At 45.3% G+C, this 72,089-nt stretch overlaps 1 protein-coding gene, 1 long non-coding RNA gene and 1 pseudogene across 2 annotated transcripts; 2 read left to right on the forward strand and 1 right to left on the reverse strand.

Moving 5' to 3' along the window:
- Positions 1–30,763: 30,763 nt before the first annotated feature.
- LOC147991982 (uncharacterized) lies at positions 30,764–32,483 on the reverse strand (annotated as a pseudogene).
- Positions 32,484–34,960: 2,477 nt separating this feature from the next.
- Positions 34,961–35,966, forward strand: LOC125536706 (blue copper protein 1a-like). The gene is made up of 2 exons (XM_048699951.2): positions 34,961–35,227; positions 35,306–35,966. Exons 1-2 carry the CDS (start codon positions 35,065–35,067, stop codon positions 35,623–35,625), a joined length of 483 nt encoding a protein of 160 aa, XP_048555908.1. The 5' UTR covers positions 34,961–35,064; the 3' UTR covers positions 35,626–35,966.
- Positions 35,967–39,785: 3,819 nt separating this feature from the next.
- On the forward strand, positions 39,786–41,074 carry LOC125522843 (uncharacterized). Its single transcript, XR_007289993.2, has 2 exons — positions 39,786–40,155; positions 40,228–41,074. It is a non-coding gene; the product is annotated as an uncharacterized LOC125522843 (long non-coding RNA).
- Positions 41,075–72,089: the final 31,015 nt, after the last annotated feature.

The raw sequence follows: 72,089 nt of genomic DNA on the forward strand, positions 1-72,089 counted from the left end.
GCGCCGACGTCAGTGGCGCCTCTCTAAGTCCCGCCAAAGCAAAAGTGGTGATACCGGCACAGGAGATAATAACACTCCAGGTAGTGCGAAAGATGGCAACAATCCCCTCGAGCACGATCTAGGACAGGAGGATGGAAAGGCCAGCCCTCCAGAGAGAGCGGCAGATGGAGAGGCGGAGGACGATAATTACATGCCCCCTCCGAAGACGAGGCAAGCCTCGACGATGCCGAATTCGTCGTGCAAGAGGATCCCGTCGAACAAGAGCGCTTCAAGTGCCGGCTTATAGCCACGACAAGTAGCCTTAAGAAAAAGCAGCAGCAGCTTCAAGCTGATCAAGATCTGCTAGCTGACAGATGGACTGAAGTCCTCGCGGCCGAGGAATATAAACTCGAACGCCCCTCCAAGAGTTACCAAAAATGCAGGTTGCTACCCCGACTGGAGGAAGAAGCGTATGACGCGGCTGATTGGCCACCTCGTGGCTGCGATAGAGAGGCATTCCAGCCAAAAGCTCAGCCTGCACCCCGACGCCATTCAAATAAAAAGGCATGGGGAAGTACGCCAGACCTGCGAGACGTATTGGAGGACAAAGAAAAACATGCAAGATCGATCTACGGATCACGAGGGCGCGCCGCTATGCGAGACGATAAACGTCACGCCGGATAGAGTAAAAGTAAATCCGGCTAGGCCAAACACAGCGGGCAGGACTCATTGGAGCTGCGTCGCGATATAGCCCAGTACAGAGGCGCTGCACACCCCTTATGCTTCAGTGACGAAGTTATGGATCATCAAATCCCAGAGGGTTTCAAACCCATAAATATAGAATCATACGATGGCACAACAGATCCCGCGGTATGGATCGAGGATTTCCTCCTGCATATCCACATGGCACACAGGGATGATCTATAGGCCATTAAATATCTCCCACTCAAACTCAAAGGACCAGCTCGGCATTGGCTCAATAGCTTGCCAGCAGAGTCCATTGGCTGTTGGGAGGATCTGGAAGCCGCATTCCTCGACAACTTTCAGGGCACTTATGTGCGACCACCAGATGCCGATGACTTGAGCCACATAATTCAGCAGCCAGAGGAATTGGCCAGGCAATTCTAGACACAGTTCCTAACAAAGAAAAATCAAATTGTCGACTGTCCAGATGCAGAGGCTCTAGCAGCTTTCAAACACAACATCCGCGACGAGTGGCTAGCCCGGCACCTTGGTCAGGAGAAGCCGAAATCTATGGCAGCCCTCATGACACTCATGACCCGCTTTTGTGCGGGAGAAGATAGCTGGCTGGCTCGTAGTAATAACATATCAAAGAACCGTGGTACTCCGGATACCAAGGACGGCAATGGCAGGTCACGTCGCAACAAACATAAGCGCCGCATTAACAGTGACAATACCGAGGATACGACAGTCAATGCCGGATTCAAAGGCTCTAAACCCGGTCAGCGGAAAAAGCCATTTAAAAGAAGCACCCCGGGGCCGTCCAGTTTGGACCGTATACTCGATTGCTCGTGTCAAATACACGGCACCCCCGACAAGCCAGCCAACCACGCCAATAGGGATTGTTGGGTGTTCAAGTAGGCCGGAAATTTAATTGCCGAAAACAAAGATCAGGGCCACATAGCGATGACGAGGAGGAGCCCCGGCAGCCGAATACCGGAGGACAAAAGAGGTTCCCCCCACAAGTGCGGACGGTGAACATGATATACGCAACCCACATCCCCAAGAGGGAGTGGAAGCGTGCGCTCAGGGACGTATATGCGTTGGAGCCAGTCGCCCCAAAGTTCAACCCATGGTCCTCCTGTCCGATCACCTTCGATCACAGGGACCACCCCACTAGTATCCGTCATGGCGGATTCGCCACACTGGTCCTAGACCCAATTATTGACGGATTTCACCTCACTCGAGTCCTTATGGATGGCAGCAGCAGCCTGAACCTGCTTTACCAGGACATAGTGCGCAAAATGGGTATAGACCCCTCAAGGATCAAACCCACAAAAACGACCTTTAAAGGCATCATACCAGGTGTAGAAGCCCATTGCACATGCTCAGTCACACTGGAAGTGGTCTTCGGATCCCCGGATAACTTCCAAAGCGAAGAGTTAATCTTCGATATAGTCCCGTTCTGCAGTGGTTATCATGCACTGCTCGGGCGAACCGCATTTGCGAGATTCAATGCGGTACCGCATTATGCATACCTCAAGCTCAAGATGCCAGGACCTCAGGCGGTCATTACAATTAATGGAAACACAGAGTGCTCTCTTCAAACGGAGGAGCACACTGCGGCCCTCACAGCGGAAGCGCAAAGCAGCCTCTTAAGGCAATCCACTAGTTCGGCGTTCAAGGACCCGAACACCTTCAAGCGCGCCCGGTGTAATCGGCAACTGGACCGCCTGGCACGTCCCGAGCTCGCATAACAATGCGGCCCCCACCCTGGCCCCAGCCAAATGGCGAAATTCATGCCACGCGTACATAATTACGCATTAAAAATACCATGGGCACAGGTGGGGAGGGGGGCACAACTGCGGCACACCCCAAGACGCGGTTTAAACCGCACTAGGGGCTTCCTGCTTTGTTATTTTTCTTTCAGGACATTAATCTCTGGAAACCCTGTTCGGCAGCATGATTGCCGAACACATGATGCAGCAACCAAGGAGGCAGAAAGCTACACCACAAAACGGAACTCCCAGGTGGATTACGATAATGAGTGAAATACATACTTTAATACTATTCCTCAGCTTGCCCTTGGAGGGGACATAGTCCTACTTTGTACTTATCGCACTGCCTGTATCATTCTGCTTTAACGCACGTTTTTGAATAAACAATGCATAGCATTCAGACTATTATTGCATTCTTCTTATATATATATATATGTTCATTAATGACGCCTTGCAACCATACACTTTGGTACGGCCAATACACTAGGGGCTTAAGTACCCCACAATATGGTGTGAGAAGTCCGAACACTTTCACAAGTGCGGCACCCCGAACTTATAGCATTATATGCATCAGCTCCGAATCATGTCTTTGGTCAATAGTTGGGTTTGCCCAGCTCCCATGTTTTGGTACCTTATGTTCCGCTATATCGGCTAAGGTAGCACTGGGAGAACTACTGCGATTGTGCCCCGGTTCTGCTGGGCTAAGCACCTCAGTAGAGAAAGCTAAAACTGACTGTCATGATAAGGTGAGAGACTGGTCGCTGTTCGGCGAGGTTTCGAGTCCCTAAAGACTTATGCCGCTTAGAGCGAGGAGCCGGTCCTGTCCGGCTTAAAGGCGTGTGTCGCGCCCCGAATTCGGCCTTCCGAATACCAGGGGCTTCGCCGAAATTTAAAATTATAGAATTCTATGGCTAAGTGAGAGTGATAAAGCATTATTAGTCCGGTTGCCTTGTTCGCTGTGCTGAGCACCTCCCTCGAAGGACCCAAAAATGGGAACAAGAGTGCTCAGGTTTATCCCGAATACCCTAGCACTCGTGGCATGGGGGCAGAAGCCGAGGACTAGCCATCTCACAGATTGGATAAACAGCTAAACAGAAGGTAATATTTTAAATTCAAAAAAGCCTTGCATAGCACATATGAAACAAGTTTTCATCATACAGGATCACACGAGCAAGTTTACTCAAATATTACATCCTTTGGACATTCGTCCGCTACAAGACGGGCACCCTTCAGGATACCCTCATAATAAATTTCGGGGGTACGATGCTCCTTGCCCTGCGGCGGTCCTTCCTTGATCAGCTTCACAACGTCTAGCTTGGCCCATTGCACCTTCACACGGGCGAAAGCCCGGCGTGCACCTTCGATGCAGACGGACCGCTTGACGACTTCCAGCCGTGGGCAGGCATCCACAAGCCGCCTCACCAGGCTGAAGTAGCTGTTCGGAAGGGCGTCACCAGGCCACAGCCGGACTATAAGGCCCTTCATGGCCTGTTCGGCCGCCTTGTGTAGCTCGACCAGCTGCTCTAGCTGGTCGCTCAGAGGCATCGGGTGTTCGGTCCTAGTATACTGAGACCAGAACAGCTTCTCAGTTGAGCTTCCCTCCTCGGCCTGGTAAAACTGTGCGGCATCCGACACGCTGTGGGGCAAATCTGCAAATGCTCCTGGAGAGCTCCGGATTCGGGTAAGTAATAGGTAATTTACTTTCACATGCTTGCTTTGCATCTAGAATGCCTTACCCACCGCTATTTTCTTCATCGCGTCAATCTCCTAGAGGGCCTTTTGGGCTTCGGCCTTGGCACTCTTTGCGCTCTCAAGGGTCGCGGCAAGCTCAGACTCTCGCGTCTTCGAGTCAAGCTCCAATGCCTCGTGCTTCGTCACGAGAGCCTGGAGCTCTTGCTGCACCTCGCCCACCCAAGCCTCTTGCCTTTCCCGCTCGGTGTGCTCCTTGGCCGCTTTATCTTCGGCCTCAGACAACGCTTGCTTTAGGGTCGCCACTTCGGTCGTGGCCCCTGGCAAATTCATGATGATCCTGTCATTTTGCAATCGTGTCCTCTTTTATATATACATATCTATAGACAGGGTATTACTTACCCTTGTTCACCTCGAGCTGCCTCTTGGCAAGGCCGAGCTCTTTCTTGGACCCATCGAGGTCCTGATTCAGTGTGGCGACCTCCGCAGTCAGTGCGGCTGAGGCCAGCAACGAAGCCTGCATACGCATATAGACATACTTATGTTAGACTCCTGCGGTATTATTTGATCCTCTATTCGGCTTTTCTTTCAGAACACCGAACAGAGCATCAGGGGCTACTGTCTATGCGGTAATATTTTTCCTATATTTCAAACACTTACCTCAAAGCCTGTTAAAAGGCTGGCACAGGCTTCAATCAATCCGCTCTTGGCGGACTGAACCTTCTGGACCACCGCACTCATAATATTGTGGTGCTCCTCGTCGATGGAAGCGCTGCGAAGCGCTCCCAGCAGATTGTCCGATGCCTCTGGATGGACAGAGGTCACCGGCACAGGCATCTTGCCCCTCTTGGAAGGAGGCCGCCTGCCCGAATCTGGAACCGCTGGAGGTTCCGGCGTGGTGTTCGGCTGAGGGCCGAACTCGAAGCCCTCGGGGGCCTTGTCCCCTCTGCTCCTGGAGTCCAGAAGGTCGCCTTGAGGCGCTTCCGGGACTGTCACCCCTGACCCGGTGCCTCTTGAGACAATACCTCGGCGTTGTCCGTAGGGCAAGGGGAGGTGGCGGTCGGAAGTGGATCGCTATCCATATCCGACGAGCCTAGGGAGCCGTCCGACGATACGTCGATACGGGCTCGTGGCGGTCTGCATAGTCATAATTCGGCGTTAGGAGAAGCAGCGCGACAAAGGAATGCTATGAGTTACTCTGGTATCCGAATACTTACGACTTCCCCAGGGGCTTGGCCCTGGGCAGCCACTCATCTCCGCCTTCGACGGTGGTGGTAGAGTAGTCCGAAAGGAGAGTCCTTCCCTTCTTGGACCCTTCGGCTCCCGGTTGGGGCGGCCTTCCTTTTCTTGTCTCCCCCAACTGAAGGGGGAGCATCTTCTTGTTCTTCCTCCACGTCTTCGGGGGAGGAGTGTGCCGCAGAGTTATCGGACGATGAGTCCGATGACGCCTGGCGTCGGGAACTCTTTCGGGTTCCCTTGGCCTTCTTGGTCTTCTCCGGCACCTTATAAGGGGCCGGAGTCAGCATCTTCGTCAGGAGAGCGTCTGCTGGGCCTTCGGGCAAAGGAGCCAGACAGTCGATCTGTCCGGCCGTCTCCTGCCAGTCCTGTCAAAGGTACGGGAGCTTAGATCCCGCATAGAGTCAAACTATGAAAAACAAGTATCCCGTGAGAGGTAAAACAGCTTACCGCGTTGTCTTGGCGCTTCGTGCAGAATCCGCGATCCTCGGTAGTGGGAGGGGGAACCTCGGCACCCTTGAATAGCACCTTCCAGGCATCCTCGTGAGTTGTGTCGAAGAGCCTGTTCAGAGTTCGGTGCTGGGCCGGGTCGAACTCCCACAAGTTGAAAGCCCGTTGTTGGCACGGGAGGATCCGGCGGATGAGCATGATCTAGACTACGTTGATGAGTTTGAGCTTCTTTTTCACCATGTGTTTGAATACATGTTTGGAGTCCGGTCAGCTCTCTCGAACTACCCCAGGACAAGCCCTTCTCTTGCCAGGAGGTGAGCCGCATGGGGATGCCAGATCGGAACTCGGGGGCCGCTGCCCATGCAGGGTCACGCGGCTCGGTGATGTAGAACCACCCCGATTGCCACCCCTTTATGGTCTCCACGAAGGAGCCCTCGAGCCATGTGACGTTGGGCACCTTGCCCACCATGGCGCCTCCGCACTCCGCCTGGCGGCCGCTCACAACCTTCGGCTTGACATTGAAGGTCTTCAGCCATAAGCCGAAGTGGGGCTTGATGCGGAGGAAGGCCTCGCACACGATGATAAACGCCGAGATGTTGAGGATGAAGTTTGGGGCCAGATCGTGGAAATCCAGGCCGTAGTAGAACATGAGGCCCCGGACGAATGGGTGGAGAGGGAATCTCAGTCCGCGGAGGAAATGGGTAAGGAACACTACCCTCTCGTGGGGCCTGGGGGTGGGGATGAGCTGCCCCTCATCTGGGAGCCGGTGTGCGATGTCGTCGGGCAGGTATCTGGCTCTCCTCAGCTTCTTGATGTGTCCCTCCGTGACGGAGGAGACCATCCACTTGCCTCCCGCTCCGGACATGGTTGGAGAAGGTTGAGGTGGGAAATGCGGACTTGGGCGCTGGAGCTCGAGTGTGCGAAAATGGATGAGCAAAGGAGGAAGAAGGCATGGATGAAAAGGTGAATCCTTGTCCCTTTATATGGGCGGCCGAAACTATGCGCCCCCACTAGCCTGGTAAAACTCGCTTATCCCCCAAGCGCCGTAATCGATGGCGCGGTTGGGTTACCCACACCCGTATTGATGAGAATCCCGTAATAAGGGGACACGATCTCTGCTTTGACAAGACGTGTCAAAAAACTACCTCGCGTTATGTGCAGGGCTAGTTAGAGGAAACGGTTCGAATAATCACCGGGCCATGGCGTGATGTCATGTTGCCGAAACGTGTTAGCAGATTAGAATTGTGGAAATATTATTATCTCTATGGTGGTATGTGGAACTTATTTTGCAGGGTCGAACACTATCCTTGTATTCAAATTCTTTTGTGGTGCATTCGGAGGAGGAACCCGCCTTGCAATGCCAAAGACAATACTGTGTGCCGGACTCATCGTCATTGAAGCCTGGTTCAGGGGCTACTGAGGGAGTCCTGGATTAGGGGGTCTCCGGACAGCCGGACTAGATCCTTTGCCCAGACTGTTGGACTATGAAGATACAAGATTGAAGACTTCGTCTCGTGTCCGGATGGGACTCTACTTGGCGTGGAAGGCAAGCTAGGCAATACGGATATGGATATTTCCTCCTTTGTAACCGACCTTGTGTAACCCTAACCCTCTCCGGTGTCTATATAAACCGGAGGGTTTTAGTCCGTAGGACGATAACAGACAATCATACCATAGGCTAGCTTCTAGGGTTTAGCCTCTCCGATCTCATGGTAGATCAACTCTTGTAATACTCATATCATCAAGAATAAATCAAGCAGGATGTAGGGTTTTACCTTCATCAAGAGGGCCCGAACCTGGGTAAAACATCGTGTTCCCTGCCTCCTGTTACCATCCGCCTTAGACGCACAGTTCAGGACCCCCTACCCGAGATCCGCCGGTTTTGACACCGACAATAGGGATTGCCATGCAACGGATGCACTAGAGCTATAAGTGTATGAAATCTCAAAAAGAAACTAAGTGGGTGTGCATCCAACTCACTTGCTCACGAAGACCTAGGGCATTTTGAGGAAGCCCATCATTGGACTATACAAGCCAAGTTCTATAATGAAAGATTCCTACTAGTATATGAAAGTGACAACATAGGAGACTCTCTATCATGAAGATCATGGTGCTACTTTGAAGCACAAGTGTGGTAAAAGGATAGTAGCATTGTCCCATCTCTCTTTTTCTCTTCTTTTTTGTTTTTTCTTGTTTTCCAGCCTTCTCTTTCTTTTTTGGCCTCTTTTTTCTCTCCTTTTTTATTTTTTGTCTGGAGTCTCATCCCGACTTGTGGGTGAATCATAGTCTCCATCATCCTTTCCTCACATGGGACAATGCTCTAATAATGATGACCATGACACTTTTATTTACTTACAACTCAAGAATTACAACTCGATACTTAGAACAAAATATGACTATGTGAATGCCTCCGGCGGTGTACCGGGATGTGCAATGAATCAAGAGTGACATGTATGAAAGAATTATGAATGGTGGCTTTGCCACAAATACGATGTCAACTACATGATCATGCAAAGCAATATGACAATGATGGAGCATGTCATAATAAACAGAATGGTGGAAAGTTGCATGGCAATATATCTCGGAATGGCTATGGAAATGCCATAATATGTAGGTATGGTGGCTGTTTTGAGGAAGGTAAATGGTGGGTTTATGGTACCGGCGAAAGTTGCGCGGTACTAGAGAGGCTAGCAATGGTGGAAGGGTGAGAGTGCGTATAATCCATGGACTCACCATTAGTCATAAAGAACTCACATACTTATTGCAAAAATCTATTAGTTATTGAAACGAAGTACTACGCGCATGCTCCTAGGGGGATAGATTGGTAGGAAAATACCATTGCTCATCCCCGACCGCCACTCATAAGGAAGACAATCAATAAATAAATCATGCTCCGACTTCATCACATAACGGTTCACCATACGTGCATGCTACGGGAATCACAAACTTTAACACAAGTATCTCTCAAATTCACAACTACTCAACTAGCATGACTCTAATATCACCATCTTCATATCTCAAAACAATTATCAAGTATCAAACTTCTCATAGTATTCAATGCACTTTATATGAAAGTTTTTATTATACCCATCATGGATGCCTATCATATTAGGACTAATTTAATAACCAAAGCAAATTACCATGCTGTTCTAAAATACTCTCAAAATAATATAAGTGAAGCATGAGAGATCAATAATTTCTATAAAATAAAACCACCACCGTGCTCTAAAAAGACATAAGTGAAGCACTAGAGCAAACGACAAACTACTCCGAAAGATATAAGTGAAGATGAATGAGTAGTTGAGTACTTATGTAACTATGTGAAGACTCTCTAAAATTTAAGAATTTAAGATCTTGGGATATTATTCAAACAGCAAGAAAAACAAAATAAAATAAAATGACGCTCCAAGCAAAACACATGTCATGTGGTGAATAAAAATATAGCTCCAAGTAAAGTTACCGATGAACTAAGACGAAAGAGGGGATGCCATCCGGGGCATCCCCAAGCTTAGGCTCTTGGTTGTCCTTGAATATTACCTTGGGGTGCCTTGGGCATCCCCAAGCTTAGGCTCTTGCCACTCTTTATTCCATAGTCCATCGAATCTTTACCCAAAATTTGAAAACTTCACAACACAAAACTTAACAGAAAACTCGTAATAAAATCACCACTTTTGGTACTGTTGTGAACTCATTCTTTATTTATATCGGTGTAATATCTACTTTATTCCAACTTCTCTATGGTTCATACCCTTCGATACTACTCATAGATTCATCAAAATAAGCAAACAACACACGAAAAACAGAATCTGTCATAAACAGAACAGTCTATAGCAATCTGTAGATTTCGGATATTTCTGTAACTTAAAAAATTCTACCAAATTAGGAAGACCTAAATAATTTGTATATTGATCTACTTAAGTTGGGATTGGTATTTTATCGCTCTCTGGTAAAAAATGAAAATTATTTTCGTGAGCGCATACTTTCTGTTTTTATCAGAAAGATCAAACAATAATCAGCCAAGAAGATCCTAAAGGCTTTACTTAGCACAAACACTAATTAAAAAATAAAAAACACAATCATAACAGAGGATAGATGATTTATTTATTACTAAACAGGAACAAAAGACAAAGAACAAAAATAAAATTGGGTTGCCTCCCAACAAGCAATATCGTTTAACGCTCCTAGCTAGGCATGATGATTTCAATGATGCTCACATAAAAGATAAGAATTGAAACATAAAGAGAGAATCATGAAGAATATGAATAGCACATTTAAGTCTAACCCACTTCTTATGCATAGGGATTTTGTGAGCAAACAATTTATGGGAACAAGAATGAACTTGCATAGGAAGGTAAAGCAAGCATAACTTCAAGATTTTCAACACATAGAGAGGAAACTTGATATTATTGCAATATGTAAAAGCATATGGTCCTCTATCATGGTAATTTTCAGTAGCATCATGAGTTAATTCAACAATATAACCATCACATAAAACATTATTTTCATGATCCATAAGCATAGAAAATTTATTACTCTCCACATAAGCAAATCTATTCTCATCAATAGTAGTGGGAGCAAACTCAATGAAATAACTATCATGTGAGGCATAATCCAATTGAAAATTAAAATCATGATGACAAGTTTCATGGATATAATTATTCTTTATAGCATACATGTCATCACAATAATCATCATAGATAGCGACTTTGTTCTCATAATCAATTGGAACCTCTTCCGAAATAGTGGATTCATCACTAAATAAAGTCATGACCTCTCCAAATCCACTTTCATAATTGTCACAATAAGATTCAACACCCTCCAAAATAGTGGGATCATTACTTCCTAAAGTTGACACTCTTCCAAAGCCACTTTCATCAATATAACCATCATAAATAGGAGGCATGCTATCATCATAATAAATTTGCATATCAAAACTTGGGAGGTTAAATATATCATATTCATGAAACATAGCATCCCCAAGCTTGGGAAAAACATTAATTGCAGCAAATAAATTCTCAAACATGTCATTCTCATCAAACATAGCATCCCCAAGCTTGGCCCTTTCACATCATAAGCATAATCACTCTCATCATTAATAGTATGGATAGCACCAATAGTATAGCAATTATCATCATCACAATGAGTAATAGGAGCAACATCATTTGGGAGGGATACCTTTTTACCTTTGCTTCTACGTCTTTTCTTTTTCTTCTTCGCATCATGTGTGGGTTTAACCCTCTTTTTGGAGCTCCTTATTAATGAGATTGGTTTGATAGAAGGCGCCTCCTCGTTACCTGATTCATCATAAGAAAAAATAGGAGGATATTAGGAAATCTCTTCCCTTTCATTAGTATTCTCTTCATCTTCTAATTGTTTTCTTGACTTTATGTAATTGGCAATATAAGGATTTTCAATGTAATTCACCGCACAGTACATATAAATTTCCTCTAGATCAAAATCAAGAACTTTATCAAGGGCAAATTCTGGAATATCCTTAGTTATACGTTTCATTTCTTCATAACCCAGAAGCAAACTAAGTTCATTATGATGCACAAGGGAAATCAAGTCATCACAATTTTTTGGACACGATTCGATCATGAAACAATTTGCATTGGATATTTAAATGACCACGTTCATTGCAAAGTTCACAAGAATGGCTAAGAAAATTTAAATTTTCAGCACAAACATCTAGCCTTTCTTGCAACCATTTAGTTTCTAAATACTTATGCCTCCTGCAAAATCTATCTTCCCTATTTGGTGTGTACTTGCAAACTCTACGCACTCCACAAAAATTGACATGCTTATATGAGATATTTTCATCATGACTAGTGCAATCAACATTAGTGCTATGGATATTCAAAGAGTTCGTACTAACAACATTGCAATCATGCTCATCATTCAAAGATTTGGTGCCAAACATTTTAATGTATTCTTCTTCCAGCATTTTGGCACAATTATCAGAATCCTTATTTTCACAAAAGATATTAAAAATATGAAGCATATGAGGCAACCTTAATTCCATTTTTTGTAGTTTTCTTTTATAAACTAACTAGTGATAAAACAAGAAACTAAAAGATTCGATTGCAAGATCTAAAGATATACCTTCAAGCACTAACCTCCCCGGCAACAGCGCCAGAAAAGAGCTTGATGTCTACTACATAACCTTCTTCTTGTAGACGTTGTTGGGCCTCCAAGTGCAGAGGTTTGTAGGATGATACGTCTCCAACGTATCTACTTTTCCAAACACGTTTGCCCTTGTTTTGAACTCTAACTTGCATGATTTGAATGGAACTATCCCGGACTGACGTTGTTTTCAGCAGAATTGCCATGGTGTTATTTTTGTGCAAAAATAAAATTTCTAGGAATGACCTGAAAATCAACGGAGATTATTTTTGGAATATGTAAAAATACTAGCGAAAGAATCAAGGCCAGGGGGCCTACACCCTGTCCACGAGGGTGGAGGTGCGCCCCCCTGCCTCGTGGCCCCCTGGTGCTCCACCAATCTCAACTCCAACTCCATATATTCACATTCGGGGAGAAAAAAGAGAGAGCAGGATTCATCGCGTTTTACGATATGGAGCCGCCGCCAAGCCCTAATCTCTCTCGGGAGGGTTGATCTGGAGTCCGTTCGGGGCTCCGAAGAGGGGAATCCGTCGCCATCGTCATCATCAACCTTCCTCCATCACCAATTTCATAATGCTCACCGCCGTGCGTGAGTAATTCCATCGTAGGCTTGCTGGATGGTGATGGGTTGGATGAGATTTATCATGTAATCGAGTTAGTTTTGTTAGGGTTTGATCCCTAGTATCCATTATGTTCTGAGGTTGATGTTGCTATGACTTTGCTATGCTTAATGCTTGTCACTAGGGCCCGAGTGTCATGATTTCAGATCTGAACCTATTATGTTTTCATGAATATATGTGAGTTCTTGATCCTATCTTGCAAGTCTATAGTCACCTATTATGTGTTATGATCCGTTAACCCCGAAGTGACAATAGTCGGGATACTTACCAGTGATGACCGTAGTTTGAGGAGTTCATGTATTCACTAAGTGTTAATGCTTTGGTCCGGTACTCTATTAAAAGGAGGCCTTAATATCCCTTAGTTTCCAATAGGACCCCGCTGCCATGGGAGGGTAGGACAAAAGATGTCATGCAAGTTCTTTTCCATAAGCACGTATGACTATATTCGGAATACATGCCTACATTACATTGATGAACTGGAGCTAGTTCTGTGTCACCCTATGTTATAACTGTTGCATGAGGAATCGCATCCGACATAATTATCCATCACCGATCCAATGCCTACGAGCTTTTCACATATTGTTCTTCGCTTATTTACTTTTCCGTTGCTATTGTTACAATCACTATAAAACCAAACTATTACTTTTGCTACCGTTACCGCTACTATCATATTACTTTGCCACTAAATACTTTGCTGCAGATATTAAGTTTCCAGGTGTGGTTGAATTGACAACTCAGCTGCTAATACTTGAGAATATTCTTTGGCTCCCCTTGTGTTGAATCAATAAATTTGGGTTGAATACTCTACCCTCGAAAACTGTTGCGATCCCCTATACTTGTGGGTTATCATAGGACACTAGCAAATTTCCCTCAAGTGGATGACCTAAGGATTATTAGTCCATGGGAGGCGTAGGATGAAGATGGTTTCTCTCAAACAACCCTGCAACCAAATAACAAAGAGTCTCTTGTGTCCCCAACACACCCAATACAAATATAAATTGTATATGTGCACTAGTTCGGCGTAGAGATGGTGATACAAGTGCAATATGCATGATAGATATAGGTTTTTGTAATCTGAAAATATAAAAACAGCAAGGTAACTAATGATAAAAGTGAGCGAAAACGGTATTGCAATGCGTTGAAACAAAGCCTAGGGTTCATACTTTCACTAGTGCAAGTTCTCTCAACAAGGATAACATAATTGGATCATATAACTATGCCCCATCATGCAACAAAGAGTCACTCCAAAGTCACTAATAGCAGAGAACAAACGAAGAGATTATTGTAGGGTACGAAACCACCTCAAAGTTATTCTTTCCGATCAATCTATTCAAGAGTCCGTAGTGCAATAACATGAAGCTATTCTTTCCATTCGATCTATCCTAGAGTTCGTACTAGAATAACACCTTAAGACACAAATCAACCAAAACCCTAATGTCACCTAGATACTCCAATGTCACCTCAAGTATCCGTGGGTATGATTATACGATATGCATCACACAATCTCAGATTCATCTATTCAACCAACACAAAGAACTTCAAAGAGTGCCCCAAGTTTCTACCAGAGAGTCAAGATGAAAACGTGTGCCAACCCCTATGCGTAAGTTCACAAGGTCATAGAACTCGCAAGTTGATCACCAAAACATACATCAAGTGGATCACGTGAATATCCCATTGTCACCACAGATAAGCACATGCAAGACATACATCAAGTGTTCTCAAATCCTTAAAGACTCAATCCGATAAGATAACTTCAAAGGGAAAAGTCAATCCATTACAAGAGAGTAGAGGGGGAGAAACATCATAAGATCCAACTATAATAGCAAAGCTCGCGATACATCAAGATCATGCCGAATCAAGAACACGAGAGAGGGAGAGAGAGAGAGATCAAACACATAGCTACTGGTACATACCCTCAGCCCCGAGGGTGAACTACTCCCTCCTCGTCATGGAGAGCGTCGGGATGATGAAGATGGCCACCAGAGAGGGACCCCCCTCCGGCAGGGTGCCGGAACGGGTCTAGATTGGTTTTCGGTGGCTACGGAGGCTTGCGGCGGCGGAACTCCTGATCTTGGTTATTTTCTAGAGGTTTCAGTATTTATAGGAATTTTTGGCATCGGGAACAAGTCAGGGGGTCCCCGAGTCATCCACGAGATAGGGAGGTGCGCCCGGGGGGGGGGGGGGGGGGGGTAGGGCGTGCCCCCACCCTCGTGGACGGCCCGAGACTCTTTTGACCCAACTCTTTTACTCCGAGGGCTTCTTTTGGTCCATAAAAAATCATCAAAATTTGGCACGTCAATTGGACTCCGTTTGGTATTCCTTTTCTGTAGAACTCATAAACAAGGAAAAAACAGAAACTGGCACTTGGCTCTAGGTTAATAGGTTAGTCCCAAAAATCGTATAAAATAGCATCTAAATGCATATAAAACATCATAGATGGATAATATAATAGCATGGAACAATCAAAAATTATAGATACGTTGGAGACGTATCAATCTTATGCCTATGTTTCATGATTTTTTAACAGCCATTTAGAGTAGTTTCATCTTAACTTTGGTATAATTACGTTGTTGCCAAAGAAAGAAGAGGCAGTTCAGATCGAACAATTCAGGCCAATATGTCTTCTTAATGTGAGTTTTAAAATATTCATGAAAGTGGGTACCAATAAATTGACACAGATTGCTCACTCCGTGGTACAACCAAGTCAGACAGCGTTCATGCCAGGACGACACATACTTGAAGGGGTGGTCGTTCTACATGAAACACTGCATGAAATTCATTCGAAGAAGCTAGATGGGGTTATATTCAAAGTGGATTTTGAGAAGGGATATGATAAAGTTAAGTGGTCTTTCCTTCGGCAGGAAATGCGCATGAAAGGATTTAGTGAGGCCTGGCAGAACCAAGTGGGTTCTCTGGTCCAGAAGGGTAGTGTCGGTATCAAGGTCAACAATGATATCGGTCATTACTTTCAGACACACAAGGGATTGAGACAAGGGGATTCCATGTCTCCTCTCTTATTTAATATAGTGGCTGATATGTTGACCATTCTTATAGGCAGAGCCAAGCAGAACGGTCAAGTGGAGGGTTTAGTCCCTCATCTGGCCGATGGGGGCATCTTCATTTTACAGTATGCTGACGACACTATTCTGTTTATGGAACATGACATTGCAAAAGTGCGAAATATGAAACTCATATTATGTCTCTTTGAACAATTGTCTGGCCTAAAGATAAACTTTCACAAGAGCGAGTTGTTTTGCTTTGGAAGAGCCAAAGAAGAGCAAGACACTTATAGACAACTGTTCGGGTGTGAATTAGGTTCTTTGCCATTCAGTTATTTGGGCATACCGATTCATCACCGTAAGTTATCTAATAAAGAATGGAAGTGCATCAAAGATCGAATTGAAAAAAAATTAGTTGCTGGAAGAGCAAGCTTATGTCGTATGGAGGTCGGTTAGTGCTGATTAACTCAGTACTTACTAGTATGCCGATGTTCCTACTATCTTTCTTCGAGATTCTGAAAGGGGCATGGAAGAGACTTGATTTCATTAGATCTCAATTCTTCTGGCAGTCAGATGAGGCCAAGAGGAAATACCGTCTAGCGCGACGGGATATCCTTTGCCGTCCCAAGGACCAGGGGGCCTAGGTATTTAGAACTTGGAAATCAAGAATAAATGCCTTATGAGTAAATGACTCTACAGGTTAGAAACAGAGCCGGAGGGTATGTGGACACATATTCTACGCAATAAGTATTTACAGTCAAGAACGCTCTCCCAGGTTACCGTGAGACCAACTGACGCACCATTCTGGAAGGGACTCATGAGAACGAAGGACTTGTTCTTTCATAGGGTCAAATTCTTGGTTGGCAATGGAATGTCAACAAGATTTTGGGAGGATACGTGGTTAGGAGAGACGCCCCTAACTGTACAATATCCCACCCTTTACAACATTGTGCAACGTAAGGAGGATTATGTAGGCATAGTATTTCAAACGACTCCCTTGAATATTCATTTCAAACGTGCGTTAGTTGGTGAGCGATGGGAGGCCTGGATGCACTTGGTTCGGAGATTGATAAACGTTCAATTATCCGACCAACCAGATTCGACGCACTGGAAGTTAGCTCGAAATGGGGTATTTACGGTGAAATCTTTCTACATGGATCTGATTAATTCTGGCCCAATCTCGAGATCGTTGCATATTTGGAAGGTTAAGGTTCCCTTGCATATTAAAATATTTATATGGTTTGTTCACAAGCAAGTAATCCTCACCAAGGATAACTTAATAAAGAGGTGATGGGTAGGTAGTTCACGTTGTTGTTTTTGTGATCATGATGAAACAATACAACATCTATTGCTTGAATGCCCACTCACCAAATTGCTTTGGAGAACGATCCATATAGCCTTTAACATTAATCGTTGTTGACATTGAATCGTTGTTTGGGACGGGGTTAGCTGGGGTTGAGCATATTACTGTGGCCCATATTGGATCGGAATATGTGTGCTTCTTTGGGCTATATGGAATTGTAGAAATGATATGATGTTTAACAGACAAAACACCTTATCTTTCTTGCAGGTTATCTTCAAAGCTACCGCATGGATCCGTACATGGTCCTTACTCACTCCTATGGACTCCAGGGAGCCTTTGGTTACTGGGTGCAACCGGTGGGAGATGGTAGCACGGGTTATATTCGACCGGTTCGGATGGCGGTCGCATAATAGGATAGGAGTCTAGGGAGCTTATCCTTTATATTGCCTTACCGGTTGAGATTTTGAGCATGTCCTTTTCATTTTTTTTGTTTCGTTTCGCTTGCGACCTGTAATACTTTTATGACTATGTGCTACTTCGAGACTGTTTAATAAGATGGTTGCATGCATCATTATGATGCAGAGGCCGGGGGTACGCCTCCATTTGCAAAAAAATCTCGAGAGTTCCTCCTGCAATTGTTGCAATTTAGAGCATTTGGATCTGCTTGGATTGATGCTATTGATGCTCTCCTTCGCACAAGCTCCACGCAAATCCTGGTCAATTGTGAGCTCTCAAATAACCTTCTGCACCAGAAAGGATTGAGGCAAGGGGCCCCTTGTCTCCCCTTCTCTTTGTTCTTGTCATGGACTGCCTTGCAAGAATAATGGACAATGCACACAGAGCCAAAATCCTATCACCCCAAAGCCCACAAAAAGTTAAGTTCAAAGCCTCCCTTTATGCAGACGATGTAATCGTGTTTCTAAAACCACAACTCCACGACATGGACTCAACTAGCCTGATTATGAAGCTTTTTGGGCTTGCAACTGGGCTACACACAAACTTCCAAAAAAGTAGTTTCTACCCAATTAGGTGTGAAGGGATCGATCTTCAAGCTCTCCAGGCAGCCCTGGGCTGTCAACTGGCATAGTTCCCCTGCAAATATCTTGGAATGCCACTCACTGATAGAAAGCTCACCAAGAACGGTTGCCATCCGATTATGGATAAATTCGGGTCTACTTGTGCAGGATGGAAGATTGGCTGGATCAATATTGTTGGCAGACTCACTCTGGTTCGGGTAGTTCTCTCGGCTCTCCTCACATTTTAGATGATCTCAATTGCACAACCAAATTGTCTTGATAAGATGGTGGATAAAATTAGAAGACCCTTCCTCTGGACAGGCGAGTGTAGAGCTTCTCGTGGTAAATGCCTTGTGAGATGGTCCCTAGTATGCCGGCCACTTGAGTTTGGAGGACTAGGAATTTCAAACCTGTTCCTTCACAGTATCGCCCTACGCGTTCGATGGCTATGGCAACAAGCGACGCTCACAGACAGGCCGTGGGAACGACTGCCTATCCCTTCAGATAAGTTGTCATAGAAATTCTTTGAGGCAAGCAATGTCATCCATGTTGGGAATGGGGAGAAATACAAATTGTGGCACAGTCTTTGGCTTAATGGTTGTACCCTCAACGAGACTGCTCCACACCTCTTCGCTCACAGTAAACAAAAAACAGATCACGATCAAGATGGCCGTCTCGGGCAACAACTGGATTCAATGCATCAATTCCAACCCCTACTTGCTGTTCTTCAGGAATACATATGGTTGTGGAATCTACTGCAAGGTGTGCATCTCCAGATCGACACACCAGACTCTATTAGTTGAAAGTGGACTGCCGACGGATCATACTTGGCAAAATCTGCCTACTATATGCTCTTCCAGGGACTGACGAAATCAAATGCCAAGTAGCTGATATGGGATTCAAAACCCCCTACAAAGGGCAAATTCCATGCTTGGTTGGATATCCAAGGAATATGTAACACTGCTGACATTTTGCTGAAGAAAGGATGGCCACACACCCCGATCTGCAATCTTTGCAACACCCAGCCGGAGACAGCGCTGCACCTCTTCGCCGAATGCAGTCTGAGCCGGATGATCTAGGAGGAAATCATTCACCGCTTTAACATGGACATGGATCCACCTGCTAGCAATGAACGAAGTCTTGAAGATTGGTGGATCCAATCGATCAACAACATACCACAAGCCACGATCACCAAGACTTGCACTCTCTTCATTTGTATCTGGATGAAAATCTGGAAGGAAAGAAACAATCGCATTTTAAAAAACAAGGCATGCGGCGTCCCTTCTATCATGCTGAAAATATACAATGAACTCAACTCATGGAGGCTAGCCGGCCTTGCTGGGGAAATGTGGATGCCACCTGACTAGAAATATGACACTAGGCTATCCTTCTCATTTTCTTCTTCTACTTCTTCTTCTTTTCATACTTTGTTCACACTTGTAACTGCCGTCTTTGGCACCCTTCTTAATGAAGGAAATCAGCATTGACTGTGTTTCATAAAAAAAAGTTTCAATGATTAGAGGGCCATTGTACACAGGGACATGCCATGTTGATTGGAATACAAGCACGGGTGGCCTGATCTTTGGCAATGACTAACACCCAAGTTAGGAAGATGTGAGGTACCATTCCCACTCCATATCTTCCTTGAGACGAGCGCTGTAACGCCCAGGTAATTAGGCTACAGTAAACTCTCTTAATGATGCCATGTCATCTATGATTACTGTTGCTAAACTTTCGTTAGTTCAAACCGATTCAAAAATCAATTCAGAAAAATGGCAAACAACAAAAGTTTTTGAAACTTGAAACAAAAATGTTCGGTCAGTGCCAAATATTGCACTGGTAATTATGGTGAAGTAAACACATTTTTAGAGAATGCCTAGATACTTTAAAATGAAATAAAACAGAAAAGAAAATAAATAAAAGAAAGAAATTACAAAAAAACAAAAAGGGAAGCCCCCCTGGACCAGGCGGCCCAGTCACAGGCCGGCCGGCCCACCTGGCCCATAGCCATCAGCCGGCCCAACCCCCCTGCCTCGTCTCCCTTCTCTGTTCCCCCAACCCAGGTCGGAACAGGGGCGCGTCCCTGCCGCACCCCCTCGCCGGTGACGGGAGAGGATAAGGCCGCCCCCCCGCCTCCTCGATCCCGCCTCCCACTCGCCCCCACTCTCGCCCTCGGTTCATGTGCCTCTACCTTCCCCCTTAGATCCACCTCGCCGCTCCCCCTCGTTCCCCACCGCAACCGAGTGCCGCCATGGCCTCGCCGCCGTAGAACTTGCGGCCACCGTGACCTCCAAGCCCCTCCGACGTGTCCGCTCGATCCGCCTCCCCGTCAAGACGCAGGGCGCCGGGCACCCCCGAACGCTGCCCCAGCCTCGTCTTCTTCCTCGGATCCCCGACGCGTCTCTGACGAGCGCCGTCGACTCTGCAACTCCTAAATCCCCCAAGGGCCTTTCGTGTGTGCCGCTCGGTGAGCTCCCCCGCCTCCTGTTCCTCCTCGTGTAGCCCCTCGCGCACCGTAGCATCGTCGTCGCCGTTGCCGTGAGCCCGTCGCCGCGGTGTACCTCGCCGCCGTGGCCACAGCCGCCGTCACACTCGCCCGGACTCACCGTTGTACTCCTGTGGTTCCTAGGAGCACAACGCGCCTGCGCACGCTCCCTCCCGTGCCTCCTAACGCTGTCCCCGTTGAGCGCCCGAATGCGCTGCCGCCTGCGCTTGTCGCCAGCGTGCCTCCAGTGACCAAATGGTCACGGGCCAACGCCCGTTGCGTTCGCCACCTCGCGTACGCCTCGCCTGGCCTCTCCTTTCATTCACTAACATGATGCATCGTCATTTCCTCCCGCGCGCGACTCCGGCCTTCCGCCGATGAGCTCGCCGCGCTCGATTCCGGCCACCACTGCCCACGTAACCACCACCAACCGCCGTGTCGTCGTCTTGCCGTCCTAACTCGCCCGGCCGTGCTCGATTTGGTGCCCCATGGGCGAAATCTAACGCTCGCCGGTGTTCGGCCGCTGCACGCGAGCTCGCCGGAGCTACTCCGGCGGCTCCGCTGAGCTGGCACCCCGGAGCCCCACCCTGGGTCACTGCCTGTGGGCCTGGGGGCCCCAACTGGCCACGTTGACCGAAGTCAACTACGCTGACGTGGCAGCTACTGCCACTGACATGCGGGCCCCATGCCATAAAAAGAATAAAAACAAATAGATAAACTGCTAATTAACTAAATTAATTAATTAAAACCTAATCTCTCACTGACTACTAGGCCCCACCTGCTAATTAAACTATTTAGTTAGTTTTAAAACTCTGTTAATGCCCCTGATAATGACATGTGGGTCCCACTGGACCCACCTGTCTGGTTTGACTGGTCAACCGACCAGTTGACCTGCTGACATCACTCTGATGTCATGCCTGCGTCATCATTCACTGTTTTGGATAATGTTAGAATTAAATAACTAATTAAAATCAGAAAATGATTTAAATCTTTAGAAAATCATATCTTTTAATCCGTAACTCAGATGAAAATACTTTCTACATGAAAGTTGCTCAGAACGACGAGACGAATCTGGATACGCAACCCGTTCGTCAGCCACGCATCCCTAGCATACCGAACATGCAACTTTCCCCCTCCGGTTCATCTGTCCGAAAAAGCGAAACACCGGGAATACTTTCCCGGATGTTTCCCCCCTTCACCGGTACCACCTCGTACCGCATTAGGGCACGCCTAACATCGCGCTTTGTCATGTCATGCATCGTCATGCATTTGTTTGCATTATATTTATTGTTTCTTCCCCCTCTTCTCTCGCTAGACATCGAGACCGACGTCGCTGCTACCCAGTACGACTACGGTGTTGACGACCCCTCTCTCTTGCCAGAGCAACCAGGCAAGCCCCCCCCTTGATCACCAGATATCGCCTACTCTCCTCTATACTGCTTGCATTAGAGTAGTGTAGCATGTTACTGCTTTCCGTTAATCCTATCCTGATGCATAGCCTGTCCTTGCTACTACTGTTGTTACCTTTACCTGCAATCCTAATGCTTAGTATAGGATGCTAGTTTATCATCAGTGGCCCTACATTCTTGTCCGTCTGCCATGCTATACTATCGGGTTGTGATCACTCGGGAGGTGATAATGGGTATATACTTATACATATATACATGCTATACCGGTGGTGATTAAAGTCGGGTCGGCTCGTAGGAGTACCCGCGAGTGATTCCGATGTTGGGGGCTGAAGGGGCAGGTGGCTCCATCCCGGTAGAGGTGGGCCTGAGTTCCCGAAGGCCCCCGATGGGTACTTTGTGGCGGAGCGACAGGGCAGGTTGAGACCACCTAGGAGAGAGGTGGGCCTGGCCCTGGTCGGCGTCCGTGGTTATTTCGGAATAACACGCTTAACGAGATCTTGGTATTTGATCTGAGTAGCCGTGATCTTCAGTAACAGGACGACTTGGAGTTGTACCTTGACCTTATGACAACTAGAACCGGATACTTAATAAAACACACCCTTCCAAGTGCTAGATACAATCGGTGGTCGCTCTCTCACAGGGCGATGAGGGGAGGATCATCGGTTAGGATTATGCTATGCGATGCTACTTGGTGAACTTACCATCTACTCTCTTCTTCTGCTGCAAGATGGAGGTGGCCAGAAGCGTAGTCTTTGATAGGACTAGCTATCCCCCTCTTATTCCGGCTTTCTGCAGTTCAGTCCCCATATGATACCCTTATTCCATTTGATACCAATGCATACATATGTAGTGTAGCTCCTTGCTTGCGAGTACTTTGGATGAGTACTCACGGTTGCTTTGCTCCCTCTTTTCCCCCTTTCTATACTCGATTGCTGCGACCAAACGTTGGAGCCCAGGAGCCAGACGCCACCGTCGACGACGACTACTACTACTCGGGAGGTGCCTACTACTACGTGCAGTCCGCTGACGACGACCAGGAGTAGTTTAGGAGGATCCCAGGCAGGAGGCCTGCGCCTCTTTCGATTTGTATCCCAGTTTGTGCTAGCCTTCTTAAGGCAAACTTGTTTAACTTATGTCTGTACTCAGATATTGTTGCTTCCGCTAACTCGTCTATGATCGAGCTCTTGTATTCAAGCCCTCGAGGCCCCTGGCTTGTAATATGATGCTTGTATGACTTATTTTATTTGTAGAGTTGTGTTGTGATATCTTCCCGTAAGTCCCTGATCTTGATCGTACACGTTTGCGTGTATGATTAATGTGCGATTAAATCGGGGGCGTCACAAGCGCCACCAAAGCCGAGTTTCTTCACACCGCGAGTGGTTGCATTTATCCATCGTGAGCGGGGAAATGGGCATAAATGCCATCTCGGCTCTATGAAGGAACAAGAAACGTTCCTTTTGTTTCTCCTTGGGCTAAGGAAGTTTGTCATCCAGTTGAGAAATCCTCGCTAGACCCTCTCATGTATAGGGTGCCAACCCGAACCCATTTTCCCGGTGCATCACATGCCCTGAGACTGATCTCGTCGTCATATACAAGCCCCACTTCTCTACCCAGTTGGTGGCAACAATCAAGCTTACATTTCTGCTGTGAAGTTGTGAGTGTTCTACCTTCTCTATGCTCACTGGAACTGTATAGGTATGTGCAAATGAGTGATCCAAGATGTATTTATGGGCTAGTTGTTGTTGATTTTATTACCTCGCCAGCCGCATGCCCGATTGTGTGTAAAACCACGAGTACAGTTTCTATAAAGGACACCAATCCTAGTGACATATTGTATTTACGTAGCCAACATGGTCCTAGGTGTAGTTATGAACTTTAATGTAAGGATCCTAAGAGAAACAGAGCATGCCACTCATGTTTCTGTACTTTCCATATTCTAAAACTCTTCTGCAGTGGGTTGCTGACATCCTGTTAGTTTGGTTTCTGGATGAATATGATATTTTGACGAATAAGTGGTTGTCGTTGGATTATGGAGGTCCGTGAAAGCATGGTTTTAGTTTTACTTGGTTTTGTGCTGCCTGCTAATTTTGTTTATGTTGTTATCACTACCTAGAGAAAAAACAAACAGTGTAATCTTAATTGAAATAGCAGCAAAAGCTCATATTATATTCATTGAGTTCAACGAGGAGAGTTGCAAATATTTACAGGATGTTGAAATATTGATACCCAACTTGGGAAGATGTGTGGTACATTCCATACATCCCTTGAGATGAGCACCAGGATGGTCCTGCGTCCTTCTTCGCACAAAAAGGCCGCATCAGTCGATTGCCACTATGGAAATGAGAGTAAGCATCATATGGGCTCTTCGAAGGAACAAGAAAAGTGCCAATGACCCCTCCTTTGGCAGGGGAAGTTTGTCATCCAGTTGAGAGAACCTCATTGGATCGGCTCATGTACACACTCTCAACTTGAACGCATGAACCCGTTGCATCCGATGCCTAGCATTGATCTCGTTGTCATACACAAGCTAGCACCACTTCTCTCTACCCAAGAAGTGGCAGAAAGCAACCTTACATTTTTAATGAGCAAGTTTTGAGTATTTACCTTTTTTGCTCATAGGAACTATATAGTGTGTGCCAATGTGTCATCCAAATTATAATTATGGGCCAAGTGTTCTGGCTCCATGAATTTTCTATCTATATTTTCAAAAATAATAGAAACCAGAAACTGGCTTTGACACTTGATTAATAGGTTAGTCCAAATAAACTGTGCCAAAACATAAATAAATAATATAGAAATACTTCACAAATTATAGATATGTTTCAGACTATCATGATTTCTCCTTCACCATGGCGTCTCTCAGGGTGACGAATCGGTGCCGACTACTTGGTCTTCTCGTCGTTCGCATGGAATGGTGGGAGTGTTGGTGGTGTTCATGGACTTCAGGCTTGATTTCTCTGACTGGTGGTTGTGTCTCGGCTTGCTCGCATCATGTCATGCCGATGGATCCAGTGGTAGTGATGCATCACCAGTTTTTCCCATTTCCGACGTGCTGGTATTTTACCGAAGATGAAGACTCCCCGTCCGTCATGAGTCTGTGTGCGTAACCAATGATTCACCAGCTTTGGGAGGGAACAGCGACGACAGCGGAGTGCCGGCATCTCGCATTGGTGGATGTGGTGAATTGGCTCCCGAAGGATCCGTTTGTAATTTTCTTTCTTTCTAGGGTGTGTTGTACCATTAGTTCTTCACAATCTAGTCTTGCGTTTCTCCTCACAACTTTTGTATGAAGGCTTGATTAAATTTCATTAAATAGAAATAATTTAAGCATGATATTACCGTGTAGAATGTGGTATATTTTTTTCAAAAATAGGAAAGGCCTTATCTCTACATTAGTATAGTGTGGTATCTTGATATGGAGTTCCATATTTACCATAATATTATTGCATTCATGGATGTGAGGAAGTTGGCTAAGCTCAACAAGCTAACATAGATGATGAACATGGAAGGTTTCCTCTCTGCCATTGATGTCATGTGAGACACAACTTTTGCGCTGCCCTCTGGCACTCACGATTCCTCATAGCACATCGACCACTGCATAGGTCTTCTTCTACCCTTCATTGGATACAGATATGAGAGAGTACTATGGCAGGGGATTAGAAGAAAGGGGGAATTTATTCACTTCATGGCACCATCTTCTTGTTCGTGATAACTCTGGCTGCTGCGGCCTGTGGATCAAGCCACCTACATCCACCTGCATCTGTTTCCAGGTGCTTCTGTTTCCTATATTGACCCATTTTATGCATCTTGTTTAGTGACATGTCTCCAAGAAAGTGTTCATTCGGTAGTGATAAAAGGAAGAGATAAAAACAGATAGATGAACTAGTAGAATCCCCAAAAGGATCAATTGCTAAGTTTTCCGAAACTAGTAATTCTTCTAGATATTCTTTGCAATTGGCCATAGTAAACATCGAAGAGCAAACAACTGACAATATTGATATTTCTGCTGATGATACCAACGAGGGTGATAATAGTTCTAGTAGGCAAGAAAACCTAGCTCATTCACAAAACTCGGAAATACCGTGTGCCAATGAACAACAACCATTCACTGTTGATATGTTTTTTATCCACAAAACTTGGACTGCTGGATGATAAGGCTATGGATATTTAGTTGAGAAGGGTCACGTAAAAGAAAAGAATATTGTGCTCGATCCAGAAACAAATGTAAATTCATGCATTAACTTTACATCTCATGGTAAAACATTTTTTTGTAGCAAAAAGTTAAGACAAGGTTACTTGTTTTGTATAAAAATAATGTCTCCATTGTAACAATTAGAAATCAATCAGTTATCTGTTAAGAGAAACAAATAACCTGTTAAGACAAGGTTATTTGTTATCTATGGGCCGACCCTGAGTATTTCTGGAGTTTCCAGCTTCATTGGGAAACATTAACATCTCGCTCTACTGTTGGATGAATATGAGTTGATGAACATATGAGTGGTTTTTTTATTACTTTTTTATATTGGTCTGTAGCATGCATTTCAAGTTTATGATATTTCCTCTAGCCATCAGGGCTCAACTTCTCTTCCGAAATGAAGGAATTCCCATGCCCGGACAAATTAACACACAATGCATTCTTTTACTTGAATAGAGGAAAAATATTTGCCACCTTCCATGAATAGGAAGATTTGCACATGTTTACGATGGAAAAAAACAATCTACTCTCACAAGTGCTCTTAGGTCTTTTGCTCTCGCTAACACCCTAGTTTGGAACTTGGTTTTAATTCTTCTTAGGATACTGGGTTGCATTGTTTACATTCCATCTCCCTCAAGACAAACAACCCACACCCACCTTTTACGCACAAATGCCAGATTACCCAATTAGAAATGATCACAAGTGTGATGTCGTCTATTTGGAGAAGCTAATGTTGGCATAGACTCCATGCGTGTAACAGAGGAAGACCGTCAACCATCATTTATAACAATACCTCATCGTATCATCTCCTCTGCACACTCTCAAATTGAACTCATATTGCTGGCGCATCCCATGCCTAGCATCAAACATAGTCATGGTAGACCAAGTTAGTGTCATTTCTCTATCCACCCACTAAGCGGCAACAACAAAAATATGGGCAATCTTATATTTTTGTGGTGCTGTGTTGAGTGTTCACCTTTTATGCTCACCGATACTATGTGTAGGTAGCTTTCAAAGGAGTGATTCCAAGTTCTATTTATAGCTTGGGTGTTCTAGATTTTTAACACCTCACCAACCACATGTCTAGTTTTACTCATGAGTACAGTTGTTGCAAGAGCTACCAATCCTAGTGACTCATTTGATTTAGATAACTAGAAATTTGTATTTATGGGCAAGGTAGTGCTGTTTTTACCGCCTCCAAGCTGCATGTCCAATTATTTAAGCTTGGATGACTCCACCAAGATCCCACTACTCTGCCCTACCACATAGAAGAAGAACAGATTTCCCTCCTAGATCCGTAACCTTGCAACGCTCCATCCATCCTCCATAGACCACCGGCGCGTCGCCATGGTGCAAAGCAACACTTACTAATTCCAATACTTCCTTTAGGCTTCCCAAAGATGTTGGACCAGATGTCGATGAGACGCGGTCAAAGCCAAAGGACAAAAACTCCATGGTGTTGTCACCACAATACCAACAACACCTAGGAACCATAGATCCGCCTCACTAATAGAGTGAGTAAAGATGTCTCCCGGAGAACCTACAGCATTCGGGACAGAGTAATAACTAGGCAAAAATTATTTTAAGCACCACCACCGCTATCGTCGTAACGCCGACATGAGACACACCTGTCCTAAGCTTATCTACAAACCAAAATGAAGTAATGGTGTCCCCTCCTTCTGCCGTTAGAATGAAAGAGGGAGGGAGAGGGGACCCCTGGCCTCGCTGTAGGAGGGGGGGGACTGAGCACCTCCCTTTTACAATTTTTTTCTAAGGAAAGATTGGGCACGAGAAGAGCATTTGACATTGTCTTTTCTTGCGCTCCATTCTTTCCCAGTTTCAGTCTCGATTATTCGTAATTCTTCCACCACGTGAAGACATACCTTCTGTGACAACATATAAAACAATAGTTTCACATTAAGATGTGAATCAAATATGTGCTAGGGGACACAAAGGACTTGTTGGCAAACCTACTTTGCATATTAATATACTGTTATGATGCAAAACCAACATATATACACATACATGAGGATGCCAAAAGGCTACAAGAGAATGCCAAGAGACTAGAATGTGAAAGGCCAAAGGACATCAATAATATAACTCTAACACCCTCCCCCCTCAAACTCATGGTGGGTCCACAACATTGAGTTTGGAGAGGTGAAATCCATGTTGCGCTCTAGTCTGAGCCTTCGTGAAGAAGTCCGCTAGCTGTAACTTAGAAGGCACATACTGAAGAGCAACAACATGATCCTGCACAGCAGCACACACATAAGAAGCATCAACACCAATGTGTTTGGTAAGCTCATGCTTCACGGGGTCCCGTGCAATACTGATAGCACCTATGTTGTCTGATAGGAGGGCGGTAGGTGTAGTAACAGAAACACCAAAATCCTCCAGTAACCATCGTAACCAAGTCACCTCTGCCGTCAGAAGAGCCATAGCTCGCAATTCAGCTTCTACACTCGAATGAGAAACTGCAGTCTGTTTCTTCGTCTTCCAGGAAATGAGAGAACCACCAAGAAAGACACAGTAGGCAGAAAGTGAACGGCGATCCGTAGGATCACTAGCCCACGTAGCATCCGAATAGGCCTGGAGCTGTAACGAGCTGGAACGGGGAAAAAAGAGACGATGAGAGATTGTGCCACGAAGATATCGTAGAACACGAAGAAGGTGACTATAGTGAACTGAAGTGGGAGCAGAAACAAACTGACTCAGAATATGGACAGGATAGGAGATATCCGGACGAGTGACAGTAAGATACACAAGACTCCCAACAAGATGGTGATAACACGTTGGATCAGACAAGGGCTCACCATTAGAAGCACGAAGATGGACATTGAGCTCCATAGGAGTCTCAGCAGTGCGCTCATCACTAAGAGCCGCACAAGTAAGAAGATCATGGATATAATTTTCTTGGGAAATAAAAAAGCCATCAGAGGTGGAGGAAACCTCAATCCCAAGAAAGTAACGAAGAGGACCAAGATCAGACATAAGGAACTGCTCATTGAGACGGGCCTTAACAAAGGCAATGTACTCAGAATCGTCGCCAGTGATGATCATGTCATCAACATATAAAAGAAGAAGAGTGTGACCACGAGCAGAAAGGTGGAAAAACAACGCTGGATCGTGATCACTGGGTGAAAAACCAGCAGCAGTGAGCACAGAGGCAAAACGCTCAAACCAAGTGCGGGGGGCTTGCTTAAGGCCATAGATAGAGCGACGAAGACGACAAACCATGCCATCAGGAACTGAATACCCAAGTGGTGGCTGCATATAAACCTCCTCACGCAACTCACCATTAAGAAAGGCATTTTTAACATCAAGCTGTGACACAGACCAATGGCGAACAGAGGCCACGACGAGAAGTGTGCGGACAGTGGTCATATGGGCCACAGGAGCAAATGTCTCATCATAATCATGACCATGCTCCTGCTGAAAGCCACGATCCACAAGACGAGCTTTATAACTCTCAAGAGAACCATCAGAGCGAGTCTTAATCTTATAGACCCACTTACAAGTGATGGGACGAACACGGGGAGGAAGAGAAACCAGATCCCATGTACCGTTGCGCTCAAGAGCGGCAATCTCCTCTGCCATCGCTAACTGCCATTCAGGATGAACAAAAGCATCACGATAAGAGGTAGGCTCAAGTACAACCGAAAGGCCATATTGTCTAGGAGAATAGCGGTCAGGAGGAGGGCAAGGTCGAGCCTGAAGACCATAAGTCGGCTGGGATGAGGAAGACGGTGCACGAGAAGTAGATGGCACATCAGTAGATTCATCTATAACACGTCGACAATGTGTATAATGAAAAGGAAAAGTGGGATGAGAAGGACCCACTGGAGGTGATGGAGATGGAGAAGACATCGGTGATGAAGGAGGAGTGTCATGCAATAAGGAAGGAGAAGAAACGATAGGAGAAGACGGTGTCAGATCTGCAATAGTGGGACGAGACGGAGGAGTAGGAATATGAGGCATAGAGGGAGGTGTATCAGGAAGCGTGAGAAAAGAGATATCCTCTACTAAAAAGTTCGAAGAGGATGATCGTGGGTAGAATGGACGAGACTCATCAAAAGTCACATCCCTAGAAATACGCATCCGTCGACCGACAGGATCCCAACACCGATAACCCTTATGCTCATCACTATAGCCCAGAAAAACACACTCGACAGACTGAGCGGTTAGTTTGGTGCGTTCTTGGGGGCAAGGAGAACATAACAAACACAGCCAAACAACTGAAGAGCGGAATAATCAGGAGAATGATCAGAAAGACGCTCTAGAGGAATACCTCCCTATAAAGCAGATGAGGGTTGAATGTTTATGAGATATGTGGCAGTGGAGACAGCCTCAGCCCAGAAATGAGGCGGAAGAGAGGCGGCAATCATCATCGCACGAGCTGTCTCAAGAATGTGACGATGCTTGCGCTCAGCCACACCATTCTGAGCGTGAGCACCGGGACAAGAGAACTGAGCAAGAGTACCCTCCTCGGCAAGAAAACCACGCAACATTTTGGAGATATACTCGCCAGCAGAATCAACACAAAACACATGAATAGGTGTAGAGAACTGAGTGTTGACCATGGCGGCAAAACACTTATAAATAGAGAGAACCTCGCTACGAGAAGACATGAAATAAAGCCAAGTGTAGCGAGAGAAATCATCTATAAAAATAATATAGTAGCGATGGCCCCCTTTGGAAGAGAAGGGAGCCGGACCCCACACATCTGAATGTACTAAATCAAAAGGGCGCTGAGACACCGACTCGCTAGTAGGATAAGGTAACTGAACTTGTTTACCAAGCCTACAACCCTGACACTGTAAGGAGACATCTCCTGAGACAGACCCTAGAAGACCACGACGAACTAAAGACGATAGTCGAGAACCACAAAGGTGACCAAGTCGATGATGCCACTGCTGGAAGGAGCTGGTAGCTGAAGCAACGAAGGCAGATGGACTGGCGAGTGTGGTGGTAGCGGAAGGAACATTAAGCTAGTCCAACTCCCAAAGCCCCTGAGAATCATGGTGGCGTGGGCCAGCCCCAACCAGAGCCTTCGTGTGGCGATCCTGAATAGTGCAAGAATCAACGTCAAGAATGACACGACAACCAGAATCAGTAAGTTGTCCCGCAGAAAATAGGTTCATGGTAAGACGAGGCACATGAGAAACATGTGGAACATAAAAGGAAGATGTGGCAAGAGTGCCTCGACTCGCAACAGGAAGAGTACCATCAGCAGTAAGAACATTAATAGGAAAATCGAGAGATCTACGAGAGGACAAGACAGAAGAATCGGATGACATATGAAATGAAGCTCCAGAATCCAGAACCCATGGGGATGTACCTGACTGTTTAGACTGTGGCCGCTCAGCACTAGAAGCACTAGTCACAGAGCCTGCAGTACCTGTCGAAGAACCTGAAGCAGCAAGTAGACGCTTGAGCTTCACAATATCCTGCTCAGTCAAGGAGACAGTAGATGGCGCCGAGGAAGAAGCATGAGTCCCAGAAGAAGAATTGCGCTCCCTATTACGCATATCACGCTTCTTCTTGAAGCAGTCAGACTCAGGGTGACCATCCCTGTTGCAGTAGTCACAATGAGTACGAGGACGAGATCGGCCTTCACGAGAGCGGGCCACACTACCCGGAGGAGTGGGCAGTAGCGGCGGAGCACTGAAGCGAGAAGACACTGGTGGAGTAGCAGCTCGAACAGCGAGCACAGAGGGAACCTGAAGCAAACCAGCACCACGTAGGCGAGTCTCCTCAGCACGAAGCTCAGAAAGCACCTCAGAAATAGGAACACGACCACGAGCAAACAACTGAGCACATCGAGGCTCAAACTCCCACGAAGTCGTGAAAAGAACTCATAGACACGCTGAAACTCCAAGTCTGATCTCACAGTCTGGCAACACGGGCAAGTGCCACAAATAGTAGTGTGAAGGGAGTCAAGCTGGCGCCAGATAGCAGAACTCCGAGTGTAGAACTCATCAATAGTAGAGTCTCCCTGCTGGAGAGCATGCTCCTGACGGACCACAGACAAGTAGAGAGCATCACCGGAGGGCTGATAGCGCTGGCGAAGATGAGACCACATCTCAAAGACAGTACTGAGGCCCATAAACTCAGAAGCAAACTGAGGTAGAACACTGGCAGTGAGGACAGCCGCAGCATGAGCATCATCATCGCACCACTAAGTGTAAGCAACCAGAGCATCACGGTAAACTGAAAGAGCATCCGAATAATCCAAGACCTACTGGTCATAAGCAGCAGCCGCATCATCAGCAGCAACCATGGCTGCAGCCCTATCAGCATCAGAAGCATCTGCGGCAGGAGCCGGTGGCATCGGCGGTGGGGTAGGAGCCACAGGAGGCACTGGGCGTGGAGGACAGGGGACCTCACCGGATAGAACACCCCAGAGACGAATGCCACGCATGTGAATGCGCATAAAGGCAACGAACTCAGCATAGTTAGCCCCATCGAATATCACCTGACAGCGCGGGATGGCGACATAGCCAGATGATGCGGAAGACATGGTGCTCCTTTTCTATCCTTTTTTGTGGAATTAGCAAAGGTCACCCAAGAGTTAACTGGCCAGGACAAGACCGGTCAGAACTACCAGCAGATCAATTAGACGAAAAGCCAGCCAAAGGAGAATAACCACGATCTGAAGCAGTAGACACCCGGACGTGAAACGGCAACAGCGAGCGCGGACAACCGCGTAAGACAGCAGCGGCGCGGACGGGGCAGGCGGCCGGCAGCAGCGGCGCAGACGGGACTGGCGGCCGGTGGTGCCGCAGAAGGTAGCAGCGACACGGTCGAGGCCGGCGGCCGGCAGCAGCAATGCAGACGGGGCCGGTGGCCGGCAGCAGCGGCGCAGACGGGACCGGCGGCCGGTGGTGCCGCAGAAGGTAGCAGCGGCACGAACAAGGCCGGCGGCCGGCAGCAACGGCGTGGAACTTGGAGGAAGACCAGCGGCCAGCGGCTGGATCGATTGGGACCAAGTCCAATAGGATCCAACACTACCGCTGAATCGATTCACAGTGGCTACCTAGCTTGGATGGGAAGCTCCTGTAGGTGGAGATGGATGCAGGCAAAAGAAAAGCACGGGCCGGCAGGAAAGAGAACAACTGCTGCCGTGGAGGAGATTGGATCGGGAGCAGCACAAGTTGCGTGTGCGCAAAAAAAATACCTAAAGCTCTAATACCATGTTAAGAATAGCAACTTGTATTATTAGGAGGCCAAAGCTAACATATATACACATATATGAGGATGCCAAAAGGCTACAAGAGAATGCCAAGAGACTAGAATGTGAAAGGCCAAAGGACATCAATAATATAACTCTAACAGTCTTCATTGCAAAGTATATGGCGTTTAGATATGGATAAAGTCTCCAACGTGCAATTTTGACTGTTCTTTTTCTATGCACATGTTAGTAAACATTACAAAATATAATTATGTTAGAACTATTATTCCTTGAGTGGTTGCAAAATAATCTATACCAATATAAAATGACCCAAAGAGGCAAATTCAAACCATCACGACTGTCAAATCATATTATCTAGCGATTGAAATCGCTCCAATGTTGAGCACCAAACACGTTTAACGCTCTAATTACCCATCACTGTCATTGGTTATAAACACATTTTGACTCAACGCTATCCCATGAAATCTGTCATGTAATTAATATCCTACCATTCCCGTGAAAAAGAAATTGATATCTTACCAAATACCAATGTGCAACGGATATATCTTACCTAATATAATGTGCAACTAATATCCTACCTAATATAAACATGCATTGCACGTACATTATTACTAGTGGGGGAAAAAGCACACAATCTGTGTGCAAGGAACGGGTGAGCAGGCCCACATGTCGGTGCAAGTTTAAGAGAAGAGGTATAGCTCAGCGGGAGGGTTGTGACATCAACATCAACCACCAGCTTCGTCGGGGCGACCACCATCACCAATCCCGCCTTCGCCACCATGCCAAAGCCCCGGTTTTGCCCCACCCCGGCTGGTCACCGTCGCGGCTACCGCTCCACTGCCATATCCAGCCGCTCCACCGCCCCGCCTCCGGTTTCGCCGCTTCTCCCTCGCTGCCCGCCTCCGAATTGACCGAATTGGTCGCTTCTCCGGCGTCGAATCGCCGCCGTATCATTTGAGTTGCCCCGCCGCCCCGCCGCCGCCTGTTTCGAGCCGCACACCCACGGCGCCGCTGCCACTTTTCCGCCGCCAAACTCGACCTTCTCACGCCGCATGGCCGTAGCCCCATCGTCCCGCCGCGACCAATTTGCCACTCGATTCAGAACCGCGCCACTGACCATTCGAGCTCCCGCCGCCTCATTCGACCTCCCGGCTCTCCTCGCTCGGCCGTCGGCGCACCTGCTGCTACCGCTCGGTCTGCCGGTGCTCCTCACGGCTCTCAGTGCTTGGCCACCAGTCATGCTGACTAATTTTACATCTCCATTTGCATCATCTATTGGAATTGTACTTTTACATCTCCAATATACATCACCTCTTTTTTGAAGATGTAAAATGCATTTTTTGAAGATATAAATTTTCACATCTCCTGTTTTACATCTTTTATTGGAGATGTTCTGAGATTGGCCTTGACGATGTTCTACCGCCACGGGGAGGATCATCGTAACATCAATGAACCTGGCCGGCCCAAGTGTCCATGTCCAACTGCACCGAAACATAACGCAAAAGAAAAAAGTACACCAAAAACATGTGTCAAATCAAGGCCACGTCTTTAGTTTAACCTAACTATACAATGAGCATCTCTTGTGACCGACGCGGCGTATCCTCTGTTCCGATGAAGCCAATGCAACACTACATTTGGCGCCACCCTGACGCATTCAACTCGTCACACAATTGCCGGCGCCGCCATCGGCCAGCTGCTAGCTGATAGCTCCATTCAGAGACAAGACGCGTGCCAACGATGATTACTATACGTATACGTACGTATAGTCATCACTGAGCTCTGTCTCTCACTCCCTGTATATAGAGTACGCGCAAAGCCAGAGCTAGAAGCACAACACACGAGCTGCATCCACCCCATCACAGGCCACAAGCCAGTCATCTCGCTAGCTTGGCTGCGTACTCGGTCAGTGATGGCGTCCAAGCAGATGCTTGTCGCCGTGTTCGCCGTGGCCTTCCTCCTGGGGCTCGCCGTCGCCACGGAGCACTTGGTCGGCAACGACAAGGGCTGGACCCTCAACTTCAACTACACGGCCTGGACCGAGACCAAGCAGTTCGTCGTCGGGGACACGCTAGGTAGTTTATTCCGGCCACACGTACGCCATTTTCTCTGCGACGCGAAACTAATTTCGTGCTAACTACTGTATAACGCAGTGTTCAAGTACGGGAGCCCCGCCCACAATCTGGTGGAGGTGGGCGGTCCAGACTTCGCCGCGTGCACCCAGACGGCCGGCGCCGTCGTTAGGACCTCCGGCGAGGACCGTCTCGCGCTCGACACGGCTGGACGCCGGTGGTTCTTCTGCGGCGTCGGCCCGCACTGCAAGAGCGGCATGAAGCTCAAGATCACCGTCCTCGACACCGCCGCGCCGACTCCCCAGCCTGCCCCGACCAACCCTGCTGGCAAGCTGCAGGCGCGCATTGGTGAGACGGCGGCCGCGGTCACCGTGCTCGCCGCGGCCATGCTCGTGCTCTAGGCAGTGGCGAAGGTAGGAATAATTTATAGGTGTGGCGGATTTCACGAGGTAAAGACCAATGTACAATATAACTATGTGCCGCTCGTGCTCTGCCTCGCCTGCCCGTGGCCACTGCCATGCCCGGCCCGGCACTTCCAACCTCACACGGTTGCTCTCTGATCGATGCCTTACTCGATCTTCTGGCACTTAGCCGGCTAGGGACGGCAGGTCGGAACCAGGAAAGAATCACACGAAGCTATGCAGGCTCGCGAGTTTGGAGAGTAGCTGTGCGGAGTGCCACATTTAATGGGTATTCAAAGTCTAGAATGAAAATCGAAAACATAAAGGTTCACAAATCGTTCACTGCAAAACATAAACGTTTATCGGTGTTGAATTAGTGCTCTTTGAAGCTTTCTTCCAATTTTTTTCTTTCTAAAATTGCTTATTAGTCTCTCTAGTTACTACTCCCTCCGTCCCAGTGTGAAAAAACGTCTTACATTATGGGACGGAGGGAGTACATAGTAGATTCCTTTTTTAACACAACTTGCTTCATAGATCAGAAAAACAAATTCACTGATGATAGATCACAGAACAACTAATCAAATTCCCCTAAAAAACAACTAATCGAATTTATAAAAAAGAATTGATGTTTACTAGTGTATGGACTGAAAAAATGGACACAAGAAGTACGAAATTTTAGAACCAATACGGCCAGGATCCTGACCTGACGTCATTGCTCCGGCCTCGCCGTTGTTGGCACATAGAGGCATTAAGCTCGTCGCTTTTGGGTCTGCGCCGCGGCTGTGTCACTCGCCACCTAATTCCTTGCAGTGCCACCCGCCGCCGCCGCGTTCGCCGAGCATGGTCGCCGCCGGAATCCCCGTAACCGAGAGCTAGATTCCGTAATTGCGGTTGTGTCTCTGCATGATTTCCATCAGCGGGCTCGATTTGTAGCGTAACTGGACTACTAGAGGCTGGAGCTGGGCTTTTTTTTTGGAAAAGGACTGGAGCTGGGCTAACATGCAGCTAGGTGGGCTGCTGGGAGGATAATTGGGCCATGGGCAATTCGACGCGCCTCTGAGAGTGTTCTCCTCCCAACTAACGAAACTGAACTCAGCTCAAATCTTCAGACAAGTATAGTATATATACGTAGTATTTTTGCCAAATTGTAGGTATGGCACCTGCCAAACCTCGCCATATAGCTGGCTCCGCCCCTGGCTCTAGGCTCCCACAAGAGGACCTTCTACGTATTGTTGCTATACGAACCGTTGTGAATTTGAGCCCTTGAATTGTTCATAGATTAAAGATTAATTTCATTTGTTTTTTTAGAAGAATTTCATTTGCTTATTAGCGAAGCTATCTTTCCTTGCAGTGCATTGGTGAAGTTATTTCAGTGAAATTATAGAAAACAGAATTGCTATTTTTTAGTGACTGAAATTATTTGGGCTTCATTCAAGTTGGATACTACGCTGAGACTCGTGCTATTTTAATTATTTGCTAATGCCTTCTCTTAGGGCAACTCTAACCGATCCCCTAAAAATAAATGAGGATCCGGCGGAATAACCCTTTGTGGAGTATTTTTACTCCATTAAGATTTGACCGGACCTAGCTGATCTCATGTATATAATGAAGTATTTTTTTTTGTTTTTTCCTAAACTTATGCAATTCTAGTGTACATTCGAACTACATATTAGCACACATATAGAAACTAAACATAAGTATGAAGTTCAAGCAAATCACGAATATAGTTTACAAACTGAATTCGAAATTTACAAACCGAATTATTCAAATTTAAACACACAAATGATCCAAATATAGCAAATAACTTGTGATAGAACAACTAGGAAGCGCTATGACGTTGCCAGTGATGCTCAATAAGATCATCTTGGAGCTGAGCATGAACTTAGCGGTTCTCGGTCCTGCATTGCTCTTCGAGGAATGTTAGGATCCTATTTGTATCATACTCTGGCTCAACTAAAGTCCCGCTGGTGATGTAACGATTGTTCTCAGGCATATCCCTCTATGCAATATGATGCAACAAGTCATGATTTGCCATAGAACCTTGGGGCTCCAGTACTCGGCAGGGCCACGAAAAAACAATTGCAAAGCACATCTGAAGCACACAGAAAGGCTCTCTCCACATCTTTCCTAGCAGCCTCTTGACATTGGGCAAAGTGAATATTTTTTCCGAAGCATTACCTGATTTTTCGGCCACTAAAAGGGGAAAATGCTCTTCGGTAAGAAATAGCATGCAAACGAGTTCCGAGAGAGATGAAGCTTTGCATAGTGCCTTCATCTCATTCATGTAGGGTGTGGTAAAACTTTGAGAGTGTTACAACAAAAACATGTTGCACCTTGTGTAAAAACTGAAAACTCCCCGATGAAGTATGAGACTTTTGAACAGAAACCGCCGACTGCCATCCACAACTCCATTTTTCCAAGTCATCTCAATTCAAACTGTTTATATGACTAACACACACCATTGGAATTCCCATGCCCAAATTTAGAACTATTTGAGTCCATTTGCCATTTTCGAAGCATTGCCCAATTTTCTGGCCATTTAAATGGCCAAAACACTCTTCGGTAAGAAATAACATGCAAACGAGTTTCAGAAGGGATGCAACTTATCATGGTGTCTTTATCTCACCCAGTTGGGGTGTGTTAAAAATTTAAGAGCGTTACGGCAAAAACTTGATGCACCTCGTGACTGAACACTCTCCGATGAAGTATCAGACTGTCGAATGAAAACCGCCGCACACAACTCCATTTTTCGAACTCATTTCAAATTCAAACTTTTTATATAACTTACACACACCATTGGAAGTCCCATGCTCGAATTTGAGAACTATTTGAGTTCGTTTGCTATTTCCGAAGCATTACCTGATTTTCTAACCACTAAAAGGGGAAAACACTTTTCGGTAAGAAATTGTGTGCAAACGAGTTCCGAAAGGGATGAAACATTGCATGGTGTCTCCATCTCGCCCATGTAGGGTGAGGTAAAAATTAGAGAGTGTTATGGCAAAAACATGATGCACCTCATGTACAAATTGAAAACTCCCGACGAAGTATAAGACTTTTGAATGGAAACCGGTGCCTGCCACACCAGACTTCATTTTTCTAACTAATTTCAAATTCAAACTTTTTATATGACTAACACACACTATTAGAAGTCCCATGTCAAATTTTAGAACATTCTTGGTTTAGGAACTATAATTTTTTAAGGATTTTTTGGACATTAGACATGTTTGGCGGGCGGCTTGTAACACCCGCCACTGCAAACATTTGTAAACTTAAAAAAAATCCACGGGTTGCCGAAATACTGTAGTGGCGGACAAATACTATGTCTGCCACTGGTTTGTGATGTTCCAGTGGCGGTCCCAACCGGCGCGCCCACCACTGTTGTTTTTAGCCTACAAGCAAATTTGGAAGAGTTTATAAGTGGTGAGTTTTATACTTTGCTAGCCACTGCTACAGGACGTGCAGTGGCGGACGCTAATTTCTACTCGCCACTGGAACTTTTTCAAAATAATTGTGGCGGTTTTTTATTGGAGCATGCGGTAATTTGAGGCAGCCTTTTCCTAGCAGTGCATTGAGAAGAGACAATGTCTTCTCCTAGGCCTCTATTCTACTCCATCTAACCAAGTCTCAGTCTCTTTCATGCTTCCAGCAACATGAAAGCAAGTTTTGTGTGGTAACATATAAAACAATGCTTTTACAGTAGGATGTGAATCAAATAAGTCCCCATATTAAAGATTAAAAGGAGTTGGTAAAGCTAATTTCTATATTATACTCTAATGATGCAAAACCAACAAGAGGGAATATGTATGACAATTATTGTCTTCATTGCATAGAACATTGAGTTTTAGGTATGGATACAATATTCAAGGTGCTATTTTGACTTTTTATATGTAAATGATAGTAAAAAGTATAACTTATAACTACTATTGCTCAAGTGGTTGGCAAGATGCCGGAAAAAGGTTGATAAATTATGCATGAGGAACGGTAGAGCAGGCCCACATGTCGGCACAGGTTTAACAAGAGAGGGATAGCAGCACATGATGTTTGTGACGACCGCTAGCTCCCCTTGAGTAGTAAATATGAATATAAGAAGGGAAACGTTTAACACCGGCGCGCCGGCTTAATTTTGCGCCGGTCGCGCTGGCACTTACTCGCACTTCACACATAAAAAACTGAGGACGTGCCTAGGTGGGGCCTGAAGGAAACGCCCATCACTTATCTCTTTACACGGCGGATCCGTCCTCCACTCATCCTCCTCTCAGTCTATCTCTTTTCTCTTCTCCTCCATTAAATTTCTCAACACCGCACGACGAGCTCGTCCATGTCTCCGCTGACGGCGCAGCCATCTGCTGCTGCTCCGACCGGGAGACACTGCGAGCCTGGGTCAGGCGTTGGAGCTCTGTAGCTGGTTAACCCCTTCCCTGCCCACGCTACAAGGGGGAAGCACCTTAGTGCAAGGAAGACGACGAGGCCCGGCGGCCGGGGAGCAGCCGGCCGGAGATGTTTCAACCGGCGGGGTCGGCGGAGAGTGGGGTGCGTGTCATTATGATTTTTGCTACAACCGTGTCCAATGTTGCTACTATTGACAAAAAAATTTGCTACAAGGATTTCATAGCGAAGCTACAACAGCGACGGTGGTGACGAAATTTTGCTACATCCATTGCCAGATTTTGCTACGACGGGCGAGATTTTTTGATACAATGATTTTATGGTGAAGCTGCAATCGCAATGGCAGTGACGAAGTTTTACTGCATCCGTCGTCGGATTTTGTTGGAAGCTACAACCGCCTGCCAGCGATGCTGGAACCGGCAGTGCGAGGAGCTGCGAGCGGCACACGTCGATGCTACAACCGCCTGGGCGTGAAGCTACGACCCCCAGCATCCTTTGCTGGAAGCGGTCACCGGCGATGCTACAACCTTCATCGACGGATGCTACAACCGTCAACGACAAGAGCTACAAGCAGCGATGGCGAGATAGAACGTCGTGATCATGGAGTCGATTTTGCTGGGATGGTGGACGGCAGTGGTGGCGGAGCTGCAACGACGACCGGGGGCGGAGATGCAATGGTGTGCCCTCCTATTGGAACCACGGGGCGCTCGGGCACAACGGCGGAGACGTCGCGCGTGACGACGGCGGCTTGTTGCGGCGCGCCGACACGAGCAACCGACGACAAGCACGGCCACAGGGCGGCCGAGGAGCGTTTGCTGCGCGGCCATGCGGGAGGCCAACGAGCGCGGATGAAGACGAGTGGTTGCGCTGGGCTCTATCCTCTTTCATTTTTTTTTTCTTTTTTTGCTTTTCCTGTGAGATGAACGAAGGAACCTATGGTTAAAAAGTGGCGTATCCTATGGTAGCGCAGCAACCGGCCCAAATTTGGGCCGGTGCGCCGGCGCGTATCACTCGCCATATAAGAAAATACATGTGTGCTAGCCTCGTACTTGGTATATCCTTCTTTCTTTTGTTGCACTATCAACCACATCTTTTATTTACTTTCACTGAAAGGGATCTTCTTTAGAAAAGAGGCTGGTGTCCGGCTTTAAGTTAATGAAGCCCTTACAACCAATGATACAATACAACATAGAAGGGCAAAGCAAAGAAAGAGCTCCGGCAAGATACATGGGTACCCTGAGACAACAACAAAGCTTAGAAAGTAAGAAAAGCGAGACACTGGAGCCCTCATACATGCTTGAAAGACCAATGCGAATAGAGCTGGCTCGTAAAGGAGACCAGCTGACAAAGGGGGTTATGTCAATGCCATTGCCTGGGCGCCCAGCAGACTAGCGCCATTGAAGGAGATTTACTCGAAAGGATTAGTGTTTAGCATTTATATAAGAAAATCTAAAAAGAACTAGCAGTATGTAATGTTGGCCCAATAGAAATAAAGAAAAGCCTAACTAGCACACTCGGCTCAAAAAGAGGCCATTTGGCCACAATACCCCTTCTCGACAATCCCTATTTTGGCGCTTAAGGTTAAGGCACCAGTTACAGGGAGCTCCTATTCGGCACTTCACGCGCCAGGGAAACTCCCGAGAGCAATTAATTGGGAAGTGCTCGTTCGGAGTCTCCCCAAGGGTCATTTGGAGTGGGCTGAGAGCGCGCCGCCGCCACATGTCGTGCTCTGGACGCTTCCTCCGAATTTAGTATTTTTTTTAAAATTTTCGCACGCATTTTCAGCTTTTTAGATAGCTTTTCGGTTTTTGACCGGTCTTTCTTAGCTATTGGTCGATTTTTTGATTTTTCATTTTTGTGCAAAAAAACGTGTTTTATTTTCCTCCCCCCCCCCCCATTGAGAGGCACGGCCGTGCCTCATGGAAACGGAAAAAACATGTTTTCTTTTTACTTCTGTGAGAGGCACGGTTTTGTTTCTGCGAGAGGCATGGCCGCGCCTCTCGAAAATGGAAAAAATGAGTTTTTTTTTCTTTCGCAAGAGCTGAGAGACACGACCGTGCTTCTCAGAAACAAAAAAACATGTTTTTTCTTACGTGAGAGGGATGGTTTTTCCGTCTGGTTTTTTCAAGAAAATAAGTCTATCAAAACCAATGAACATGGGATTTAGTTCAAAAATCTCGATGCGAGGAATTCAATGGTGAAAAAGGTTCGAGATTTGGACACACAGTTTAAGAGATAGATGTTTTGAATAAATGGATGTACGAAGAAAGAGAAAACTCCCATGTTGCGACAACGCGCCACTTGTCGCAACTTGAGGAGATGGAAGTGATCTTTGGAAGGAGTACGCATCAATTAGTGATTTCGGAAACTCCCTGGCGACCACACGCTGGTGCTGGTTGGCTGGAAAACGCAAAAAAAACGAAAATATTTCATGAATTCCATAAAGTTCACGGATTTTGAAAACAATATGTGAACCTGGAAAATTTCATCAACTTTGAAAAGGTTCAGCAACTTAAAAAAAATCATCGCATTTGAAGAACAAAATTTCATCAATTTTGAAAAATGTTCAACAATGTTGAAAAAAGTTTATCGATATGGAAAAAAGTATCCATCGAAATTAAAAAAAGTTCACCGATTTTCAAAAAAAATCATCATCTTTGAAAAAAGATAATTAAAATTGAAAAAGTCCATCATATTTGAAAAATAATTATTATATTTTGCGGTACTTTCTGCAAAAATCACCGATTCTGAAAAAGTTCATCAATTCTGTGAACACTTTACAAAGTTGAAAATTTTCATTGTTTTTTATAAAATCTTCACTGATTTTGAAAAAAGTTCACGAAATTTAAGGAAAAAAACCAAAAATATAAATTGAAAATATAAATAAATGAGCTGACCCAGCTTGAAGCGCTCCAGACCCCGTTTGCAAAATGCACATCAGCGGGTGCCTGAAGCGCCAAATAGGATTTGCCCCAGTTACATGCTTATTTGGTAACTAGCGCCCACGCCCAAATCCCTCGCTAGCATAATGTGCCGGCCCTTCTTAATGCGTCCCAGTTATAGAAAGTTCTGGGAGCTTACAAGCCGGTTTTGGGATGCGTTATTTTCTTTTCATTTCTGGTTTTTCTGGACCGGGACTTTATCCTGTTTTTACAGTTTTTTTTATTTTTCCTATTCGTTTTGTTTTTTTCTTTTTCTTTTGTTGATTCTTTCCCGAAATTCGTGATTGTTTCAAATGTTGCAAATATTTTGTAAAAAAATTACCAATTTATTTTCAATTTTTTGGAAAATTTTATAATCACGAGCTATTTTTTATTGTATGAACTTTTTTCCATAATTTCGAACTCTTTTGAAAATTTAACTTTTTTCAAATTTATGAATTGTTTTTCAACAGTCAACCACGCTATGCACAAGCGAGCAGATAGGTGGATCGAGTGATGGTTTCTTAATGGGCCGGCCAAGGAGTGCTGGTTTCGCTTCTTGGTGCATGAAGCATTGACTAGGATGCCGCCCCCCCCCCCCCCCTCCTCCTCCTCTTTTGCGGAACACATGGTCATCCAACCCACGAGAGCACTAGAAAAAGGAGAAGAGGTTAACTGACAAAGCGAACAGGGGGATTGGATTGCCTCGAAAAAATTAGAGATTTTCTGTGTGGAACGAGCTCTCGAATCCGCGTCTCATTTTTCCGCCAACTCGTGCAACGGCTCCTGGTTGAGGCAACTTGAAGCCAATGAATGATATGGTGCTTAACGATGATGCTGTGTGCCATGGATGACAATTATAATCAATTCATGAACTCTGCAGCAATTTTGCTTGCACTTTCCTGTGTTGCATATAATCAAGAATATCGATAGCGTGCCCAGGAGGGTACTTTATTTGCATCTTGTATAATAAATACCCTTACAAGGGTAAAGAATTGGACCATGATATGTGGTGTCTTGGCATGGACGTTAATTTGACTCTACTCCCTCTGCCCCATGATGTAAGAAGTTTTTGATACTACACTAGTGTAAAAAAACGTCTTACATTATGGGACAGAGGGAGTAGTAGCGTATCATTGCAGGCATGGATAGGAAGAACTTGGGAAGTGGGCAACTAGCTCCACCAGCTAAACCAGATGCCTTGACAAATTATCAGGGGGTCCTGAAGCACACTGCAGATTCTGACACCAAAAATCCAACTTCACCGAGTGGTGACAACTTAGAACTCAGAAAGTTATAGACATGAACATGGAAGCTGTCATCTCCATTGATGATGTCATGCAAGCCGGTGGCTTCGTCGCCAAAGGCGACATCGGCAGCCTCCTACCGACAGTGATGGACGCAGGTGACTTTGAGGCCTCTCTGTGGGATGCGTCGTGACTTCTGAGGCAAGAAGGAGCAACCGTCCTGCCCCAGGCTGGGTTACAGAGCATGTGAAGCTGGCGGCAGAAGCAAACCGTGACACGTGCCGCCACAATGATCCGCTTCCTTGCGCAAGTTTAGCTTCAAAAAGACAAAGCATGTTGGCCACATGTTTCTGTAGCGTTTTTGAATTTCCAGCTTCATAAACCTCTGCCTCCTCAGTGGGTAACAATAACGTTAATGGTCCTGGTACGCAGTGCTGGATGAATATGAGTTTTACTAAATCGCATGAGTGATTTTCGGTTTTCTTTGGTTTAGATTCTCGAGGACAACAAAAGTATGGTTTTATTGTTGGGAAACGTAGTATTTGAAAAAAAAAATCTATGATCACGCAAGATCTATCTAGGAGAAGTATAGCAACGAGCGGGGAGAGTGAGTCCACGTATCCTCATAGACCAAAAGCGGAAGCGTTATGACAACGCGGTTGATGTAGTCGTACGTCTTCACGATCCGACCGATCCTAGCACTGAAGGTACGGCACCTCCGCGATCCGCACATGTTCTGCTCGGTGACGTCCCACGAATTCTAGATCCAGCTGAGTGTCGAGGGAGAGCTTCGTCAGCACGTCAACGTGATGACGGTGATGATGAAGTTACCGACGCAGGGCGTCGCCTAAGCACTACAACGATATGACCGAGGTGGAAATCTGTGGAGGGGGGCACCACACACGGATAAACAATCAACTTGTGTGTCTATGGGGTGCCCCCTCCCCACGTATATAAAGGAGGGAGGGAGGAAGAGGCCGGCCTAGGAGGAGGCGCGCGCCAAGGGGGCCAATCCTACTCCAAGTAGATTTGCCCTCCCTTCCTATTCCTACTAGGAGAAGGAGGAAAGAGGAGGAGGGGAGAAGGAAAGAGGGGGCCACCCCCAAACCCTAAACCAATTCGGTTTGGGCCAAGGGGGGCGCGCCCCATACCTTCCTTGCTGCCCTCTTTCTCCACTAGGGCCCAATAAGGCCCATAGACTCCCCGGGGTTCCGATAACCTCCCGGTACTCCGAAAAATACCCGATACACTTCGGAACCCTTCCGGTGTTCGAATATAACCTTCCAATATATCAATCTTTATGTACGGACCATTTCGAGACTCCTCGTCATGTCTGTGATCACATCCGGGACTACGAACTACCTTCGGTACATCAAAACACATAAACTCATAATACCGATCGTCATCGAACATTAAGCGTGCGGACCCTACAGGTTCGAGAACTATGTAGACATGACTAAGACTCATCTCCAGTCAATAACCAATAGCGGAACCTGGATGCTCATATAGGTTCCTACATATTCTACGAAGATCTTTATCGGTCAAACCGGATAACAACATACGTTGTTCCCTTTGTCATCGGTATGTTACTTGCCCGAGATTCGAACGTCGGTATCATCATACCTTGTTCAATCTTGTTACCGGCAAGTCTCTTTACTCGTTTCGTAATGCAACATCCCGTAACTAACTCATTAGTTACATTGCTTGCAAGGCTTATAGTGATGTGCATTACCGAGAGGGCCCAGAGATACCTCTCTGATACGCGGAGTGACAAATCCTAATCTCGATCTATGCCAACTCAACAAACACCAGAGACACCTATAGAGCATCTTTATAGTCACCCAGTTACGTTGTGATGTTTGATAGCACTCTAAGTGTTCCTCCGGTATTCGGGAGTTGCATAATCTCATAGTCATAGGAACATGTATAAGTTATGGAGAAAGCAATAGCAGTAAACTAAACGATCATCGTGCTAAGCTAACGGATGGGTCAAGCCAATCACATCATTCTCCAATGATGTGATCCCGTTCATCAAATGACAACTCTTTGTCCATGGCTAGGAAACTTAACCATCTTTGATTAACGAGCTAGTCAAGTAGAGGCATACTAGTGACACTCTGTTTGTCTATGTATTCACACATGTACTAAGTTTTTGGTTAATACAATTCTAGCATGAATAATAAACATTTATCATGATATAAGGAAATATAAATAACCACTTTATTATTGCCTCTAGGGCATATTTCCTTCAGTCTCCCACTTGCACTAGAGTCAATAATCTAGTTCACATCATCATGTGATTTCACACCAATAGTTCATATCTTTATGTGATTAGTTCACATCTTCATGTGACTAATACCCAAAGGGTTTACTAGAGTCAATAATCTAGTTCACATCGCTATGTGATTAACACCCAAAGAGTGATCATGTTTTGCTTGTGAGAGAAGTTTAGTCTACGGGTCTGCAACATTCAGATCCGTATGTATTTAGCAAATTTCTATGTCTACAATACTCTGCACAGAGCTACTCTAGCTAATTGCTCCCACTTTCAATATGTATCTAGATCAAGATTAGAGTCATCTAGATCGGTGTCAAAATCTTGCATCGACGTAACTCTTTACGGCGAACTCTTTTATCACCTCCATAACTGAGAAATATTTCCTTAGTCCTCTAAGGATAATGTTGACCGCTGTCCAGTGATCTACTGCTAGATCACTATTGTACTCCCTTGCCAAAAACATGCTAAGGTATACAATAGGATTGGTATACAACATAGCATACTTTATAGAACCTACGACTGAGGCATAGGGAATGACTTTTTCTTTCTCTTTCTATTTTCTGCCGTGGTCGGGTTTTGAGTCTTTACTCAACTTCACACCTTGCAACACAGGCAAGAACTCCTTCTTTGAATGTTTCATTTTGAACTACTTCGAAATCTTGTCAAGGTATGTACTCATTGAAAAATCTTATCAAGCGTCTTGATCTATCTCTATAGATCTTGATGCTCAATGTGTAAGCAGCTTCACTGAGGTCTTTCTTTTGAAAAACTCCTTTCAAACACTCCTTTATGCTTTCTAGAAAATTCTACATCATTTTTGATCAACAATATGTCATTCACATATACTTATCAGAAAGGCTGTAGTGCTCCCACTCACTTTCTTGTAAATACAGGCTCCACCACAAGTCTGTATAAAACTATATGCTTTGTTCAACTTATCAAAGCGTATATTCCAACTCCGAGATGCTTGGACCAGTCCATAGATGGATTGCTGGAGCTTGCACACTTTGTTAGCATCTTTAGGATTGACAAAACCTTCTGGTTGCATCATATACAACTCTTCTTTAATAAATCCATTAAGGAATATAGTTTTGATATCCATTTGTCAGATTTCATAAAATGCGGCAACTGCTAACATGACTTGGACAGACTTTTCAGCATCGATACGAGTGAGAAAATCTCATCGTAGTCAACACCTTGAACTTGTCGAAAACCTTTTGCGACAATTCGAGCTTTGTAGATAGTAACACTACTATCAGTGTCCGTCTTCCTCTTGAAGATCAATTTATTCTGAATGACTCACCGATCATCAGGCAAGTCAATAAAAGTCCATACTTTGTTCTCATACATGGATCCCATCTCAGATTTCATGGCCTTAAGCCATTTCGCAGAATTTGGGCTCTTCATTGCTTCCTCATAGTTCGTAGGTTCGTCATGGTCAAGTAACATGACCTCCAGAACAAGATTACCGTACCACTCTGGTACGGATCTTACTCTAGTTGACCTACGATGTTCGGTAGTAACTTGATCTGAAGTTTCATGATCATCATCATTAACTTCCTCACTAATTAGTGTAGGCATCATTGGAACTGATTCAGTGATGAGCTACTTTGCAATTCGAGAGAAGGTACAATTAGCTCATCAAGTTCTACTTTCCTCCCACTCACTTCTTTCGAGAGAAACTCCTTCTTTAGAAAGGATCCACTCTTAGCAACAAAGATCTTGCCTTCGGATCTGTGATAGAAGGTGTACCCAACAGTTTCTTTTGGGTATCCTATGAAGACGCACTTCTTCGATTTAGGTTTGAGCTTATCAGGTTGAAACTTTTTCACATAAGCATCGCAACCCCAAACTTAAAGAAACAAAAGCTTAGGTTTCTTGCTAAACCACAGTTCATATGGTGTCGTCTCAACGGATTTAGATGGTGCCCTATTTAACATGAATGCAACTGTCTCTAATGCTTAACCCCAAAATGATAATGGTGAATCGGTAAGAGACATCATAAATCGCACCATATCTAATAAAGTACGGTTACGATGTTCGGGCACATCATTATGCTATGGTGTTCCAGGTGGCATGATTTTGTGAAACTATTCCACATTGTTTTAATTGAAGGACAAACTCGTAACTCAAATATTCGCCTCCGCGATCAGATCGTAGAAACTTTATTTTATTGTTACGATGATTCTCTACTTCACTTTGAAATTCTTTGAACTTTTCTAGCGTTTCAGACTTGTGTTTCATTAAGTAGATATACCATATCTGCTCAAATCATCTATGAAGGTTAGAAAATAACGATACCCGCCGCAAGCCTCAACACTCATCGGATCGCATACATCAGTATGTATTATTTCTAATAAGTCAGTTGCTCGCTCCATTGTTTCAGAGAACGGAGTCTTAGTCATCTTGCCCATGAGGCATGGTTCGCAAGCATCAAGTGATTCATAATCAAGTGATTCCAAAAGCCCATCAGCATGGAGGTTCTTCATGCGCTTTACACCAATATGACCTAAACAGCAGTGCCACAAATATGTTGCACTATCATTATCAACTTTGCATCTTTTGACATCAATATTATGAATACTAGATGATACCCCGCGCGTTGCTGCGGGAATTTGTAGCAGTGTATAGGAGGATTTATAGAGTGAGAAGATTAATGGAAACAAATAACATAAATACATGTCTATGAAGCTTTGAATGGTATAAAAAGTCATGCAAATTAATATATGGTAGACTTTCTCCATATTTACAAAATTAGAAGAATGCATCACCAAAATTAAAAGTAACATATATTGTAATGAGATTTTTCTCATAATATTTCAAGATAATATCATTTGGTTGTCTATTGGAAGTGCATTGGAGCAAGAAAAAGATATACTTCATACTAATTTGCTCGAATAGTAATCATCTTGCCTTCTCCACCTTGATCCACTTATTGAGAGAAAGATAACCAACTATACAAAATGTCATCGTTACTTAATAGAAACATGTGCACTCCATTTTACTACATAGAGTATTATTTAACACACTACCAGCAAACGATGAGCAATTTTTTTTGTGAGATAAACAAAGAGCAATTAAATTGAAGGACAATGAGAACAGCCCATACCTGATCTCTCTACGAGAAGAACCTTTGTGGTTTGATTGTTATTAGAAGCATAACAATCAAATACTGATATTCTATCTATAAAAAAATCATGTATAGTAAATCTATAGGAATAGTTATCGTAAATTTGAGAGAGAATACAAGTATGTTCATAAGAGCCGCTTCATATTTATTTTTCATTTATGTAGGTAGATGATTGTGAAGGAAATATGCCCTAGAGGCAATAATAAAGTTATTATTTATTTCCTTATATCATGATAAATGTTTATTATTCATGCTAGAATTGTATTAACCGGAAACATAATACTTGTATGAATACATAGACAAACTAAACATCACTAGTATGCCTCTACTTGAATAGCTCGTTGATCGAAGATGGTTATGTTTCCTAACCATAGACATGTGTTGTCATTTGATTAACGGGATCACATCATTAGGAGAATGATGTGATTGACATGACCCATTTCATTAGCTTAGCACCCGATCGTTTAGTATGCTGCTATTGCTTTCTTCATGACTTATACATGTTCCTATGACTATGAGATTATGCAACTCCCGTTTGCCGGAGGAACACTTTGTGTGCTACCAAACGTCACAACGTAACTGGGTGATTATAAAGGAGCTCTACAGGTGTCTCCAAAGGTACATGTTGGGTTGGCGTATTTCGAGATTAGGATTTGTCACTCCGATTGTCGGAGAGGTATCTCTGGGCCCTCTCGGTAATGCACATCACATAAGCCTTGCAAGCATTGCAACTAATGAGTTAGTTGCGAGATGATGTATTACGAAACGAGTAAAGAGACTTGGCGGTAACGAGATTGAACTAGGTATTAAGATACCGACGATCGAATCTCGGGCAAGTAACATACCAATGACAAAGGGAACAACGTATGTTGTTATGCGGTCTGACCAATAAAGATCTTCGTAGAATATGTGGGAGCCAATATGAGCATCCAGGTTCTGCTATTGGTCATTGACCGGAGACATGTCTCGGTCATGTCTACATTGTTCTCGAACCCGTAGGGTCCGCATGCTTAAGGTTTCGATGACAGTTATATTATGAGTTTATGAGTTTTGATGTACCGAAGGAGTTCGGAGTCCCGTATGAGATCAGGGACATGACGAGGAGTCTCGAAATGGTCAAGACGTAAAGATCGATATATTGGACGACTATATTCGTACATCGGAAAGGTTCCGAGTGGTCCGGGTATTTTTCGGAGTACCGGGGAGTTACGGGAATACGGGAGAAGAAGTATATGGGCCTTATTGGGCTTTAGGGGAGAGGGAGAGGCAGGCCGCGCGCCCCCCAAGGCCTAGTCCGAATTGGACTAGGGGGAGGGGCTGCGCCCCCTCCTTCCTTCTCTTCCCTCTTCCCCTTCCTTGTCTCCTACTCCTACTACATGGAAGGACTCCTAGTTGGACTAGGAAAGGGGGAATCCTACTCCCGGTGGGAGTAGGACTCCCCTAGGGCGCGCCATAGAGAGGGCCGGGGGCACCCCATAGACACACAAGTTGATCCACGTGATCATATTCTTAGCCATGTGCGGTGCCCCCTTCCATCATAATCCTCGATAATATTGTAGCGGTGCTTAGGCGAAGCCCTGCGATGGTAGTACATCAAGATCGTCACCACACCGTCGTGCTGACGGAACTCTTCCCCGACACTTTGCTGGATCAGAGTCCGGGGATCGTCATCGAGCTGAACGTGTGCTAGAACTCGGAGGTGCCGTAGTTTCGGTGCTTGATCGGTCGGGCCGTGAAGACGTACGACTACATCAACCGCGTTGTGCTAACGCTTCCGCTGTCGGTCTACAAGGGTACGTAGATCACACTCTCCCCACTCGTTGCTATGCATCACCATGATCTTGCGTGTGCGTAGGAATTTTTTTTGAAATTACTACGTTCCCCAACAGATTGTTGTGACAACAGTAGAACCCTGCAGTATTGGGAAGAAAAACAATGTCAATCACACAATTGTATCACTCAGATAATAGAAAGATACCAAAAAATTCACAATGGAATACTACTCATAGGGAACAAATTACCTGAAATGAACCCCAATATGCCATATGTTGCGATTCTAAAAAACAACCAGAAAAGAGCAATAAAATTACCGAATTTGTACTAAATTAACATGTGTGAAAGGGAGGGAGACAGAGAGATGCAGTTGTTGGGGAACAATACATGATAGCTTCATCTGTTTGTTCTTTCCACAACCCTAAAGAACACAAAAGGAAGAAGAAATTTTCACCATCTAGTGCCTCCAATAAAAAAAATCGGATTAGAGAAACGTTAATGATCCATCGCATCTCGATATATGTGCCAGCAGTAGTTGAGTTAGAAATGAGTTTGGGGGAGAGAGACTGACCGGACTTGTTGCCATAGATGACGTCGCTGGGGATGGAAAAGATATTCCTACTATGAAAACCACACACAAATCAGAGCCTCAAACCAAGCTAACTCAAAAACTACGTACATATATGAGAAAATTGAGAGGAAGGAGAGCACCCACCTCTCGCGCAAATGATTTTGGAGGAGAACGGTAGCGTCATGTACACCTCAACTTGTCGACGCCTGAGAGTTAGTCTTGGGCCATCATAACCTGCGACGGCGGGGATTGCAGGGCTCCGTGAGCGGTAGAGAGAAAGGAAACGATCATGAGGCCTGGAGCCAGCAGTAGTGAGTGGTTCTTCGATGGCGACAATGCGTGAAGGCATCTTCAGCGGCAGCGCGGTATATATGGAGAGAGAAGATGAGAAAAACCAGTGGGATTTTTTTGAGGGAACGAATCATTCGTGCTGAAACGGAATCAGTGCTGCCATTAATTGGATCAATCACCCACCCATGTTCCCACGCATGCAACTACCGCATGCGTTGGTCTGGCTGCCTGCCTCCTTGAATTAATGCCAAAAGATAATTAAGGAGACGCACATAGTATTTTCCAGGAATTTAACACGAGGAGTCATGCACATATTGATTGATGTTTATCGAGCATGCCTAGAGAGATGACACTTGCATGCAGCGCTGTGACCTTAGGGATGATTTTGGAAACTGAATAATGACGTGGCAACCTGCTGACGTGGACAGTGTGCATGATGAGAAAATAGGAAGAAGTGGGGAACAACTTCTTAAGAATGGTAGATGTGTATCACTATGATCGAGATTCTGTAAACCATTCACCTTTGGTTGTATGACCTCAGAAGGTATTATTCATATAAACAGAATAACAATTATTCTTTGACTTAAATGAATAACCGTATTGCAATAAACATGATCCAATCATATTATGCTCAAGGCAAACACCAAATAACATTTATCTTAGGTTCAACACTAATCCCGAAGGTAAAGGGAGTGTGTGATGGTGATCTTATTAACCTTGGAATCACTTCCAACACACATCGTCACCTTGGCCTCAACTAGTCTTTGTTCATTTTGTAACTCCTGTTTCAAGTTACTAATCATAGCAACTGAACCAGTATCAAATACCCAGGAGCTACTATGAACACTAGTAAAGTACACATCAATAACATGTATATCACATATACTTTTGTTCACTTTGCCATCCTTCTTATCCGACAAGTATTTAGGGCAGTTCCGCTTCCAGTGACCATTTCCTTTGCAGTAGAAGCACTCAGTTTCAAGCTTGGGTCAAGCTTTGGGCTTCTTCATGGGAGTGGCAACTTGCTTGCCATTCTTCTTGAAGTTCCCTTTCTTTCCCTTGCCCTTTTACTTGAAACTAGTGGTCTTGTCAACCATCAACATTTGATGATTTTCTTGATTTCCACCTTCGCCGATTTCAGCATCGCGAAGAGCTCAGGAATCGTTTTATGTCATCCCTTGCATATTATAGTTCATCACTAAGTTCCAGTAACTTGGTGATAGTGACTAGAGAACTCTGTCAATCACTATCTTATCTGGAAGATTAACTCCCACTTGATTCAAGCAATTGTAGTACCCAGACAATCTGAGCACATGCTCACTGGTTGAGCTATTCTCCTCCATCTTGTAGGCAAAGTACTGTCAGAGGTCTCATACCTGTCGACACGGGCATGAGTCTGAAATACTAATTTCAACTCTTGGAACATCTTATATGCTCAGTGGCGTTCAAAACGTTTTGAAGTCCCGGTTCTAAGCCATAAAGCATGGCGCACTAAACTATCAAGTAGTCATCATACCGAGCTTGCCAAACGTTCATAACGTCTGCATCTGCTCCTGCAATAGGTTTGTCACCTAGCGATGCATCAAGGACATAATTCTTCTGTGCAGCAATGAGGATAATCCTCAGAACATGAAGCTAGTCCGCATCATTGCTACTAATATCTTTCATAGTTTTCTCTACGAACATATCAAAAATAAATGGGGAAGCTATACGCGAGCAATTGATCTACAACATAGATATGCAAATACTATCAGGACTAAGTTCATGATAAATTAAAGTTCAATTAATCATATTACTTAAGAATCCCACTTAGATAGACATCCCTCTAATCATCTAAGTGATCACGTGATCCATATCAACTAAACCATGTCCGATCATCACGTGAGATGGAGTAGTTTTCAATGGTGAACATCACTATGTTGATCATATCTACTATATGATTCACGCTCGACCTTTCGGTCTGAGTGTTCCGAGGCCATATCTGCATATGCTAGGCTCGTCAAGTTTAACCAGAGTATTCTGCTTGTGCAAAACTGGCTTGCACCCGTTGTATGTGAATGTAGAGCTTATCACACCCGATCATCACGTGGTGTCTCGACACGACGAACTGTAGTAACGATGCATACTCAGGGAGAACACTTATAACTTGAAATTTAGTGATATATCATCTTATAATGGTAAAGGATATATCATCTTATATATTTTATTAAAGTTTATTTTATTCTGTTTCTAATTACTTATTTATTTTATTTTATGATATTTGTTATTTTACTGATTAGTTTGAGCTATAATACCCTGAAACTGAAAAGCACTACAAATGAACTCTAAAAAGGTTGAAAGTTGGCATGGTATCATCATTTCACCCACATAGCATGTGCAAGAAAGTAGAGAGGGTTACGACAAAAACTGGATGCACTTCGTGTACAAAACGGATAATCTCTTTCAAAGTATCAGGGTTTCATACAGAAACTCGTCTGTTACAAAGGGATTTCATTTTTAGAACTTATTTGAACTCCATAGTTTTTCTGTGTTCAAAATGCACCATTCAAAGCCACATCATCAATTTTCAACCCTTTCTGACTTCATTTGTTATTTTTCATGCATTTACTGATTATTTTGAGCTATAAGACCCTGAAATTGAAAAGCACTACAAATGAACTCTAAAAAGGTTCAAAGTTGGCATGGTATCATCATTTCACCCACATAGCATGTGCAAGAAAGTAGAGAGGGTTACGGCAAAAACTGGATGCACTTCGTGTACAAAACGGACAATCTGTTTCGAAGTATCATGATTTCATACAGAAACTCGTCTGTTACAACAGGCATTTCAAATGAACTACGAAAAGGTTAAAAGTTGGCATGGTATCATCATAATAGTTGTGGAGAGAAAGTCTTCACTTTTTTTTTCGCTTGTGTGCTTTCCTTATTGCGCCGTAACCATGTATAATCTTCATCGTTTATTAGGATGCTTGGGTCAGCCTTGACTTTGAAGGGAGGAATTTCATGAAACTTTTCATAATCTTCAGACATGTCTGTCTTGCCCTCCACTCCCACGATGTCCCTTTTTCCTGAAAGAACTATGTGGCGCTTTGGCTCATCGTATGATGTATTCGCTTCTTTATCTTTTCTTTTTCTCGGTTTGTAGACATGTCCTTCACATAGATAACTTGTGCCACATCATTGGCTAGGACGAACAGTTCGTCAGTGTACCCAAGATTGTTCAGATCCACTGTTGTCATTCTGTACTGTGGGTCTACCTGTACCCCGCCTCCTGACAGATTGACCCATTTGCACTTAAACAAAGGGACCTTAAAATCATGTCCGTAGTCAAGTTCCCATATGTCCACTATGTAACCATAATATGTGTCCTTTCCCCTCTCGGTTGCTGCATCAAAGCGGACACCGCTGTTTTGGTTGGTGCTCTTTCGATCTTGGGCGATCGTGTAAAATGTATTCCCATTTATCTCGTATCCTTTGTAAGTCAATAGAGTCGAAGATGGTCCCCTGGACAAAGAGTAGAACTCATCACAAACAGTGTTGTCACCTTTGAGACGTGTTTCCAACCAACTGCTGAAAGTCATGATGTGTTCACATGTAATCAAGTCGTCACACTGCTCCGGGTGTTTGGAGCGCAGACTGTTCTTGTGTTCATCGACATACGGGGTCACCAAGGTAGAGTTCTGTAGAACTGTGTAGTATGCTTGAGACCAAGAATGCCCATCCCTGCATATTACTGAGTCCGCTCCTAGCGTGCCTTTTCTAGCCAGTCTCCCATCATACCGCGATTTAGGGAGACTTATCTTCTTAAGGCCAGGAATAAAGTCAACACAAAACCCAATGACATCCTCTATTTGATGGCCCATGGAGATGCTTCCTTCTGGCCTAGCATGGTTACGGACATATTTCTTTAGGACTCCCATGAACCTCTCAAAGGGGAACATATTGTGTAGAAATACGGGGCCTAGAATGACAATCTCGTCGACTAGATGAACTAGGACGTGCGTCATGATATTGAAGAAGGATGGTGGGAACACCAGCTCGAAACTGACAAGACATTGCGCCACATCACTCCTTAGCCTTGGTATGATATCTGGATCGATCACCTTCTGATAGATTACATTGAGGAATGCACATAGCTTCACAATGACTAATCGGACGTTTTCCGGTAGAAGCCCCCTCAATGCAACCGGAAGCAGTTGCGTCATAATCACGTGGCAATCATGGGACTTTAGATTCTGGAACTTTTTCTCTGGAATATTTATTATTCCCTTTATATTCGACGAGAAGCCAGTCGAGACCTTCATACTGAGCAGGCATTCAAAAAAGATTTTCTTCTCTTCTTTGGTAAGAGCGTAGCTGGCAGGACCTTCATACTGCTTTGGAGGCATGTCGTCTTTTTTGTGTAAATGTTGCAGGTCCTTCCGTGCCTCAGGTGTATCTTTTGTCTTCCCATACACGCCCAAGAAGTCTAACAGGTTCATGCAAAGGTTCTTCGTCACATGCATCACGTCGATTGAAGAGCGTACCTCTAGCTCTTTCCAGTAGGGTAGGTCCCAAAATATAGATTTCTTCTTCCACATGGGTGCGCATCCCTTAGCGTCATTCGGAACAGCTAGTCCGCCGGGACCCTTTCCAAATATTACGTGTAAATCAGAGACCATATCAAGTACGTGATCTGCCTCGCCTTTGAAATGCTTGGCTTTCTTTTGACATTGATGGTTGGTCGGGAGAAATCAACGATGGCCCAGGTACACATTCTTCCTGCATCTGTCCAGGTATATACTTTCGGTGTTAGCTAAACAGTGCGTGCATGCGTGGTATCCCTTGTTTGTCTGTCCTGAAAGGTTACTGAGAGCGGGCCAATCGTTGATGGTTACAAACAGCAACGCATGCAGGTTAAATTCCACCTTTTTGTGCTCATCCCACGCACGTACACCGTTTCCATTCCACAACTGTAAAAGTTCTTCAACTAATGGCCTTAGGTACACATCAATGTCGTTGCCGGGTTGCTTAGGGCCTTGGATGAGAATTGGCATCATAATGAACTTCCGCTTCATGCACATCCAAGGAGGAAGGTTATACATACATAGAGTCACGGGCCAGGTGATGTGATTGCTGCTCTGTTCCTCGAAAGGATTAATGCCATCCCGCGCTTAAACCAAACCATACGTTCCTTGGATCACCTGCAAACTGAGCCCAGTACTTTCTCTCGATTTTTCTCCACTGCGACCCGTTAGCGGGTGCTCTCAACTTCCCGTCTTTCTTACGGTCCTCACTATGCCATCGCATCAACTTGGCATGCTCTTCGTTTCTAAACAGTCGTTTAAACCGTGGTTTTATAGGAGCATACCACATCACCTTCGCAGGAACCCTCTTCCTGCGGGGCTCGCCCTCAACATCACCAGGGTCATCTCGTCTGATCTTATACCGCAATGCACCGCATACCGGGCATGCATTCAAATCCTTGTACGCACCGCGGTAGAGGATGCAGTCATTAGGGCATGCATGTATCTTCTCCACCTCCAATTCTAGAGGGCATACGACCTTCTTTGCTACGTATGTATTGTCGGGCAATTCGTTATCCTTTGGAAGCTTCTTCTTCAATATTTTCAGTAGCTTCTCAAATCCTTTGTCAAGCACAGCATTCTCTGCCTTCCACTGCTGCAATTCTAGTACGGTACCGAGCTTTGTGTTGCCATCTTCGCAATTGGGGTACAACCCATTTTTGTGATCCTCTAACATGCGATCGAACTTCAGCTTCTCCTTTTCACTTTCGCACTTTTCCCTTGCATCAACAATGACCTGGCGGAGATCATCATCGGGCGCATCGTCTGGTTCTTCTTGATCTTCAGATTCCTCTTGATCTTCAGCTTCCCCCTTTGCAGCATCACTGTATTCAGGGGGCACATAGTTGTCATCGTCATCTTCTTCTTCGTTGTCTTCCATCATAACCCCTATTTTTCCGTACTTCGTCCAAACATTATAGTGTGGCATGAAACCCTTATAAAGAAGGTGGGTGTGAAGGATTTTCTTGTCAGAGTAAGACCTCATATTCCGACAATTAGGGCATGGACAACACATAAAACCATTCTGCTTGTTTGCCTCAGCCACTTCGAGAAATTTACGCACGCCCTTAATGTACTCGGAGGTGTGTCTGTCACCGTACATCCATTGCCGGTTCATCTGCGTGCATTATATATAATTATGTGTGTCAAAAGTAAGAAAATTAGACAAGTATCTATCTAAAGTAAGATTTTTTTTCTTTCAGAAAGAAGATAAGAACAAGAGGCTCACCACGGTGGTGCCGGCGACGAGGTCGGCGCAGGCGATCGACGGCGGTGAAGACGAGGATGGGGCATGACGGACCGCTAAACCTAGACAAATCTCGGAAAAAATGGAGCTCCGAGGTCGAGCTTTGAGAGGAGAAAGCTTAACTAGCGTGGCTCGGGCATTTCATCGAACACCTCATGTGCATAGGAGGTGAGCTAGAGCACCCAATGCCTTCCCCCTCGCCGGCCAGCAAAAAATAGAGCACTGTGGAGTGCTCTGCTCGCCGGCGATGGGGTATATATAGGCAACTCATTTGTCCCGGTTCGTGGCTCGAACCGGGACTAAAGCTCAGCCTTCTATCCCGGTTCGAGCCAAGAACCGGGACCTATGTTTGTGGGTCAGGAGCGAGGCCCATTGGTCCCGGTTCATGCCAAGAACCGGGACAAATGGGCCCAGACGAACCGGGACCAATGCCCACGAGGCCCCGGCCGGCCCCCTGGGCTCATGAACCGGGACAAATGCATCCATTGGTCCCGGTTCGTGGCAGAACCGGGACTAATGGGCTGGCCAGGCCCGAACGAAAGCCCCTTTTTCTACTAGTGGAGTGACTACATACAAAGCAAAATAAGTGAATCTACACTCAAAAATATGTCCACATATATCCATATGTTGTAACCATTTGAAATGTCCAGAAAGACAAATATTTGGGAACGGAGGGAGTAGAATTCAGTGTGATATATGTAATTACAATTATGAAGATCTATCAGCTATGACATACTTAAGAAAACTATGAAGATCTATTGGTTATCCTTTGACTGGGTACAATTATAATTATCCATTATCTGTTTACTTAAAGTTATGATGATTCACCAACTTTTTTTTGAGGGGTTGATGATTCACCAACTTATACAAAGAAATATTAACTGGGCGTGATCTACTATAAAAAGAGGGTCCAACAATTTTTATTTGGACTCCAACAGTTGCCCCTTCTGCTTGCTAAAGGAGACTACTGGTCACATGTTGCTCAGCTGCCCTTCTGTTCTTCCGATATGGGCAAATATGTAGTGCCTATGTTTGAATGACGATGTGGAGCTTCCAGCACTATGGGCTAATGATCTCTTTAACAAGGTCAGATCCACGGTTCTTATTGCTATTCTGTGGAACACTCAGAAGAGGAGAAATGTAATGGTTTTTCAAGGCGACTTGGAACCTATTGACGTTCCTACCTGGCGGTGTGCGCATGATCTGGTACTATGTTCTAATAGATGTTAGGACGTTGCTAAACAAGTCCTTTGGAATTTGGTTTCTATGTTGTTTCATCTACCTGAGAGAATGTACACCTTGTAATTTATTTTTTTCCTCCATTGTAAATGATCCGGAATCTAGATAACTTATCTACGAGGGTGATTTATCTTTATTTTCGGGTCTCATAAATTTGTTAAGTCAAATATCCTAAAAGAAGAATGTAAGCATGTTATCACTTATCGCCATGCAACATAGTATGCCGGAGCTTTCATGAACTTTGGCAACGGGCAAGTTCAACAGACTAAACCAGATGCAGAAGTCTGACCACCCCCCTCCTCTTATCTAGCGTATAATAGGAAACGATGTATGTTGGTTAATTTAGGTTGAAGAACTCAGAGCCGCATGGTCTAGGAGGAATGGTTGACGCACACAATTGCTTGGAAGTTAGAATCTATGCCAATAATTATGGGTCACACCTACGTCTAACGATGTACACCCACAAGATCAGTGGACACTTAATGTGTAGAAGATCTTGCTGAATCAAAACCGTATTGTGTCTCATAGCTGATCCGATACATTTTGAATGATATGTCTTCCTTGTTGAGTCCGCTTAACAAATAGTGAGATTTCTTTTTCGTTCTTTGCCCCCTTCCCATGAAGTACAACATAACATCAAAACTCATTAATTGACGAGATAAACAACCGTCCTTACTTGTTGGTGTTGGTCACACGATAAAGGGCCAGGTCACTACGCACTCCTTTTATATGAGACCAACAGGTGAAGCAACTTTGATATGCATGTCTCTTTCATTTGCTATGATGCGAGGAGGGGTTGATCGACGGTGATGGGCAGTGTCGATGATTTAGTGACAAGAAATGATGGGAATGAGATACATCGAAAACGTGCGTTAGAGCGCATGGACCGTGACTAGCTATCCAAACAGATAAATGAGCAGTGTGGTTGTGTACCCACGTACCAACCTATAGTATCTTCGAGTACCAACTTGTTGCGGTATTACTATGTGCAAGTTATACGTAGGCACGTAGACCGTCGTCCAAAACAGGATGGCTCTCGCGTCCGCGCTCGTGGTCGCGTGAGCACGCGGCGGCCGCCGCCGGCCGGATCTCCTTGCTCCGACCTCCCCCGCTTCTGCTGCGCCCGGATCCAGCCTCAGCTCGAGCTGCTCTCCCTCTCCCTCCCGCAAGGACAAGCAGGTGTGCAAGATGAGCTCCCCCGACCTCGCGCCGCCGCTCCAGTCCTCACCGCCAGCAGCTCCGTCGGCCTCCTCATCGCCGCCACCCGTCCCGGCCAGCATGCTTCCACTACCTCCTGCCGGGCTGCCTATTGGCTGCACGTCATGCGTCGTTCTGCCGGCAGCCCCGTCCGCTGCTCGATCCGATCCGGATCGGGAGCTCCTGCCCGCTCTGCCGCAGTCATCGCTGGGCCACCCCGGCCAGGTTGGTGGAGTGTCCATGGAGGTGCCCCCAGGCAAGCTCCCAGCTTCCGCATCCGCGAGGCTCCCTGCTCCGACCTCGCCTGTCGTCTCCGCCGCCAGGCTGGCTGTGGCTGCGCTGGCCTCCCGCAAGGCCGACCCGGCCATAGGTGGGCGGATGGCCGGCACGGGCTCCACCCCCGCTTCCCTTGCCGGCGTCTCCTCCAGCCAGCTGCCGCCGTCCTCGACATCAACGCCGTCATCCTTGCGGGGGCCAGATCAGGCGGATCCATCACCGACAAGTCTCTCGTGCATCATTCCGGAGGCTTCTTCCGTGCGTCCTGACTGGGGGGATTGGCTTGGATGTTTCAAAGGGATGACAATGCCCGCTGATCCCATATGTTGCGCCCCAACAGCTCATGGGGAAACGTTGGAAGGCTGGCACCTTGTCATCGAGCGCCGTCGTTTGCCATCTTCACAGGCCTTTCGTCAGCCTGCTTTCAATGCTCGGCCGGCTTCTCCGTCGTGGTTGAAGGATCGATGTTTTCGATGCCTCTCCAAAGGTCATCATGAACACTCTTGCAGGGACCCAATTCGGTGCAGAAGCTGCCTCCATTTCGGCCACCCTGCTCGCTTCTGTCGTGCAAAGAACACCAGCCACCAATCTACGCCGCTTCGACGTGCAGCTCCGTCGCCCTCCCAAGTGCCTGCTCCTGCCAAGGATGCTACCATGATAGAGGTGCCGCTGCAGTCTGTCCTCGCGGAGCAGGCTGAGCTGCAAGACTGCCTGATGAGAGTTGAGAGTTTTTTGGCGAGAGCTGAGGCGGTTCTGTGCAAGCTCACAATCATACCAGATTTGCCTCCGTTGGCCGAGATCCAGGTTGATTCCAAGGGCGAGGGTGAAGCAGACCCCTATGATTGTTTCTCTACTCATGGTAGGCACATCGCCAAGGTCGTCACTCCAGTGATGCAGATTATGCCTGGGCTGCAAGAGCTATGTGAGGCACCATCTCCGCCTTTGTCGATGGTGCTTCCAAAGGAGATGGGCTTCACTACAAAAAAAAATACACTTCCGTGATGATACGTGTTTGTCACAGTAGGTCGTGTTTTTTGTCATGCATGTATATCCATGATAAATTTATGACAGAATCAAGATAGTCATATCTGTGCTGTCGTAGAAGTGTTCCATGACATTATCAAAATTATCATCACGGAAGTGTCCACTTCCATGACGATAAATTGCGCGTCACAGAAGTGCTTTCGTCAAGGGTGACCGACACGTGGCATCCACCGTAAAGGAACACCGTTAAGCTATCGGGTCAAGTTTTGGATCCAATAACCCATTAACAGCCGCGACCAATGGGAAATTTCCACGTGTAAAATTCTTATTGGCCGGACAAAACACGTGTCAGCTCGTCAGTGGGTTAGATAGGCGCCTATAATATGTCGACACGTGCCACGGCCCACCACTGGCCCATTTAGCTTACAAAGCCGCCCCGTTTGACTTGGTCAAAAGTTAACGGGCTAGCCCATGAAAAGCCTGTTAACGGTCTCTTCGCAAATAGCCTATTTTACGGCCCGTTAACTCACGGCCCGTTAGGCCCTAAAGAAAATCGACCCAACAATATCATGTGGGCCGTCGAATATAACACCAGCCCATTTCACTTTCGGCCCATGTATGGCCCACGACGTCTTTCGGCCCATATGAGGCCTTCGTATCTTTCGGCCCTTTACAGGCCCACGGTGACTCTAGCCCATAATGAACAGTAATTTTCTTTATACCCGTTAACGGCCCGTGATTTACATGGGCCGTTTCCAGCCCGTGTTAGCTTTCGGTCTATTGATGACCCATACGTTCTTGGGCTCCTTTTCGGCCCTCGATTACTTCCGGCCCATTACTGGCCTGTTCCCCTAATGGGCCAAATTCAGCCCATGGCAAGAGTCGGCCCGTTACTGGCCTGTACCCCTAATGGGCCAAATTCGGCCCATGGCAAGAGTCGGCCCGTTACTGGCCTGTTACCCTAATGGGCCAAATTCGGCCCATGGCAAGAGTCAGCCCGTTTCTGGCCTGTTAACCCGTTGCACCGTTTCCAGCCCATCCTATATTTTGGCCCATTAACGACCCGTTATGCCTGTGACAGAATTAAGCCTTTGCTGTCCTACGGCCTGTTAATGGCTTGTTACCGTGCTGGGACGATACCAATTATGCCCGATTACGGCCCATGTAGACCCATTTATCCGACGGCCCGAGGCCCACCGATTACAGGCCAATTTATCGACGGCCCGTAGGAGACCCATGGATCCTACGACCCGTATATGGCCCATGGTAGTTGCGGCCACTAGCAAACCAGGGAAAAAGAAGACTAGGAAATAAATAAGGCTGAAACTAACGCTAGGTTATTAAAGCGATTGCACATATTACATCCACTCGGCATCAAAGATCGCCACCAGTACAAATATAGGGAACACCCTACACTATACAAAAATGGCTTGTTGTTCTCTTCAGCCGGTGGCTGCACGTTAAGAATAAATTTTGTATCACACCAAAACAAATTACAACTATATAACAAAAGGAAGGTTGGCATAAAACTTAACAGTCTAGCAGATAAATGCACCACCAGAAGTTCAGAAGCTCAGTTCATTTGACCTAACTGTTACGTTTTCATGCTGTATTGTCCGATGGAGCACCATAACCCTCGCCTTCATTTCCCCTAGGCTCCTGAACAACATAGCAAATGTCTGATAGTTTGGTTTCAAAACCATGCATATCTTGACGACATTGAGCAATGTTTCTCCTTGTTTCACAAAAGGTCTCTGTTAGGGAATGGACTTGTGTCTGGAGCGCAGATACAACATTGCTTTGAGCTTGCATATCTTGATCATGAGGCAGTTTGGACGATATTGCCTTAACAACCAACCCAGTATTACGCAAGAACGTGCTTTTGGCACTGTTAGTGGACAGGTACTGACCCACTACATCAAGAGCTGACATTGCGGTTATAGTTGCCTCGCCACCTTCAGAAGGTGGCGGTTCCACCATTTTTTCCATAGCTCGCTGAAAAGTTGAGGTTTTACATTAGTAGTACCAGAACAGAAGATATTAAGGAGGCAGCAAAACCAAACAAAATAGCTTTGGTCTATATACAGAACTTATTTTGGTGAACCCATGTAAAATATTAGTTGTATTTTATTGCAAAGTACATAATAAAACTATGTTCCAAACATATGACCATGTACCATCGCTAATGTATTGTCTATTTCTTCACATTGTATTGAAGGATAAGGATAAAGAGACGAAGTTTATAATACGGTAAGCATAGTATGACATCATTCATATCACAAAACAACTGAGAACAGACAAACATGCAATTGTAACGTTGTGTGGGCAAGTCCAGCACGGAACTAGATTATGGGTCAAGATCAAAGGAACATCACTCCCCTCTTTTAAACCTTGTAAGGTGCAACGATACGCTAAGACAATTGTGTATAAAATTGAAAAGAGTAATAGACATTGGATGCAAACCATGCAGTTCAAGGCACAAGTCAGAGTAAGTAGTAGTTAAAAGGCATGAGGATTAAGGACTTACAACAACGGCTTTGACTGGTGTAGTCATGCCCTTCTTCTTGCTGGTGTGACAGTCCTTGAAGATTTCCACAACAGTTGGTGTAGGTACTTTTTGGTCCTTGCGGGCTTTCCTCTGCATTTCGAACAAGTCAATATAGATCTGATAATATGGTACAGCGAAAAGAGTGAAACAGCAGTTAATTACAAGAGCCTCGCAGTGTGCAATATAGCTACGAGATCCTGTCGTCTGTTGGAATTTCACTTTCGTACGGTTGGCCTTGTTCTTTGAATAGTTCACCTACAAGAAGATATATTTGTGTGGCACATGCGTAAATAGGACTTCAACATGTGATCTGATCACATATATATAATGTACCTGATACTTCGGATCAGACCAGTGTTTAACAAGGCCCCTCCAGTCATCATCCGATATATTTTCCACTGGAGATGTTTGGGAAAGTTCACTATTAGCCTTGCCTTCAAAGTGAGTTTTCCTCAAGTTATACCGATACTGTCGCAGAGAAGACTTGAAAACATGGGTGCAAGCTTGCCTGGTTGCATCATCTTGGCTATCCAACTTGAACCTCATATGTTGAAAATTATGGGAGTCTCATTATCAGCAACCTAGAATGTATGGGACAAAGCAAGACGATATTACTAGTTTCCATACATAACCATACTTACAGATAAATGGTCGATGAAGGTGTTGAACTGGGTTTCGTCTTTGTCATTCTTGTACTGAATCCATGTTGGGAGGATACGTACATGACACCTAACGGCAACCGCTGCCTCTGATACTAACTTGGCTGACTCTGTAGCATCACGTGGCCTTTTTAAATCTGCCTCAAAACGGATCTCCATTCTTCCTCCTCTAGATTTAGTTAACCTATCGAGCATTATCCCTGATGTTTGTTTCCTCTTGCGCCTAGGTGCTAGTCCAACAACGAACATAGGAAGTGTTAGTGTACATCAAACTATGAGACTACGTATAAAGAAGCATGCAACTGTAACTTGAGTGCAGCAACTACCTTCTTGCTGTTGAAGCTCACAAGGTTCATCTGATATTGCCAACTCGTCTTGTGTCAAGAGTGCTTGGGAAGTAGTGTCAGGTGGCAAGGGAGCTTGGGAACGTGCTGCTAGCTCAGTTGACGCACGAGTAAGTCGTGCAGCTGGTAGTACTGTGGTAGGTGTTGCAAGAACTAGGGCTGTCTCTGCTTGTTTGGTGGCAGCTAGTTGTTTCTGTTTGACTTTTTTTGCAACTCGTGTAGCATGGGATGCCATGTTTGTAGAATTTTCCGCTGGACTTTGACCTTCTATTGCACCATCAGTACCAGCAAAATCTGCAGGATTCATCCGCTTCTCATTCCCTACCATTCTGTATTTCTTCCTCTTTCTCTGTGCCATGTTAAGTCAAGCCGACAAGAAAAATGAATAACAATTTAGTTCTTCAGAACAAATTGATGCGTGATGCAGACGAACTGAACTTTGATGTTAGACAACCACATGATAGGAGGATGCAATATGTATGAAAAATAGGACGGAAGAGATAACCAGAACTATGATATGTAAACTAAGAAGAAGACATTTCACCAAATTAGAAGCAATGCAATGGAAGGTAGACACCATATGAAAGATGCTACAAATATCGCTCTGCCAAGTTAACAGTGTCTCATCATAAATGGCGTTTAAACAAATGTGAAGCAGTACAAGAAATAAATCATATGCAAGATGAAAACAACATCACCCTACCATGTTAGAGGTCTCTCATCATTAGTGCCATTGCATATTCACAGCATTGCATATTCATAGCTTATGATGTGTAAACTAAGGAGAAGGCATTTCAACAAATTAGAAGCAATGAAAACTAGACACCATATGAAAGATGCAACGAATATCACTCTACCAAGTTAAAATTGTCTCGTCATAAGTGCCATTTCAAAAAATTAGTAGTACAAGCTAGAAAAGAATGTGAGATGTAACCTATATCACACTCCGAAGTCAAACGTGTCTTATGATAAGTGATTGTTGTAGGTTACACAACAGTAGTAATTTGATGTAAGAACATGGTGTGATAGACAGATATTGTATGTTCTAGAAACAGGAACACGTGTCTTATTCAAGTATAATGTGTAAACTAAGCAGATGGAATTCAACAAAATTAGAAGCAATACAAGCTAGACATCACACATAACATGCAACCACATATAACAGTGCCAAGTTAGAGGGAGCACCGGTGATGCTGCACTAGGGGAGACGTGCTCATCATAAACACAGCTTTGTTGATTGTCTATGCATGTGTTGTCTTGGAAATCATCTTGGGGTGTGGAGGATTCGAAACTGTAGAGGCCCTCCGTTCGGAAGGAGCACCTTTATCCACTGCCTTGCTAACTTCCTTCCGCTTTATTGATTTTGAATTGTCAAGTAAAACCGACAAGAAAAAGCAATAAAATTCTCTCTTCAGAACTCATTCGTGCATGATACTGGCAATCACTACTTTGATGTAAGGTAAACACATGATACCAGGATGGAATATGTACAAAAAACAGGACGGCATGACATGTTCACAACTGTTTGTGTAAACTAAGCAGAAACCATTCCAGCAAATAAGAAGCAATGCAAGCTAGACACCATATGAAAGATGCAACCAATATGACTCTGCCAAGTTAAAAGCGTCCCATCATAAATGGAATTTCAACAAATTAGAAGGAGCGCATGCTATAAATCATATGAAAGATGCAACTAATATCGCACTGCATATACTAAAGGTGTCTCGTCATGTTGATTGATGCGGGATACAAAAAAAACAATAGTTTTATGTAAGGACATGCTTAATAGACAGATGTACTATGTACTAAATACATAAAGGCATGTCACATTAACAGGTATAATGTATAAGCTAAGCAGACTAGCACATGCAGTTAACCAGATTGGAAGAATTACAATCTAGACACCATATGCAACATACAACCACATCTCACGCTGCCAAGTTAGAGCACGCACCTGCGATGCTAGTGTAGGGGAAATGCTGTAATCAACTACAGAGCTACATACACTATGTTCATCTAGCATTTCTGTTTCTTGAGAATCATGTCGGGAGGCTGACGCTGCATTCTTTAAATGAGGAGTAGTCCCCTTGCCTGCCTGCCTCGTCATAAGTGATTGATGAGGGATACACAATAACATTAGTTTGATGTAAGAACATGGTTAATACACAGATGTACTAGTATGTACCAAAAACAGAAAGACATGTCATATTCAAAGGTATAATGTGTAAGCTAAGTAGATGCAATTTAACCAAATTGGAAGCAATACAAGCTAGACATCCGGCTGGAGTGGTGAGCATGATCATCTAGGACCTGAGAGCCTGGTGGGAGGCGGGCTGCTTCGCCACCATCGCAGCTTTTTAGTTGGCTTCCAGGTGATAACTATCTTTGTTGGGCTTGTCACTGGCTCGGCCAGTGCCCTGACTAGCTATTTTCTTCTGGTGCTCACGGGATGGTGGTTCATGTAAAAAAATATCTTTCCTTATCTTACCGACTTCGGCCTTTCGAATACAAGCTAGACACCATATGGAACATGCAAGCACATATGATACCGCGAAGTTAAAGCAAGCACCTGGGATGGTGCTTCATTGCGAGTGAGGTCATCAACTCCAGAGCTACGTTTACCGTCTCCATCTGCTGACACTGCACCCTTTATAGCGCTGTAACGTGTCTTGCCTACCCGCATACGAAGCTGGAGCGACTTCTCTCTTTTCTTTTTGGCTTCTCTCATGGCAGCAGAGTCTGAAATACCCTTGCATAAAAACACAATAGTGAGACTAAGGGTGAAGTGTGTGCAGAACTAGTGCACTGTAAAAGTAGCAGATAGCAGGTGGCTGAAAAATAAATGACAGGAGACATATGATAGCTCTACAACATTGCATGGAAAACAAAATTAGATTCTACTCCGTATGATTTTGTAATATATGAGCATAGGAAATGCAGGTACTCCTCCAGCACACCACCACATGTGGTCATATCTAAGATAATAGTCGACTGAAAATAAATAGGTTAGTCGATTTTTTTAATAAACCGTTCGATCTATAAGGAACGGGCGGATGGCCTTCGTCTACCTCCTGCCAGTCACTGTTAATGATCTTTCTTGAACCGCCAGCAACCACCGGCCCAGACCCCTGCCTCCGCCGCCCCGCCCTCCCATCGACCTCACACCACCGCCGTGCTTGGCAGCGCCCCCAGGCCATCCCTTTAATCCCGGCCGACCTCCAGATCGGGCGCCAGTAGTTCTACGCCGCACACGCCCCTAAGATAAACACCAAGGCGCTGCTTCCCCGGCGTAATAGGCGTACTAGTGCCTATTACACCGGGGAATGCTTCCGTTAATTGGGAATCAACTGGCTAGAAATTGAAATTCAGGGGGACGATGGACCTCTAGCTAAGGTGAAATAGTATATGAGGAGAAACCTTGTGCATCATGAGTTACTAGGAACATCTAGTATCAAGAAGAAGCGGTCAACTAGTGTCTTCTGTGGGATGAATACCGTGCAAGCAGAGACATAAGATTTGCACGAATAGGGGAAGAGGAATACCTTTTCTGGTTGCCGGCGTGGTCACCTCCACATGTCACGCCGATCTTATTCTTTTTACCGGGGAAACCGATGTTCTGGAGGGTGCAGGCTTGGATGAACCGATGGCCAAATTGTTGACTGTCACTACTAGGGAAAACCTTATACACAGAATCTTAGCAGCAACGCGGTTTAAAAACAAACGCTACTGCTAATTAGCAGTAGCGAGCTTGAGGAAACCGTGCTACTAATAACCCGATAGTAGTAGCGTGGGTTTTTACCCCTCTCTACTACTAAGTGATTTCCACCGTGCCTCCCGGGACCAGTCGTAGTAGTAGCGCGGGTTATAAACCCATGCTACTACTAAGTCGATAGTAGTAGCGCGGGTTATAAACCCCACGCTACCACCTGCATCTGCTCCCACCCCACCAACCACTCCACCGTCCACCCGCCCACGTTTATAAAAAAAAAGTTCCACCCAAACCTCGATCCAAATCCCCTCCACCGCCGGCCTTCTTGCACCTCCTCTCCTCTCCCAATCCACGAGTATGTGCAGCCCCGAGCGATGCAGCCGGCCGGCCAGGCCTCCGCACGACCGCCGCCACCGCCACCCTCGCCCCTCCCCTCACTAGAAGACGACGAGAAGAGAATAGGTCAGGCGGCGGCTCTCAGTCCGAGATCTGCCAAGGGCTTGGACTTGGAGATCCACATCCATGGCCGACGGCTAGGACCTGGAGCTCCACCTCCATGGCGCTGGCCGCATCTCCCCAATCGCGAGCTCGCGCGCCTGGACAGGACCTCCATATGTCTGTCTGCTTGCGCTCCGTTCGGCCGACGACGCCATGGCCGCCAAGGTACTCTCTCGATCTACTTCCCTTTCCCTTTCCTTTTTGCCTTCCCTTCCCTCCCTCATGTGCAGCCAGCTTTGGTTTGCACAGACGCAGACGCACACACACAGCAGCGTTGCTGACTTGTTGCGTGAGGCAGCAGGCGAGGTGAGGTGAGGCAGGAGAGGACTACCCCAAGATCCTACAAGCCCTCCTTCCTCCACAACAATGAATAGATCCACCGGCCGTACCCACCTTCTTCTGATCCCCAATCTAATTTCTCTTCCTCTCTTGCAAAGGAAGGACAAATTTGATACTGTACCCGTCACTGTCGAGTCTCACAATCCCATATCAATTCATCTTCTCATCTATCTCAGTGGTGAATTACTACTACTATTATTATACATGCCGTCCTGTAGGTAAATTTGACCTTAATTTTGGCCCAATGTATGTACTGTAGATCTGAAAGTCCGCTTCTCCAATTCTTCTTATTTAAATGAGGCCAACTTTGTTCAAAGCAGAGTTGAGTTGAATGAATCATTAGGTTCGCTGGGATTCCACCTATTTGTGGTGTCCTTCCTCTAGCTGCTGACTATTATTGGGAATTATTACTAGTTCATGAACTATTATTGAATGAATCATTAAGTAGTATGTGTGTGTATGACAGGCCTGTTGTTGTGTTCATGTGAATATCATCATACTGTCATGTGGTAATTTCGTAGCGAATCAATGTGTTGGATGATGGATCAATCTCTATATATCTGCTGTTGAATGGCTGCCCTGTGAATGGTTCTGCGCTCTGGGATGAACAGATCATTGCGCGGCATGGCTTGTCGGCCTGTTCATGTAATGAGTTGTTGCTTGCCATAGCATATAGATCACTTATAAATGAAAATGGCCGATTTAACTCACTTCAGTCCATTTTAACTCAGTTCATGCAATGTGTTTATTTTATCTTAATTCGGCATAGCATATAGAGGTTTATGTCTGGCCTACTCATGTAATGTGTTTATTTTAACTCAGTTCATTCCATTTTATTTTTTGCAGATAACGGATTGTAAACAATTTTGAGTTGCCCACAAGAGAAATAGAGGTTTGGAGTGACAATTGAAGCCGGCACAAACTGAAACTACCACAGGTTGCATGTCAAAATCCACCTTATGCATATATTCATTTATTTTTTAAGTTAGTATTAAGAAAAACTCGAATATGAAAAAATCCACCTTCATTTTAATATTCTGCACAATATTGGATCATAGTTCACTTGTCATTTTATAGTTGTTTGCTTTATTCTATTTAAATTACATATTGTAGTAAACTGAAAGATGCTCTTGTCTGGTCCTTGAATAAAATTCCACTAGGCCTATGCGCCGTTGGACGCGGGTCATCCTACTGTTCTAAAAAAATAAATGCGCAGTTGGACTAGGTTTCCTTTTGTTCAGTTAGAATCTTGATGTTTTGTTTCCCCTATAAGTTAGCTAACTTCCCTTTTCTTGATGAAATTGTCAGGAGTGATGCTTTCTTCATATGTAATTCTATCAGAGATATGTTCGATGTTCATGGAGAGCCATGGACCATTCTATTCTCTATGACCCTGGCGACGGAGGCTGCCAGGACGGAGCCGATGGCTCCGGCCAGCGAAGGGAAGGCAGATGGCGAGTGGGTCAATATATTTGGGTGAGGAAACCATGATGCTCTTCTTTACTTGTTTTTTGAGGAAGCTGTAGCCTCCCGCATGCGCATGGTAGATTCAGTTGTGCAAGTGGGTAGTATCTTGATTTCCACTGGACATGTTGCCATGGAGCTGAAAACAATTGATGCTTTGCATAGGTTCATGGCCCTGCCATGTGCTTGCTCATGTCTATGTCCATGAGCAACAGCAAAATCAATCATTTAGTAGCATATCGTCTTAGACCTTAGTACTTGCCCTAGCAACTGGATATACCGGACTAGTGCACTTTCA

The sequence above is a fragment of the Triticum urartu genome, chromosome 1A, assembly GCF_056163025.1.
Source record: "Triticum urartu cultivar PI428250 chromosome 1A, HENAU_Tu73, whole genome shotgun sequence".
NCBI lineage: Eukaryota > Viridiplantae > Streptophyta > Magnoliopsida > Poales > Poaceae > Triticum > Triticum urartu.

Bases quoted from the DNA above. Each gene is read 5' to 3' on its own strand.
- LOC125536706 (XM_048699951.2), top strand. From the start codon at position 35,065: ATGGCGTCCAAGCAGATGCTTGTCGCCGTGTTCGCCGTGGCCTTCCTC. The intron at 35,228-35,305 runs GTAGTTTATTCC...TGTATAACGCAG, and splicing joins CGTCGTCGGGGACACGCTAG to TGTTCAAGTACGGGAGCCCC.